Source organism: Pristis pectinata, chromosome 20, assembly GCF_009764475.1.
Source record: "Pristis pectinata isolate sPriPec2 chromosome 20, sPriPec2.1.pri, whole genome shotgun sequence".
Taxonomy (NCBI): domain Eukaryota; kingdom Metazoa; phylum Chordata; class Chondrichthyes; order Rhinopristiformes; family Pristidae; genus Pristis; species Pristis pectinata.
In genome coordinates this window covers 2,274,362-2,337,435 of record NC_067424.1, presented here as the reverse complement: position 1 = coordinate 2,337,435, position 63,074 = coordinate 2,274,362, and the positions used below count along the sequence as shown (strand labels likewise).

Genomic DNA, 63,074 nt, shown 5'->3' with positions numbered 1-63,074 from the left:
GCCTGTGACTAGTGGTGTGCCCCAGGGATCTGTGCTGGGGCCATTGTTGTTTGTTGTCTATATCAATGATCTAGATGATAATGTAGTAAATTGGATCAGCAAGTTTGCTGATGACACTAAGATTGGAGGCGTCGTGGACAGCGAGGAAGGCTTTCAAAGCTTGCAGCGGGATCTGAACCAACTGGAAGAATGGGCCAGAAAATGGCAGATGGAATTTAATGCAGACAAGTGTGAGGTGTTGCATTTTGGAAGGTCAAATCAAGGTAAGACATACACAGTAAATGGTAGGGCACTGAGGAGTGCGGAGGAACAAAGGGATCTGGGAGTTCAGATACATAATTCCCTGAAAGTGGCGTCACAGGTAGACAGGGTTGTGAAGAAGGCTTTTGGCATCCTGGCATTCATAAATCAAAGTATTGAGTACAGGAGTTGGGATGTTATGGTGAGGTTGTATAAGTCACTGGTGAGGCCAAATTTGGAGTATTGTGTGCAGTTCTGGTCGCCGAACTATAGGAAGGAGATCAGTAAGATTGAAAGAGTGCAGAGGAGATTTACTAGAATGTTGCCGGGTCTTCAGGAGTTGAGTTACAGGGAAAGATTGAACAGGTTAGGACTTTATTCCTTGGAGTGCAGAAGAATGAGGGGAGCTTTGATAGAGGTTTACAAAATTATGAGGGGCATAGACAAGAGTTAATGCGAGTAGGCTCTTTCCACCTAGATTAAGAGAGATAAGTACGAGAAGACATGGCTTTAGGGTGAAAGGGGAAAGGTTTAGGGAGAAGATTAGTGGGAACTTCTTCACTCAGAGAGTGGTGGGAGTGTGGAACGGGCTGCCATCTGATGTAGTAAATGCGGGCTCACTCTTAAGTTTTAAGAATAAATTGGATAGATACATGGACGGGAGAGGTCTGGAGGGTTATGGACTGGGTGCAGGTAAGTGGGACTAGCGGAATAACTTTTCGGCACAGACTAGAAGGGTCAAATGGCCTGTTTTCTGTGCTCCAGTGTTCTATAGTTCTATGGTTCTAAGTTGGCTCCCCAGCCCCTTTCGAGAGCAATTAGGGATGGACCACAACCATGGGCCTGACCAGCAACACCAATCCTGATCAATTTTAAAAGGCTGTTGGGAATAATGTGGTCCCACAATGGTGCTGCAGTGTGGAGACTCTTTGCAAGCTGCTCTCAGCAGATCTATTCATTACATCTATTACAGTCACTCTTTTAAATCTCAGTTCTATGACTTGAACAATTACTAACAATTTTCACCTGCACTGCACTTTCTCTGTAACACTATATTCTGCATTCTGTTATCGTTTTTCCTCTTATACTACCTCAATGTATTTGTGTTTGGAACCATCTGTCTGGATGGCACGCAAACAAAAGCTTTTCACTGTATCTCAGTACATGTGATAATAATAAACCAATTACCAACTCCAACTGCTCCCAGCTGAGCTGAGCTGAGCTAGTCTGAAGATTGTGGTAGCATTGGGCTGCTCTTTGTAGAAGGAATCACTAGTTATGTCGTTCACCTCCGCAATACATTTTTCTGTGTTTCATTTACAAATAGACCTGCATATCCTTGTGGGACTGTGGAGCTATTTTGAATGTATACACTTCAACGCAGTTTACCCGAAGGGTATTCACACAGAATAGACAGTCCCCCTTTCATTCGTTAAGCTCCAATCTCATCCATTCGCTTGTGGCCACACCTCGATTTCTACATTCGTGCAGTCCCATAATCTGCCTTCTCCACCCTGACTGCTACCATGTGGGCATGCCCTCCCCTCTTCTGGTTCAAGTTGTAATTGTCACTAACCCCTCCCCTCTTTGCAGAGCCCTTAAAGCTGGCCTGTGGCCAAGCTTTTGGTTATTTCTGTGAGAGCAGTGATACTGGAGGAATTAATAACAAGAACCAGTTTGGTTTGATTTAGTGCAATAGAAAGGGAGATTTGCACATCCCTTTCAGGTTTTCCCAGGAGCTTTGCTGACCATCTGCTATTCAACAAGGTCATGGCTGCCCCATCTTTAACTCAACAACACTTTCCATTGACTCCCTAGTTCATATTTCTGTCAATCTCCTTTCTGTATATACTCAATAACTCTGCCCCCACAGCTCCTTGTAGACCCGCCATACAGTCAAAACAAGAAGTCCATATAGAGGCCACATTAAAACACACAAGGATAGAAAGAGCTGGGTCGCAGCGCTGAGGAAAGGAAGATGTGTGGTGTAACTACATCCACAGAATGCGAGAAAGAAGATGGTACCAACACAGAAAAATACTCAGCAGCTTCAAGCACCATCACACAGAGAAAGTTGACCTCTCATTAGATAACAGCTGAATCCTTTGGGCAAAATGAACTCCATTAAGATGATACTCTGGGGCATCAACTTTCCTTATTTCTACTGGAACTTTAGATTTGACATTTCTAGGAACCCCTTGCATGTCAGAACAGTGCAGGCTGATTGGATCAAAGAGATCTTCCATTCAGCAAAGCAGAAGTGAAACGCAGTGATTATAATTCACATTTTACTCATGGTACAAAAAGCAAAGTAACGATTGAGGCAAACATATGGCATTGTGGCTGATGAAATTAAATAGTTATGACTTAAAAAAATCATCAAAATTCTTGATCAATGTTTGAGATGTTATATTTTTAATCAACAGCAAACATTACTAATGTATTCTCATCAAAAGTGTGTGGGTTTGTAAATGTTGAGAGCTTTGCACACTGATTAAATGTTTAATCAGTCTGACTTACAAAACTGTCGATTGACCTTGAAGTCTAGCAGTAGGTCTTCCCGTGAAGGAAGATGTTTTTGTTCAAATCATTGTTCACAGATTGTGTATTACAGAAGGGGAGAATAAAGTTAAGAGGTTCATGCTATAATACACCAAACTTGCCTAAATATACATTCAATTATATTTTGATTTTTTTATACAAAAGATAACATTTAGTAAAAATATTCCATTTGATCTTGTAATTTACAAATCAAAGTTCTGGTTAGGTACAGGGCACTTTCTGCTAACCCCTCTCCCAACTGCTAAAGATATATCGATTTTGATTTTTTTAAACTCAAATTATAAGGTGAACAATTTTGACATTTAATTACACGAGGATTTTAGAACAGGCCAAACTAACAGCAATCATAACAATTGGCACCATTAGACTTACTCCACTAGGCCTTTAACTTTGGAAATAGATACACCATTCGATCTAACACTTAATTACTGAGAAGTAAATCATAATTAAAAATAAATAATTTAATATCTTACAGGACATTGTAGTTGGTTACATGCTTATATAGTTTAAAACAGACTTACACAACATTTATACAGTGGTTCAAAAAAATGAAGAAGACTTGATTATATGCCAAAAACTGATTTTTTCTTGTGTGGTGTTTACATGGGAATAAGGTTAAATCAATACGTTAAAAGATTAGAGGTCAGAACCATGCTAAAGTACTATACAGATTAAGTGTGTGTTATACAACACAGCAAAAATAAAATATACAAAGATACTTCAATAAACGTACCTGTCAAAAACATAGGCCTTATATAAACCCTCAGTTCAATACAATCAGTGGCTAAAGGTCTCTTCTGAGTGCTTGCATTCCATCTCTCTGTAAAAAGTTCAGCAGGATTTTCAAGCTGTCCTCAGGAACATTAAAGTCATTGCAAAGATCCTCCAGTTAACAAGCTGATACCCAGATAAAGCCAGTGGAAAAATCCTTCTGGGCAAACCAGTTATGTGCTCACTTGGTGGTTGAATGGTTGACCATAGTAATTGGTTGTTTTGTACCAGGTCGGATAGTGAAGGTTTTCCCGTGAAATTGTGAAAGTCTTGTATTGTGGAAGCTGGAAAGGAAGGGGAAGATTTGTAAAACTTGCATTTTCTTTTAGACTTTGCAAATTTTATTTGTAAATATAGTAGAGCAACAGGGTGACCTGGATTAGTACCAGCAGGCTTGAACACAGGACACCTTTAATCTTAGAAATTCTATAAAGATCTCTAATGTCAGTGGGTAAAAACACCGCAGAATAATCTATCTTTGCTGAGAATCATTTCATGAAAAGACCTATATAAATGTATAAATTATAAATAATTATATAAATTTCAAGGCATAGAAGACTAAAGACTCAAAGTGAGATTAGTATAGATGGGTGCAATAGTCTAGTATAGATTATATTTTATGTACTGTATTTACATTATATAATACAAAATATACAAGATTTCTTTATTAGTCACGTGTAGATCGAAACACACAGTGAAATGCATCTTTTGCGTAGTGTTCTGGGGGCAGCCCGCAAGTGTCGCCACGCTTCCGGCGCCAACATTGCACGCCCACAACTTCCTAACCCGTACGTCTTTGGAATGTGGGAGGAAACCGGAGCACCCGGAGGAAACCCACGCAGACACGGGGAGAACATACAAACTCTGTACAGACAGCAGCGGGAATTGAACTCAAGTCGCTAGCGCTGTAATAGCGTTACACTAACCACTACACTACCGTGCCTGTCGACTCTATGAATTACTTTTTTATGGCTTCTGGTTGCATCACTTTCCAACAATCTTATTGGCTGTTGGTGACATCGTTGCTATCCACAATTTTATGGGCTCCCAGTTCAGTGTCACCCATTGAATTATGATCTGGTACTGACTGCTTCTCAACAGAAGGGCGATCAGTCTTAAAGTGAACACTTGATTTACATTCTGTAATACATTAGTTAACTTTGATGATCAAAAATTTAAGCTGATGTTTCTACCACAAACGTAACAGATGCAAAGTAGTTTTCAATGTTAACTTTTATAGTTTATGAATCTTTCTTTTAATCAATGAGCAACACATTGAGAGATATCCCAATTAGTAGTTAACAATAAGAATCAAAATGAAAACAAAAGTAAACTTGCATTTCTATCGTGCCTTTCACAACATCTGCAGAACAATGCTGTTTGAAACAGTAATTGTGATGTAGGAAATGAGGCAAAGCAAGATCCCACAGTGTGATAACGACCAGATCATTTGTTTTACTACTGTTGATTGAGAGGTCAACATTGGCCAGAACCCCAAAAAGAACTTCTGTTCTTCATCACAACAGCACTTTTTTTTAAGTCATCTCCTGAGACAGTAGATAGAAGCTCAGTTTAACATCTCATCAGAAGTACAGAACCTCCGGCACTCCCCCAGCACTGCTCCAGAACCTAACAGCTGTAAAGACTTTCTTAAATGTGGTTCTTAAATACAGGCAGAATTTGCTCAACTCACCTTTTAGACCCCATATCTGACTGGGTGCTTAAAGTTTGCACCTTAGACTGCAATTCACTGATAACATTACTCTTTGCTAACAGACTGTTTGTTGATAGTCCAGTCTCTGTTTCCTTCTGCGTCACCTTTGGTACATTCCTGTCATGTGCTTTAGCCAGTAAATGGTTAGAATTCTGAAGCTTGGCAGAGCCTGCATTCAGGGCTGTGCTGTTGGGCTTTGGTGCTATCAATGGCTTCTGCCCATTGGAGTTCGAGACAGAATTATTTATTGACAGTGTGTTAATGAAGTGGGAGTTTATACTGGTTGGATTGTTACGGTGACTGGATGTCAAATGGCCACCACTTCCAAAGGTGGGTCCCTGCACAGAGAGGCCAGAACTGTCTGACCAATCAGCTGCTCTAGATTCACTGCTCCCTTCTCGTTCTGCCTCCGAAGAATCATTTCCATTGTCATCATGGTTGGAAAACTCAACAGGAGGTGGCAGAAATGGGAGTGGGAGTTCTTCATCGTCTTCGTCACCAAAGAGAGGTGGAGGGGGAAGCAGGAGCAAAGATACATCTTCATCTTTTTGGGAGTTCTCGAGTTCAGCAGCCCTGTGCAGAGAAATCTCAGATGAGTCAAGTTTCCTTTCTGCACCTCTCGGAGGAACGACATCGTCTTCATCCTTGTTTTGTGCTGTAATGTCCTCCTCTCCCAGAGAGGACGGCTCTCTGTAATTAGATCTCGGTACGATTTGGAACGAATTTGGATTTCTTGACTTAATGAACCGAGTGCCTCCCATTGATAAGGTCGGGGTGTCCGAGACAGATTTGGGAGCAGTTCTGTTCTTCAGGTCCCGCTGCTTGGCAGCCATTAGAAGAGCTAACGGTGAGCGCGCTTCGAGATTCTGCTTAGCGGCCAGTTGAGTTTGTTCTGGTAAAGAATCTGGAGCATCTGCGGTTCCGACCCCCCCTGCACTCGGTTTGACGTATGGGAAATCGGACAAACCATTTCCAGGGGAACTCGGGCTCTCAAAGTCACTCATCTGACTGGACTCAGCTTTCTCTTCTGATCCAGATTTCCCATTTGTTATTCCAGAAACGGGCAAATTGGTGAAAGTTTGATTGTTGTTTGAATCCTGAAGTTGGTTTGAGCTGGCCTGTGGACCGTCAGTATTACTGTTCCAGTGGTTTTCTGTCGGATCCGAGACAGGGTAATCTACAGGCAGGTAGGATTGCATGAGGGGCATGTTTGGTCCTGATTTGGGCTGCACCAGTGCTTGGCTCTTGCGAGCCGGTTTCTGTGGTCTGGATGCACTGGAATCCATCTGTATTTTACTGATGCTTGGATATTCACCAATTCCTTCTGTCGCTGCCTTCTGGTGCACAGAATCATTCAGGTTAATTCCAACAGCAGGCTCCATTAGATAGGGCTTTGCATCTTGCATAACGATCATGGATTTGGTTTTAATTTTGCGGTCAGATTCTGGCAAAGTTTTGGACTTTTTAACTGGATCGGAAGATCCATAGAGCTTTGCTGTTGCCTTCGGATTGAAGGTGGATGTGACCTTTGACACTTCAGGTGGTTCTGCCAAGAAGGAACTGTTGTTTGAAGTGGGTAACTGTGAAGAGGTGGCAAGGAAGTTGGGTACAGGTGGTAGACTGCTCTCAGGTTTTGGAGGCTGGGTTATATCCCTCTGCGGGGGAGGAGGAGGCGTTTTTTTAGGGTGTTTAATGTGACTGGGCTTTGAAGGCTCACTGTGCACCTTAGCGTAGTCACTGGGCAGAAGAACAGGAGAAGGTGCTTTGGGGTACTGGCCAGCTGTTGGAAGGGGCTTTTGAGGAGCCATCACTGGAGGGGGCAGAGGAGCGGTCAGTGGAGGTAGTGGCGAAATCACTGCATGGGGTAACAAGTAGCTTGTTTCGGGAGGAGGACCGGCCTCCTGTAGGTTGGGGTGTTGCTGCAGTGTGGCGTTTGGAGGAGGTGGTGGGGCCATGTTGGGCGGCGGTGGCGGAACGGACAGTTCATAAGGCAGGTTGGCAGAGTGTGGGCTTTGTACTGGGGGTGGTGGGGGAGCCATCGGTGGAGGGGGAGGGGGAGCCATCGGTGGAGGGGGAGGGGGAGCCATCGATGGAGGGGGAGGGATCCAGTCATCCCCTGCGCTGGCAATTCCATTTCCATAGCTTCTGACCTTCGGTTGGTCAACGCTGGTCTTCCTGTCACTGTCTACAGAAACAGGAGCAGTGATTAGTTCACATTCATCTGCAATGATTGGAAAATGTTCTATCCTAGATGTTCTGTTGAAGGAGGCATGGGGGGGGGGGGGGAAGGGGCGTCTTTTATCCATACCTGCTCCCAATTCCATTCTACAACTCCCTCTCTTTGTCTCAGACCCTTTCATTAGTTTTGCCTCTGATTTCAGCTTCCCTTCCCCATGGTCCCGCACACCAGCTGTGTTTTCCAGGCTCCCATCTCCACTGCAAATTTCCAGCAGAGGAATGGACCATTCAGCCCAATTCATCCACGCTAGATACTGCCCAACCCACCCCTCCTAAGCCACCTTCATCTAATCCCAGCAAGAAACCAAAACGAGACGAGGACAAGAAGAAGATCAGGATTCACGTGATGATTCCAATTTCCACCTCTGATTTAGTTCAATCAAGGTTTCCCTTGAACATCTTTCCAAATTTTTGGTTTAAAGTTTTAATCTGGTTCTGATTTATTTTTAAGAAAGGTTCATAGGGTCATGCAGCACGGAAACAGGCCCTTCGGACCAACTGGTCCATGCCAACCAAGATTCCCATCCAAGCTAGTCCCATTTGCCCGTGTTTGGCCCGTGTCCCTCTAAACCTTTCCCATCCATGTACCTGTCCCTGTCCTTTTGCCCTTAATGTTTTTTATGATCATTGATTTTTTGGTGAACATTGTTACATACTTTAGTCATAGTTCAGATGCTTCAGTATGTTTAATTGCTGAAACTGTAACAACTGAACGTCTTGTTGAATGGCAGCTGTAATAAGCCAGTGCCTGCTCAATATTCTCCTCCCAAATCACAGAGTCACAGTCAGCAGTTCCAAACATTTCCACCAACAGGTACCTGCAATAATAGTTGTCCTTGGAATCTTCGAAAACAACGCCTGATCTTGCACACTCGGAGTTGGCACTGCAAGTTTTGGCCGGTCAAGAAAAGGCTGTAACAGAAAATTAACTCGTTAGTTTCCTCCGCTGGTGCTTTTGTACAAGTGTGTGTGGCAGCACCAGCTCTTCGATTAGACTCCCCTCCCTTCCATTGGCTTCAACAGAACTGAAGGGCAGGGAGGTAGGTACAACTAGAGTCGTCACTCTGTCTACACTTCCTGCTGCCTTGGTAAAGCAGCTAGCATAATCAAAGACCCCACCCACCCCAGACATTCTCTCTTCTCCCCTCTCCCATCAGGCAGAAGATACAAAAGCCTGAAAGCACGTACCACCAGGCTCAAGGACAGCTTCTGTCCCGCTGTTGTAAGACTATTGAACAGTTCCCTAGTACGATAAAATGGACTCTTGACCTCACAATCTACCTCGTTATGGCCTTGCACCTTATTGTCTGCCTGCACTGCACTTTCTCTGTAACTGTAACACTTTATTCTGCATTCTGTTATTGTTTTCCCTTGTGCTACCTCAATGCACTGTTTAATGAGTTGATCTGTACAAACTAGGCAAGACAATTTTTTTTAAACTGTACCTTGGTACAAGTGACGATAATAAACCAATTTACCAACTAGGAACAAAGACAAACTTTCCTCCCCAAGGCTTCCTCAAGTTCTTAAATATCAATTTAAAAAGGATTAAATTTTTATCTGACGCACTTTTTTTTTCACCTTAGACGACCACATTCTGTGGATCATCCAGTCCCTTCAGTTATTTTTCTTGGATTCCGAGGAAAGGTCTTTGACCCAAAGTGTTAACTGTTTCCCTTCCTGCAGACACTACCCCACTGTGATAAGACTATTGAACGGTTCCCTTATACAATGAGATGGACTCTGACCTCACGATCTACCTTGTTGTGACCTTGCACCTTATTGCACTGCACTTTCTCTGTAGCTGTGACACTTTACTCTGTACTGTTATTGTTTTTACCTGTACTACATCAATGCACTCTGTACTAACTCAATGTAACTGCACTGTGTAATGAATTGACCTGTACGATTGGTATGCAAGACAAGTTTTTCCACTGCATCTCAGTACAAGTGACTATAATAAACCAATACCTGACCTGCTGAGCACTCCCAGAACTCCCGATCCCAGCAGTTCCTTGTCGAGTGGGTTTCATTACAATCAACCCCCATAAAGGCAGCTGCCTGTTGACCAGAAATCCTGAACCCCGTTAACTCTTACACTGCAGGAAGATTTCTCCCTGTCTGCCGAAACCTTCGATAGGGAGCTTGTGACATGCTGGAACAATGTTTCAGGGGATCTGCTGAACTTGCAGAGGGAGGCAGCTCCAGAAATTCCACAACATTCCCCCACAGCGCAGCAGAGAAGGTAACAACAAGCATGTCTGCCAGACACGGAGATCGACCACCTGTGCCTACGCATCGTCAGTGTAAGATAAGTATCCAGTGCCAACGATCAGGGGTTCCTGACTGTTAGCGAACAGACACAGCCAGCCACAAACGATGCCCATTTCACTGAACCTCTAGGGCAACAATAATGACTTCTTTATCTCTGCCACAATCTAAGGACAACACCTGATACATTTGCTCCACTGTGCCCAACCTCTGAAGGTCCGTAACTTAATCCTCTGCCTTTACCTTTCTGCGCCAAAGTTTATTTTAAAATATTTTTAACAAGTTATTTTGGATTTTGCTCAGGACAGTTTCTAACTGGAACTAATTGCTTAAATGTTTCACGAACAGGTTCATCCCTTTGGCAGGTATCTGACATTGTTCTATAAACTACTGATCGTAATCAACACAGAGGTGACGTGTAATTCCACCCAGCCTTCAACACATCGAAAGGTCCCAAAACATTTCACAGGAAGGTTATCAAACAATGAACATAGTCACGAGGTAATGCGGAGGCAGACGACAAAAGCCGTGGTCGATGAGAGGAAGATGGAGGGATATGAGCGTTCTGTAGGTAGGAGGGAATAGCTATGTCAGCACAACATTGTGGGCCGAAGGGCCTGTTCTGTGTTGCACTGTTCCATGTTCTAAAAAGGGTGGGGGGGGGGAGGAGAGAGAGAGGGGGGGGGAGGGAGAGAGAGAGGGGGGGGGAGGGGAGAGAGAGGGGGGGGAGGGGAGAGAGAGGGGGGGGAGGGGAGAGAGAGGGGGGGGAGGGGAGAGAGAGGGGGGGGAGGGGAGAGAGAGGGGGGGAGGGGAGAGAGAGGGGGGGGAGGGGAGAGAGAGGGGGGGAGGGGAGAGAGAGGGGGGGGAGGGGAGAGAGAGGGGGGGAGGGGAGAGAGAGGGGGGGAGGGGAGAGAGAGGGGGGGGAGGGGAGAGAGAGGGGGGGAGGGGAGAGAGAGGGGGGGAGGGGAGAGAGAGGGGGGGAGGGGAGAGAGAGGGGGGGGAGGGGAGAGAGGGGGGGAGGGGAGAGAGGGGGGGAGGGGAGAGAGGGGGGGAGGGGAGAGAGGGGGGAGGGGAGAGAGGGGGGAGGGGAGAGAGGGGGGAGGGAGAGAGCGGGGGGGAGGGGAGAGAGGGGGGGAGGGGAGAGAGGGGGGGAGGGGAGAGAGGGGGGGAGGGGAGAGAGGGGGGAGGGGAGAGAGGGGGGAGGGGAGAGAGGGGGGAGGGGAGAGAGGGGGGGAGGGGAGAGGGGGGAGGGGAGAGGGGGGGAGGGGAGAGGGGGGAGGGGAGAGTGAGGGGGAGGGGAGAGAGGGGGGGAGGGGAGAGAGAGGGGGAGGGGAGAGAGGGGGGGAGGGGAGAGAGGGGGGGGAGGGGAGAGAGAGGGGGGGAGGGGAGAGAGAGGGGGGGAGGGGAGAGAGAGGGGGGGAGGGGAGAGAGAGGGGGGAGGGGAGAGAGAGGGGGGGAGGGGAGAGAGAGGGGGGGGGGAGAGAGAGGGGGGGAGGGGAGAGAGGGGGGGGAGGGGAGAGAGAGGGGGGAGGGGAGAGAGGGAGGGGAGAGAGGGGAGGGAGGGGAGAGAGGGAGGGGAGAGAGGGGGGGAGGAGAGGGGGGGAGGGGAGGGGGGGGAGGGGAGGGGGGGAGGGGAGAGAGGGGGGGAGGGGAGAGAGGGGGGGGAGGGGAGAGAGAGGGGGGGGAGGGGAGAGGGAGGGGGGAGGGGAGAGGGAGGGGGGGAGGGGAGAGGGAGGGGGGGAGGGGAGAGGGAGGGGGGGAGGGGAGAGGGGGGGAGGTGAGGGGGGGAGGTGAGGGGGGGAGGTGAGGGGGGGAGGTGAGAGAGGGGGGGGAGGTGAGGGGAGGGAGGGGAGGGGAGGGAGGGGGGGGAGGGGAGGGGGGAGGGGGGAGGGAGGGGGGAGGGGGGAGGGAGGGGGAGGGAGGGGGGAGGGGGGAGGGAGGGGGGGAGGGAGGGGGAGGGAGGGGGGAGGGAGGGGGGGGAGGTGAGGGGGGGAGGTGAGGGGGGGAGGGGGGGAGAGGGGGAGGGGAGGGGGGGGAGAGGGGGAGGGGAGGGAGGGGGAGAGGGGGAGGGGAGGGAGGGGGAGGGGAGGGAGGGGGGAGGGGGAGGGAGGGGGAGAGAGGGGGGAGAGAGAGGGGGAGAGGGGGGAGAGGGGGGAGAGAGAGGGGGGGAGAGCGAGGGGGAGAGGGGGAGGGGGAGAGAGGGGGTGGTGCAGGGGTAAGTGTGGGGGTAGTGCGGGAGGAGGTAAGGGGTGAGGTGGGATGGTGTGAGGTGAAGGGGAAGAGGGAGAGTGGGGAAAAGCAGGGCAAAGAGGGACAAGGTGGAAAGAGAGACGGGGGAGTGATATGGAGCTGTGAGAGAGAAATCCTGGCATTGAGAGATCAGGCACAAACCTCAGCAGCGGAATACTGACATTCTGGGATGACGAGGAGAGCAGGTGGAGGGGACCCGAGGGGGTTCTGGTGTTGGAGAAGATACAGAGCTGGAGCAGGATGTAACCATGAATGAAAGATTACCTTAAACCACGGTGTTACTAACTGGAGCCAGGGAGGCTGGCAGTGACGGGGATGGGGTGGGTAGAAGCGTGCGAGCTCAGAGACAGCCAGCAGGCTTCGGAGAACTCAAGCTTACAGGGAGTGGAATGAGGGAGGTGATCGTGTAGCCATTGGAATAATCTAGTTTGGGAATTACAAAGGCAGGGAGGAGGGTTTCAGCAGACAGGGCTGGAGTCGGGTGATTTTACATCAGTGGAGAAAGATCATCTAAGTTAGTAGGAAGAGATTTTACCTGTTCACTTGTCTGTAACCTTCGATCAGTGTAGTCAGCAACTTCCAATACTCACTTTCCTACCAGCTGCAGCCCAAAGAAACAATTCCCATTGCAAAATAAACTTCTTTTCCATAATTAATTGCTTTCTGATGATCTCACGTCTGGTAACCTCACTTACCACCATAACAGACAGGCAGATTCTTACACTGGCCCACAGTGGGTTTCTGTCTAACTGAAATTCCAAAAATTAGACAGCCAAAGTATACAACAATGTCTGGGATAAAAACAATGTGTTGGAAATGCTCAGCAGGTCAGGCAGCATCCATGGAGAGAGGATGTTTTAAATCCCTGGCCTTTCAGCTGAACCTCCATGAACACTTGCAGATCTATTACTTAGCCACTGTGAAAACAGTTAATGGCGTGCACATCAGTGAGAATGTTGAAACACAAGAGACTGCAAATACTGGAATCTGAAGTGAGAACGTTGAATTCAGTGGCAAATTAGGTGCAGAAAATAAAGTGAGAGAAAAATTCTGCTTTGAGAGTGAGGGAGAGAGAGGGAAATGAAATGTAAAATTTTTACATTCTTTTACATCTCAAACAATAATGAAGAAAGGGGGGCTCCACATTTGCAGAACTTAATTCCCAGTAGCTGTGAGTTACTGTGTGTCTATTAGGCAAATGCAGCAGTCTGGCAGCCTGCAGTTTGGAGGGAGGGAGGGAGGGAGTGGGATGGGGGGAGGGTTGGTTGAAGTCACCTGCAGTAACTGGGTCTGAGGGTATCTGTCACTGTTTATAAACACCTTCAGTTTTCAGTTCAACAACGGGAGTGAGTGAACAGAGGTGCATACATTGAAAACTCGAATGTGGTTTAACATGAGTGATTAAGATGAATCTCTGGCCCTTTACTTGGAATTGAAATGGGTTTATTATTGTCACGTGTACTGAGATACAGTGAAAAACTTTGCTTTGCATGTCATCCAGACAGATCATTTCATTACACAGTGCATTGACGTAGTACAAGGGAAAACAATAACAGAATGCAGAATAAAGTGTCACAGCTACAGAGACAGTGCAGTGCAGGCAGACAGTAAGGTGCAAGGCCATGACGAGGTAGATAGTGAGGTCATTTCCCCAGTAAGGTCCAATCATTGTGAGCTATTTGCCAAGCAGGGCATCACTGTGAGCCTTTGGTTTACGTGCTGTGAGAGACTGCTGGAAGTTGCTGCCTAATTCACTCAGTCGTACAGTAAATGCTGATAATCTCCACACTAATCTTCCCGGAAAACCTGCCCCACAGGCTGGTCCCTGAGTGGGAGATCTGGTTACCTTGTGGGTGGATTCACATCATGCAGATTGCTCCAAAATGCTCCCAAATAAGCAAAGTATTTATTTGCATTTTATGCTGTTTCATTTATTGGAAACAACTCAATGTGATGGGGACCAAAGGTCATCAGGATGGTGCCGTCTGTGTGGAGTTTGCACGTTCTCCGTGACCCTGTGGGTTTCCCCCGGGTGCTCCGGTTTCCTCCCACATCCCAAAGGTGTGCAGGTTGATGGGTTAATCGGCTGCTGTAAATTGCCCCAGGTATGTGAATAGAATCTGGGGGGATGGGAGTTAATGAGAGACAGAATAGGTAACAGGGAAATGTGGGGGTATGTGACTGATGGGATTACTCCCAAGAGCCGGCAAAGACCTGATGGGCTGAATAGCCTCTTTCTATGTCACAAGAAAAAGTATCAGAATCATAGTACAGAAGAAACAGGCCCTTCAGCCCACCTTGTCCATACTGACCATGATGCCCATCTATGCTAGTCCCATTCCTGTCCATGTACCTGCCCAAATGCCTTTTAAATGTAATCGTACCCACCTCCACCACCTCCTCTGGCAGCTTGTTCCACACACCTGCCACCTTCTGTAGAAAACTCATCCCTAAGATCTCCTTTAAATTTCTCCCCTCTCACCCTAAACCTGTTCCCTTTTGTTCTAGACTCCCCTGCCCTGGGATAAAAATTACAACTACCTATACCTTTATAATTTTATAAAACTCTGCAAGGTCACCCCTCAGCTTCCTATGTCCCAGAGAGAATAAACCCAGTACATCCAATCTCTCCTTATAACCACAGCCCTCCATTCCAGGTGAATCTCTCTGCACTCTCTCCGTTGCTACCACATCCCTCCCGTCGTGTGGTGACCAGACCTGTAACAATATTTGAAGTGCAGCCTGACCAATATTCTGTACAGCTGCAACATGATGTCCCAACTCTTACACCTCGTGCCAAATGCCTTTTTCACTGCCCTGTCCACCTTCAGAGAGCTATGGACTTGCACCCCAAGGTCTCCCTGCACGTCAACGTTCATAAGGTCCCTGTCACTTACTCTAAGCCCTGACAGAACTTGACCCCCCCAAAGTGCATTACCTGACACTTTTCTGCATTAAATGCCAGCTGCCATGCTGCACCCAACCTTCCTGCTGATCTATGGTCTGCTGTATCTTTAAACAACTTTCTTCGCCATCTATGACTCCACCAACTTTTGTGTTGTCTGTACACTTATGGTCCATGCCTGAACTTCTTTCTTTCACTGTTAACTGGTATTATCCTGCAATACATCTTCAGTTTCAAGCTTCAGTTATTAAAAAGGTAATTCTGGAAGGTTACACCACAGAAATCCGATAAAACACCGAGTTTCACTCAAGATAAGCGTTAACTGGTTCAGTTTCACTGAAGCACAGGAATGTGAAATGGCCCATATTTTGTTTTACGGTGAAAGCTGGAAATAGGAACTAAGAGCAAACGTTACAATGCCCAGCTTGACAGTCGGTCTCTGCTTCACTTTTGCGGTTCCAGAGTCCACGGTCGCATTTGGCGCTCCTTCCATGGACGTCAGCACTGTGATCTCATTCCGTTCATCTGCAAACAAGCACAGACCGCAAACCTCAATCAAACCAATCACAAATTCTTCTAGTTCATAACTATCTCCAAACCCATTCAAACATGAGGAACGGGAGCAGGAGGCTAAGCGGTTCCTCAAGTCCATTCTGTCTTTGAATAAATCACGGCTGGTCCAATCTTGGTGCCACCTTCTTGTTCCTCTCTCCCACCCACCCCTCCACTTCCCTGTGGTTTAACTATCTGTCAGTCACCGCCTTGGACGTAATCAATAACTCCACCTCCACAGCTCTGTGGGAGAGAGAAATCCAGATTCTTAACCTTCTGAGTGAAGAAATTCCTCCCTCCCTGCCTGAAACAGGAGACCCCTTATCCTGAAACTATCCCCCCAAGTTCTAGACACCCCCACGACGGGCAAACATCCTCTCAACATCCACCCCATTAGTCCTCCCTGGAACCCGTGGTTTCAATAAGTTTGCCTCTCATTTCTCTAAACTGCTGAGTATTGGCCCAACCTGCTCAACTTTTAAACGTGGTCCCTTTATTCAAGCAGGGCAGCAGAGATAAGCCAGGTATTTACAGGCCGGTGAGCCTAATGTCAGTGGCAAGGAAGTTATTGGAGAAAAGTTCTGAGGGACAGGATTAATCTACACTTGGAGAGGCAGGGATTGATCAGGGATAGTCCGAATGACTCCGAGGTGGGAGATCCTCTCTGATTAATTTGATTTTTTTTTGGAAGTAACAAAATATACTGATGAGGGCGGTGTGGATGATGTAGTCTACATGGACTTCAGTAAACGTCCCATATGGGAGGCTCATCAAGGCAGCTTGGCAAACTGGATCCAAAACCGGTGGTGATAGGATGCAGAGAATCAGAATCAGGTTTATTATCACTGACATATGATGTGAAATGTGTTGTTTTGCAGCAGCAGTACAGTGCAAGACATAAAAATCACTATAAGTTACAAAAATCAATAAATAATGCAAAAGAGGAATAACAAGGTAGTGTTCATGGGTTCATGGACCGTTCAGAAATCTGACAGCGGAGGGGAAGAAGCTGTCCCTGAATGGCTGAGAGGGTGACGGTGGAGGGTTGCTCTTGTGCTCAGAAGCCTGTGTCCCAGGGATCGGTGCTGAGACTCTCGGGGTAGTGAGGAGGATAGTGTAAGGCTACAGAATGATAGTGATCAGCTGGTAAGGTGGGCAGGACAAATGGAAGAAGGAGTTTAATTCTGATAAATGCACTTTAGGACTAAGAAGGGCAGGAGACACACACCATGAATGGCAGGGCTGTAGGGAGTACTGGGACAGAAAGACTTTGGTATACAAATTTTTAAATTTGCTAAAGATGGCAGCACAGGTAAACAAGGCGTTGGAGAAGGCACATGGCATGCTGGCCTTCATTAGCTAGGACATGGAATACAAGAGCAGGGCATATCTGAAGTATAGAGTGCAGTTCTGGTCACCACACTGCAGGAAGGATGTGACTGCACTGGAGAGGGTGCAGAGGAGATTCACCACGGTGTTGCCTGGAGTGGAACGTTTCAGTTATGAGGAGAGACTGGATAGGCTGGGGTTTTCCTCGGAGCAGAGAAGGCCAAGACGGGACCTGATAAAGGTGAACAAAATTACGAGGGACGTAGATAGGGTAGATGGTGAGAAACTTTTCCCTATAACAGAAAAGTCTAAATCCCAAAGGCATAGGTGAGGAGTTAGATAGTTAGAGTGGATCTTAGAGAAAGATTTCTGACCTAGAGAGTGATTGGAATCTGGAACGTGCTGCCTGAGGTTTTGATACTTTGAGAAAGTATCTGGAGGAGCACTGGAACCACCAAGGTATAGTGGGCCACAGAACAAGGGCATTAGCACACATGGGCACTTCATGGTCGGCAAGGACATGGTGGGCCGAAGGGCCTGTTCCTGTGCTGCACAACCACACTGGTTCTTTGTGACTCTCTTCACACACCAACCCTTTCATCCCAGGAATCCACCTGTGAATCTCACCGCCCCCGTTGTTCAATCCCACTGTTATAAAACTATTGAACAATCCCCTAGTACAATAAAATGGACTCTTGACCTCACAATGTACCTCGTTATGACCTTACACCTTGTTGTCTGCCTGCACTGCACTTTCTCTGTAACTGTGACACTTTACTCTGCATTCTGCTATTATTTTCCCTTGTACTACCTCAATGCACTGTGTAATGAATTGATCTGTATGGATGGTATGCAGGACAAGTTTTTCACTGTACCTCAGTACAAGTGACGATAATCAACCAGTTCCAGTGTTACATTAGCCGGGCTGTGATAAGCAGAGGCTGGGCCAAGGAGCAGCTCCAGTCATCAGGTGCACAATGACGGCTCTGTGCAGGATATCATTTTAGTCACAGAACTGTGAACTGCTTCATTGTAAGACAGCAGCAACATTTCCCTGTTGTCCACTAGTCCAATTACACCAATACACTCAGTGAAATCTGAACCTCCTCCACCCCTTGACTTCCACCATCAACAACGCCAAGCTCCAGCCCTCCCTCCCACAACCTCTCCACCGTTGACCAGCCCGTGGTGGGCTCGTGGCTCTTTCCCAAGCCCGTGGTGAGTCAACTGCCCGGTGAGACACCATGGCCATTCCACGGTGCTGCTGTTGACGGGGGCCACTGGCACTGATCACTGTCCTCACTGCACTCTGATGTTTAACCACTGATGGGGACTGATGCGTGTCACACACCTAATTAAGGTTGGTGTGCATCTGGGAGGGAACACAATCATCATCCCAGTGCCGAGCCTGCTCTTCCCGATCAACACACAACCTGCTGGAGGAAGCCAGCGGGTCGGGCAGCGTCTGTGTGGGAGGAAAGGAATTGTCGATGTTTCAGGTTGAAACCCTGCATCAGGATCTGAAACGTTGACAATTCCTCCCCCCCTACAGTTCCTCCAGCAGAGTGTGTGTTGCTCCAGATTCCAGCATCTGCTGTCTGTGTCTCCCCGCTGCTCTACTTGATGGTCAACATAAAAACGCAGAAACAAACAGGGGAAGGCCATTCAGCCCATCCACATGATGATTGCTGATCATCCAGAGTCAGTCCCCTCCCCCACCCCCCATCCCTTCAGTCGTTATAACTGTATCCAACACTATCATGAATATATTTAATGAATTGGCCTTGACTGCCTTCCATGGGAGAGAATCGTACACGTTACCACAGACTGGCTGAAGAAATTTCTCCCCTAAAAAGCCCAGGCCACATCCTTAGTCAGTGACCCCTGGCTCTGGACCACCAGGCATATGCAAGGTCCTTCCTGCCTGAAGTCTGTCCTCTTCTCCTAGGGGTAGTTATTAGTTCCAGTGATATCCCCTCTCCTTCCAAACTCCAGTCAATACAAGCCCAACTGTTCTAGTTTCTCTTCGTACCACAGCCCTGCCAACCGAGGAATCCGTCTGGTGAACTTTCACTGAACTTCCTCCATCCTTCCTGTGACACAGAGACCAGAGCTGTACACAATGCTCAAGACGTGGTCTCTCCACTGCACTGTACAATTACTGTCAGACATCCCTGCTCCTCCACTCATTTCCTCTCGCTACCTACTCACATACCCTTAACCACCTGCATGCTCACTCTCAGCAACTGGTTCACAGGACACCCAGGTCTCACTGCACCTCCCTCATTGTGTTCCTTGTTCTACCCCCTCACACTCATGCCCAGGGACAGAGGGCACAGAGACCTGGAGGTTTCAGCAGAAGGAGACGAATAAATCCTGTCCACATTCCAACCTGCACCTGGAACATGACAAGGATTGTTTATCTACAAGAATTGTGGCACGTTTCAGTGGCTGGAGAAAAGTATTGTAGAGACAGAGGGATTCAGAGAGACAGAGAGAGAGAGAGACAGACAGACAGAGACATACACATGAAAGCACAGAGACAAAAAGAGAAAGAGACACAGAGAGACAGAGTGAGAGAGACACACACACAGACAGAGAGAGAGGCAGAGAGAGAGAGAATACAGTATGTTATTCAAACTTTGCTATCAGTTATTTTAAACAAATACATGTAGTTTTACTAAGATAAAATGTAAAATAGATTTTATATACAGAGTTGTTTAATTCTACCCTGCAGTGTTCAGTGGGAGAGGACTGTGGCTGAGGATCGTGTACAAATGAATCAGAGGTAGGAGGAGGCCATTCAGCCCATCAGCCTTTTGCTATTTAACAAAACCACTACTTATCTGATGGTTCCTTCAAGCGCCCAGTCCTACCTCTCCCCACCTCCCCCAATGCTTATCACAAAATACCTCTCCTTCCACTGCCCTTTGTGGAAGAAAGTTCCAGAGAGAGAAAACATTTCACTTCATGTCTTAAGTAGTTGCCCCTTTATCTCTAAATAGTGGCCCCTGGTTCAGAATCATCCTCTCCACATCTGCCCTCTTAAGACCACTCAGGATCTGTTATGTTTGAAAGTCCCCTCTCACTCTCCTCAACTCCAGTGGGGAGAAGCCTGGCCTTTCCATAACACCCTATTCCAGGTATTGTCCAATAAACTTTCTCTGGGTTGCTTCCAATACATTCACATCCTTTGGTAGATAAGGAGACCACTGCTGTACGTGTCCCAGATGTGGCCTCAGAGCCCGGTGGAACTGAAGCCATAAACCGGTCTATCTTGTACTCAGTTGCCAGGCAAAAAACAGTACTGTTCTGTTAAATTTCCCATTGCTTGCAGTACCTGCATAGTAGCCTTTAGGGAATTGTCCACCAGGTCATGTGATCTTCTACACCCATCAGGCTTGGGTTTAGAGTCACTTCTGAACTCTGGTGCCCGAGTCATTCCCTCAATGGCTGGATTGGGCTGTCAGCCCTGATCACATGAACTCACATTGAACACCAACAGCACATGTAACAGTGACCTGAATGCTGGCCGTATAGCAGCCCACACCCTGACTGATGACTCCCACTGTCCTGTGACTAGAGCTCTGACGTCGTTAATGGATGGATTTAGACTGACTTTGTTTCACCCTGTCTGGGCCTCAGTTAGTAGTGTAGCAGTTAGTGTTACGCTGTTACAGCGCCAGCGACCCAGGTTGAATTCTGGCCGCTATCTGTAAGGAGTTTGTACGTTCTCCCCATGTGTCTGCGTGGGTTTCCTCCGGGTGCTCCAGTTTCCTCCCACGTTCTAAAGACGTACGGGTTAGGAAGTTGTGGGCATGCTATGTTGGCGCCAGAAGCATGGCGACACTTGCGCGCTGCCCCCAGAACACTCTCAGTAACGCAAAAAGACGCATTTCACTGCGTGTTTCGATGTACATGTGACTAATAAAGAAATCTTATCTTGTCTCATCTTAAAGCTCCTCTCTGCATTCTCCACAGCAAAGAAAACCACCCCACCTGTCACTCTCTTCGTCACAGCAACACCCCGCCCACCCCCAACGTGCCCCTCCCAGTCACTGCTTCCCTCCTGCAATGTGCCTGTGGTCCATGACACCAACGTCTCCAGTGGGAACTCCCTGCTCACACTCTACACCACAGCCAATAAGGGCAATTGTCCTACATGGCTTCTGAGCCAGCTTATCTACCGGCCACCTCCAGGGGTCTGTGGAGATCCACTCCATCCGTCCCCCTCCACTCTTCAATACTCTATCACCTCACCTTGTCCTCAACCCTCAAATTCACTCCCTCACTCATCACCATTCTCCACCTTGCAGCCCACCCCACAGCTCACGATGTTGCCAATGAAATGACGTTAGCACACCTTTAGGAATCTACGAGCAGGGATGAGGATGTGCTGAAGATTATAAAACTCACACTGAACCCCACCGCTGCCCAGAGGCCAAGTAAAGGGGAGCGTGGCCAGGGCTTTCACTGCCACCCCACTTTGTTCCCATCAATGACTCAGTATTTGCTCTCCTGCCTCCAAGTTGGAAGGTTCTGGGTTGGAAAGGATGCAGAAGAGGTTCACCAGGATGCTGTCTGGATTAGAGGGCATGAGCTATAAGGAGAGACTGGACAAACTTGGGTTGTTTTCTCTGGAGCATCGGAGGCTGAGGGGAGACCTGATAGAAGCTTATAAAATGATGAGAGGCACAGAGAGGGTAGACAGAGTCTTTTTCCCAGGGTAGAAATATTGAATACTAAAAGGACATACAGTAGCCTGAGGGCACGTACCACCAGGCTCAAGGACAGCTTCTACCCCACTGTGATAGGACTATTGAACGGTTCCCTTATACAATGAGATGGACTCTGACCTCACGATCTAACTTATGACCTTGCACCTTATTGTCTACCTGCACTGCACTCTGTAGCTGTGACACTTTACTCTGTACTGTTACTGTTTTTACCTGTACTACCTCGATGCACTCTGTACTAACTCAATGTAACTGCACTGTGTAATGAATTGACCTGTACGATCGGTATGCAAGACAAGTTTTTCACTGCACTCGGTACAAGTGACAATAATAAACCAATACATGCATTAAATGTGGAAATACTAGAGGATATGCAATTAAGGTGGGGGGGGGTGGGAGTTTAAGGGAGATGTGCAGGGCAAGTCTTTACTACACAGAGAGCAGTGGGTGACTGGAACGTGCTGCCAGGGGCGATGGTGGGGGCAGGTACTATAGTTGTGTTTAAGAGGCTGTTAGACAGACACATGAATATTCAGGGAATGGAAGGAAATGGATCATGTGCAGGCAGAAGAGATTTAGTTTATTTTGGCATCGTGTTCAGCACAGACATAGGGGGCTGAAGGGCCTGTGCTGTACTGTTCAAAGTTTAAGTCCCATTCCAGACCCTCAAGCACAAAATTCTATGCAGTGCTGGTGGGGAGCCGCTCTGTCAGCTGTAACAGATCCTGTGATGTCACTTGAAGATCAGCGGTGGAGAGATCCCAGGTCCCCAGGTTAATGTTTATCCCTTAAACTGACATCACTAAACTATCACATTGCAGCTTGTGGGAGCTTGCTGTGCTCAAATTGGTTACAGCATTTCCTACATTGCCCCAATAGGGGACTTCACTGGCTTTGGATTGACAGGTTGTGACTGGTGCCGTAGAAATGCAGTATTTTTCTCTGCATTGACAGAACCACATTTGATGACCGGTGAAGTGCAGGAGGGTTGGGAATCCCCTGGTGTTTGGGGGAACCCCTGTCTGCACTGGTATAAAATCGATTCTGACGGTCACAGGCAGGATACAAGTGCAACTGAAGTACAACTTTGGAACTTTCTGCAGTTTCCACCAAGAACCTCCCACAAGAATGACCTTTCCACTGCTCGGTTTAATAAATGGGTGTGCCTTTTAGGAAACAACGCTGTAAACTAAGCTCACAGCTGCTGATGACTCTACATGACAAGCATGATACCAAAGCCTCCAGCAAACATTCAGAGTTGGTGAGCAGGCAGCCACTCCCTCCACGTTTCCACTTTGAAGATGAAAGTGGAGTTCCTGTGGCCTCTAAATCGAGCATGAATAAAGAACTTCTTAAATAACAACAAATTAACTTTTTTATTTTGATAGCCCAGAGAACACAATTCCCCAGGTCGCCGCTCCCTCATTCGTTCTGGCTGCCTGCTCACCCGTCAGCCTCACACCCAAAGCACCCTTCGACAGCTGGGGGTGGTCCACCCACTGATCTGGGGCTGCCCTCCCTTCCCTCCCCTCCTCCTGATCTGGAAGCACGCCGTAAGCCAGGGCCAAGGTTACTACCACCCACACCAGGCACTGCATTGAGTTGATAGCTCTCGGTACCCCTGAACTCAGAGACTGAGGATTCTGGAGGCTAACCCAACATAAACTTCACAGAAAATTAAATTCTAATGACGCAAACCCTAACACACTCCAACGTGCACCAGACTCACCCCCACTCTCAAAACCCAACCTGTGAAAACCTTGGAAATAAATTACTCAGAAGAATAAATACACCTTGTTGTGTATCTATAGTGTATTTAATGTCCCAAAGTCTCCCAGTGATTCACAGAAGCATTTTAACACTGAGCCACATTTGCTTTTATGTTAAAACTCTTTATTTTTGTCTGCATGTTAATCTAATAAGTAGAGACAGGGTACTTTAGACACAACGGACTGAACACCTTACACCACTAAGGGTGGCCTTCTCTATCCTGAACAGGCCACACAGCAGGAAACCTCATTAGCTGGAGGAGTTTAAGCTCAGGGTTTTGGATGCTGAGCAACATAGAACATTACAGCACAGTACAGGCCTTTCAGCCCACAATGTTGTGCCGACATTTTATCCCGCTCTGAGATCTATCCAACCCTTCCCTCCTACACAGCCCCCCATTTCTCTATCATTCATGTGTCTAAGGGTCTCTTAAATGTCCCTAATGTATCTGCCCCCACCACCTCTGCCGGCAGTGCGTTCCACGCACCCACAACTCTGTGTAAAAAAAAACTTACCCCTGACACCCCCCCTTATACCTTCCTCCAGTCACCTTAAAATTATGTCCCCTCATGTTAGCCATTTTCGTCCTGGGAAAACATCTTGGACTGTCCACTCAACCTATGCCTCTTATCATCTTGTACACCTCTGTCAAGTCACCTCTCATGCTCTTTCTCTCCAAACAGAAAGCCCTAGCTCACTCAACCTATCCTCATAAGACATGTTCTCCAATCCAGGCAGCATCCTGGTAAATCTCTTCTGCGCCCTCTCTAAAGCTTCCACATCCTTCCTGTAATGAGGCAACCAGAACTGAACACAATACTCCAAGTGTGGCTAACAGAGTTCTATAGAGCTGCAACATCACCTCGTGGCTCTTGAACTGAATACCCTGACTAACGAAGGCCAACACTCCATACGCCTTCTAACAACCCTATCGACCTGCACGGCAACCTGAAGGATCTCTGGACGTGGACCCCAAGATCCCTCTGTTCCTCCACACTGCTGAGAGTCCTGCCATTAACCTTGTATTCTGCCTTCGTTGATCTTCCAAAGTGCATCACTTCACACTTTTCTGGGTTGAACTCCATCTGCAACTTCTCAGCCCAGCTCTGCATCTTATTCAATGTCCTGCTGTAACCTACAGCAACCTTCTACACTATCCACAACACCACTAACTGTCGTGTCATCTGCAGACTTACTAACCCATCCCTCAATTTCCTCATCCAAGTCATTTATAAAAATCACAAAGAGCTGGGGTCCCAGAATAGATCCCTGTGAACAACACTGGTCACCGACCCTCCAGGCAGAATGTGCTCCATCTACACACCACCTCTTGTCTGCTATGAGCGTGCCAATTCTGAGTCCATCAGTGCTCCCAAAGGCTGGCTGTTCCGTGGATAGCTCAATTCCCGCTGCTCAAGAGAGTTCAGGCACAGAGGAAGTGGGGGACTGCTGGCCCAAGAGACAGCTGGACCCTGAGCAGTGTGGACCAGGGCTTCCCTAGGGGAGTGCAGCCAGAACCAAGCCCACAGCACCCTGGGTGGCTCTGCCATACAAGGGAGAAGGAAGGTCAGGGAAGTGCTAGTCAGAGGGTTCTGGAGTTAGGGGAGCAGACAGGGGTTTGTGTGGGTGCAGGGCATGGTTCCAGGGTATTGTGTTGCCTCTCTGGTGCCAGGGTCAAGGATATCAGCGAACAGCTGCAGAAGGGCGAATGGCCACAGCCTGAGGTGTACACTAATCACTAGAGTTTAGCAACACTATGACCATTTTGCACTAAAATGGACTTTGTTTTCTTTTGTCCTAATTGTGTTTTCTTGTAAAAATTGTGTATAATTTATGTTTAATTCATGTTTTCCTTGTGAATGTTGTGTATCTGATGCTCTGTGCCTGTGATGCTGCTGCAAGTAAGTTTTTCATTGCACCTGTACACACATGGACTTGTGCATCTGACAATAAACTCAACTTTGACATCAGTACCAGTGACATCGGTAGGAAAGGGAACGAGGTCCAGCCGGTGGACTTTGAGGAGTGGGGAAGGAGGGAGCAGTGGAGGACGGACAGATCGCACCTCAGCTGTGCAGAGAGAGAGACATCCTCACAGGTAGGTTTGCTGGTCAGTTGGGGAGGGGGCTTGAAACCTGCCGGGGGGCGGAACGAGAAGCTCAGCAATGAGTTAGAAAGGAGGAATGTAGAATGTGAAACAAGGCGGCAGAAAATTAGTGAGTGAGTGAAGAAACGAGGTCAGGGTCTGGCTGTGCTTCACACAGAGGGCTGAGAGCAAGAGCTGAGCTGAGGTCGCTGGTTGACACATGGAAAGATGATGCTTCAGCTGTTCCTGAAACTCCAGTTGAATGGGCAGGACTGGTGGGTGAGTGAGCTGGGACAGGGCTTTCAGGCGAGGCAGAAATGGGGATTAAAATGGGGGGAACGAGACTGCAGACACTGGAATCTGGAGCAACATACAAGCTGCTGGAGGAACTCAGTGGGTTGAGCAGCATCTGTGGTGGGGGGAAGGAATTGTCGACATTTCAGGTCGAAACCCTGCATCAGGACTCTAAGAAGAGGGAATACTGGTTAAAGAAAGTGGCAGATTGGTGAGCAGGTAGGGTGTGTGAGAAGGATCATTTCGTTAGGCTGTGTAAATTGAAATAAAGGTGGGTGGATGAGCAGCCACACTGCTGGGAATGGGTTACAGATGTGTTGCAGAGGGGTTTGACAACTGAGCTGTAGATTGGCCAGGGCAGTATAGATCGATTAGAAGGTCCAGGGTTCAAACGTCAGTCTACAGCCCGTCATCAGACAGCACTAAATGCTGGGGCTCGACCTGCTCTCTCAGCTGAAGTCATAATATCCCAGGACACATGGTAGAGAAGGCCCAGTGTCCTGTGGACCAGTTTCCCACTCAAGCCAGTTCCCCAGTTAACTGGACAGTATTGGGAGTCTTGCTGAAGTGCTTGTTTAGTTGCAAAGCAGTTTAGGCATCCTTTGGAGGTCATGAAAGGCAGTCTATAAATACAGACCTTTTCCTGCCTTAAAATATAATTATCTTACCACTAACTCCACTCTGTATGACGACCATCATGAAGACCAAAGTCTGCAGACAGATTTATTCCCAAGGCCATTGGGGAATGGGGTTTGACATGTTCAGTAGTCCTGGACCTTCAACTGGCATTTGGCAAAATCGTGATTTACTTGAGGAAGCCAAGATCGATAGAAATGCTTTGAAGCAACAGAACCTCTCAATGACTCAAGTTGGTAACCGCACTGTCCGTGATGAAATCAATCACATTCAGTCAGTTCCCAGGCGCCATCACAAGGAAACTCACAAATGTCCACAAAGACTCATTTCTGGCCAATACATGGTCAGTTAACCCTTCCTGGCTTGTTTTACAGCTCCGTGTTAAAGCCAAAGTAAGCTATTTCTGATGCATGATTACTGGCCTGAAATTTTAACTACATAAAAGCATAAGGAACAGAAGCAGAAGGCCATTTGGCCCCTTGTACCTGTTCTATCATTCAGTGAGGTGATGGCTGATCTTTTACCTCACACTACTTCCCTGCACTGACCCCAGTTTCCTCAGTTCTCATAATATCCAAAAACCTATCAGTCTCTGCCTTGGACACACTCAGTGACGAAACCTCCACGGCTTCCTTGGGTAGAGAATTCCAAACATTCACCATCGTGTGAAGAAGTTCCTGTCTCAAACAGTTTCTCTCTCCACAGAAGCTGCCTGATCTGCTGAATGTTTACATTTAGCAGAATGACTAAAGCTGCAGACTTTTTCCACAAATTGTGGTTTACAACCAATGTTTATTTAGCTCAGGAGCACTCACAGAACATTTGTCAATTTTTTTTTAATTAAAATTTCAATTTAAAAAAAAATTTTATTTACAGCGTGGTAACAGGCCCTTCCGGCCCAACGAGTCCAGGCCGCCCATCATACTCCCAAATTAACCTACCCGTACGTCTTTGGAATGTGGGAGGAAACTGGAGCATCCGGAAGAAACCCACGCAGACACAGGGAGAAAATGTAAAAACTCCTTACAGGCAGCGGCGGGAATCGAACCCCGACCGCTGGCGCTGTAATAGTGTCGCACTAACTGCTACACTACCGTGCCTCCAACTTTTATTTCTTTCTAACCAAGTGAAGACTTTCGATCAAATCGGAACCATACCCATCTAGCAGTGACAAAGGGGGGTGATCCATCTTGGCTTTCTCCCGAGATCCTTACTGTCACAGAAACTAGTCTCCAGACAAGTCCATTCACTCCACATGATATCCAGACACAGCTGCGAGCACTGATACAACAAAGGCTGTGGACCAGACACATCCCGGCTGTGGTACTGAAGACCTGTGCCAAACTGTTCCAGTACAGTTACAATGCTGGGAACTACCCAACTGTAGAAAATTGCCCAGGTATGTCCCATTCAAAAAGAGCAGGACAAACCAATCTGGCTAACTACTGTCCAGTCTCCTCTCAAACATCAACAAGTGTCACCACGAGTGCTCTCCAGTGGCACTTCCTCAGCACAACATGGTCACTGATGCCCAGTTCAAATTTCACCAGGGCCACTCAACTCCGGACCTAGTCACAGACTTGGTCCGAACACGAACAAAGAGAGGAAGTGAGAGGAGACACCAAAACTGCATTCGACTGGGTCAAGAAGTCCTAGTAAAACCGGTCAATGGGCTCCGAGGGGGAAACCCCAGCGGCTGGAGTCACATATCACACAACGGAAGATGCTTGGAGGAGGTAGACCTTCCCACCCAGGATATCACACGGGAGTTCCTCAGGGCACTGTCCTCAGCCAAACCATCTTCATCTGTTTATCAGTGACCTTCCTTCCATCACAATGTCAGAAGTGGGGATGGTCACTGATGACTGCACAATGTTCAGTTCCATTTACAGCTCCTCAGTAGATGAAGCAGCCCATGCCTGCGTGGTGCAAGACCTGGGCAAGATACACACACGAGCTGATGAGTGGCAGGTAATGTTTGAGATACAAAAGTGCCAGGCAATGACAATTTCTGAGATAGAGTCTAACAATCTTCCCTTGACGTTCAATCACCCAGACCTTCTCCATCCTGGGAGTCATCATTAAACAGAACTCAACTGGACCAGCCACATAAATATGTGGCGACAGACCAGTTCAAAAGCTGGGTATTCCGTGGTGACTGACTCAACTCCTGACACCCAACGCCTTTCCACCATCTACGAGGCTCAAATCAGGAGTGAGATCGAACACCCTCTACTTGCCTGGTTAAGTGCGGCGCCAACAACTCACAAGAAGCTCAACATCATCCAGGACAAAGCAGCCCGCTCGATTGATACTCCATCCAAGCCCCTGAACACTCCCTTCCTCCCTCCTCCGTCTGCACACACTAGCTGTGGTATGCACCATCTACAAAATGTATTGCAATTATACACCCTGGGTCCAAATCCTGCAACTCCCTCCCCAAAAGCTCCCCTTCCACCAGAAGGACTGGAGCACCAAGATGGCAGCTCACCACCACCACAAGGGCAGTTAGAAACGGGCAATAAATGCTGGCCTTTTACTAGTGACCTTGGTTAGACCACACTTAGAGTATCACGTACAGTTCTGGCCACCACTTTACAGGAAAGATGTGGAAGCAATAGAGAGAGTGCAGAAGAGACTTACCAGCATGTTGCCTGGAATGGGGGGCTGTGGTTATAAGGAGAGATTGGACAGGCTGTGTTTGTCCTCACTGGAATAGAGGAGACTGAGGGGTAACCTTATGGATGTTTATAAAATTATGAGGGGCACAGATAGGGTAGACAGTCAGAACCTTTCTCCCAGGACGAGGGAGTCTGGAACTAAAGCGAAAAGGGAAAAATCTAAAGGGGTTCTGAGGGGCAAGTTTTTGCACCCAGAGGGTGGTGGGTATCTGGAATGAGATGCCAGAGGAGGTGGTGGAGGCAGATCCAATTTAAAAGGTGTTTGGACAGGTACTTGGATAGAAAAGTGTAGAGGGATATGGATCTAATGCGGGCAAACGCGACTAGTGTAGATGGGCATCAGAGTCAGGGTGAATGGGGTGGGCCGTAAGGGGCCACTTCATGGTCCTATGACGTGTAAGTCACAAAAATGAATGGATGAATAAGCAAGCTCCTTCTAACATGGCAATCAATTCAGCTGGAAGACATCTTGACATCTTTCTCAGGGGGTCGCGAGTTTATCAACACATCCCTGACCAGCAGGCTTCATGTTGTCCAGCAACTCAAGTCTAGTTTTCGAGCTAAACCAACATCCAATTTACAAGCGGTCACAATTAACTAGGAACGTGCTTTGGCTCGAGTTAAAGGACAAATGTTGGTCAGGACATCTGGACCTCTATAGGCTGTTTCCCATCCAAATGAGTTGGGTATAAAAAGCCAAAGTTTAAACACCTGGAGATGTGCATTTTTAATAAGGCTGCTCTCTGCACTGAAGCAAGGTTAAACTAAAGATAACGTCAGTTTGGAGACACAAATGACTGCAGATGCTGGAATCTAGATCAACAAACAATCTGCAGGAGGAACTCACAAAGATAATGTCACTGTGGCTCATTATGCAGAAATTGAAACCATCTCAGATTGTTGGCAGCGTCCAAAGTCTGCGAACAGAATGCTGAAAAATGTTGCTAAACTAAAAATGTTAGATCATGAGCAAAGCATGTCAGAGAGAGATTTCAATCTAGTCTGACTGGAAATATTTCTCACAGCCCCAAGAATGGAGTCCAACTGGGTAAATCAGCAAGGAAATATGTACCTAAAGCTCACAACGAATGGAAGAAATATGCCCAAGTACATGATTGACTTCTGCGGAGATAGACTCAATATTTCTGGCTGGTGGCCTTTTGTCAGAACCATGAATAGTTGGATATAAGGCACATAGATATAACGGGTGGGGTGTGAGTGCTTGGGTCGAGGTTGGAAGAGAAAGACCAAACTAGAAGGAGTCTGAAGGGTGGTAATTCTGGACAAGAGGGAAGGGCAACAGCAAGAAAACAGGAACCAAGGTTGGTCTGCGGTTTGCTTTCATAAGCAGAGGCAGGTAACCATGGTCCCCATTGGAGCCAAAACTGCAGATGATGCAAATACGAAACAAAATCAGAAAATGCTACCAATGCTCAGCAGGTCGAGCAGCATCCATGGGGAGAGAGACGGGGTTAACATTTCGGGCCCTCAGACAGAGCTGGTAATGTCAGAAATTACGTGAAATAAATGTGACCTGATGCAGAGAGGAAAAGGGAGGGTGAGCCAAGGGAATGTGTGTGATAGCATGGAGACCAGGACTGGCAAATGAAAAAGGGATTACCCAAAATAGTTAAAATATTAAATCCCAATAGCTGTAACGACGTGTTGTTCTCGAGCTTATGTTGGACGTCGTTGGAGCCACATCAGAGTGGGAGTGAGATGGAGAAGTGGCAGGAACTGCCCAGGGTCACCCAGGACTGAGAGAATCGCAGGTCCCGTCGGGACCCAGCCGGACACATTCCATTAACATCAGCAGTACTGACGTGTAGGAGAGTGTGTGACAGTGAGGAGGAACACTTTAGACCGCAGGAGGATGCGGGTGGCCTGATCAGTTGGGCAGGAAAAGGCAAGTAGAATTTAATTCGGAGTAGTGAAGAGCAATGCAAAGAAGTCTACAATAAATGGAGTACACAAGGGGTGCGGCGAAGCAGAAGGACCTCGGAGTGTATGTCCCCACATCCTTAAAAGGTAGCTGGACAGATCAGTAAGGGGGTTAAAAATATATATATACCTTGTTATATATTATTATTTATTAATTATAAATAATTATTAACTTCATTAGCTGAGGCAGGCAAGGGCAGGAGGTTGTGCTAGAGCTGTACCTACTGAATATTGAAAGGCTTAGATAAAGTGGAGAGGATGTTTGTAGTGGGAGGGTGTAGGACCAGAGGGCACAGCCTCAGAATAGAAGGACGTCCCTTCAGCCAGAGGGTGATGAATCTGTGGAATTCATTGCCACAGACGGCCGTGGAGGCAGAGTCATTGGGTATATTTAAAGCAGAGGTTGATAGGTTCTTGATTAGTAAGGGTGTCAAAGGTTACAGGGAGAAGGCAGGAGAATGGGGTTGAGAGGGAAAAATAAATCATCTATGACCAAATGGTGAAGCAGAGTCGATGGGCTGAATGGCCTAATTCTGCTCCTATATCTTATGGTCTTATTCCACACTAATTAGGCCATTGCTTCAATACTGCGTCAACAAACGATCTGCCGGAGGAACTCAGAGGGTCGAGCATCTGTGGGAGGAAAAGAGTTGTCGATGTTTCGGGTCAAGACCCTGCTCAGGACTGAGAGTGGGGAGGGAAGATGACTGCTACAGAGAGGAGAAGATTCACATTCCTCCCACAGACGCTGCTCGACCTGCTGAGTTCCTCCAGCAGATTGTTTGTTGCTCCAGGTTCCAGCTTCTCCCGTCTCCTGTGACGAGGAGACTGCGTACAGTTCTGGTCAGCACAGTACAGGAGAAACACGATCGCACTGGAGAGGGTGCAGAGGAGGTGATGTTGCTGGGACTGGAAAATTGTAACTACGAGGAAAGATTAGAGAGGCTGGGGTTGTTTCCTTTTGAACCAAGGAGGCTGAGTGAAGACTTAACTGAGGTGCACAACATCAACAGAGACTGGAATAGAAAGACCTATTTCCTAATGTTGAACATCAAGGGGCAGAGAATTAAAACCATTGGGAGTATGGTGGGAGAGCAAATGAGGATACTGTCATCACCCAGAGGGTGAGGGGGCACTGGGACTCACTGCCTGAAAGAAACCCTGCCTACATTTAAACCATGCCGGGCGTGCAGGTGGAGAGCTGTAACTTGTAGGGACAAGGGCCCAGTGCTGGAAGGTGCAGTCCCGTTTCCACAAGGGGAAATCGGACAGAATGCAAACCCGTCCCCCCGACAACTGCCAGAGATCTGCGATTCACAGGGTCCCCCTTCACCCAGAGACTCGGGAGAGCTTGTGAGTTCAGCACTGCAGTACAAACATTCCAGTTTAACTCTGCCGGTGTCAGGATGTCTCGTGGGCAGCGCAGGCTCTGCGAGTAGATTTTTCATGCGTTACCTGCAGAACCTCACTGAACAGGGGTCGGACATTCAGGCCGATGAAGTGACCCTTTGGAATTCTCTACCCAAGGAGGCTATGGCCGCTGAGTGATCGAACATCGGGTTCTTGAACTGACCTGCACAACCCTAACCCTACCTCAGCAATGGAAAACTACTGACCACCTCTTGCACTGCCATGGACTCGTCTCCGGTTGTGTTTAAGTTTGCACTAATGTCTTGTTATGCTCTGCCTTGTACAATTTATGTTTAGCTTATGTACAATTTATGCTCCATGTGTTGTCTGTACCTACGTGCCTGTGATGCTGTGACATTGTACCTGTACCTCACCGTACTTGTGCACACGACAATCGACTTGACTTGATGGATTGATAGGTTTCTGGATCTGATGGTAGTTCAGGGATATGGGGCTAGTGCAGAGAACTGGCACGGGGGTAAAAGATCAGCCATCATCTTGTTGAATGGGGGAGCAGGAGCGAGGGGCAGAATGGCCTACTTCTGTTCCTTTCCCTCATACATCTCACCTTAAATCAGAAGATCATTTTGTCAGATTTTGATGAATGTGCCACATCATTACTGATGGGTCCAACAGCTGTCAGCCAGGTGTAACCGAAGGAGATGCACCAGGAATTACCCTCCACTGTTACCTTTGTGTCATGGACACAACCTCAAGTATTCCCTGCATTTGCACAGTAATTACCTCCTGAACTCAGCACAGAACACGAGGTCTGTAATACGCATCTGCAGTCTCTTGTGCCTTCGTAATAAGTTGCACAAGTACCCTTTCCAATATCCGTAGATTATTAAGGAGTGTCATCCACCTTATTCATGAAGTTAATAATGAAAAGACAGCCTGCTCTGATCTGTGGACACAGCAGAGTGCAGATGCTGGAACCTGGAGTAACACAGTCAACATTTCAGGTCAAGACCCTTCTTCCAGTCCAGATGAAGGGTCTCAACCCAAAACATTGACTGTCCATTTCCCTCCACAGATGCTGCCTGACCCGCTGAGTTCCTCCAGGGGTTTGTTTGTTCCTCTGACTTGTGAATTGTTGAAGAACCTTAAAACATCAATTTCTAAATGTCCAATTTTTTCTTAACGTTCTTCTAATTTATCTCTTTTGTTCTCTATTAATCCAACCCCTTCCATTTCCCTTCGAATGACATGTAACCCGTTTCCTTTTATGACATTGAATTCATCAATTCTAATTCACATTCCTTTGTCTCAATCTTTTAATAACTTTGGTTCAGGAGAGGAAATCCCTCTCCTGCCTCATTATTGTTCACGAGGTCCGAGATGCCCCCCATGTCCTGTGTCTGTCAGCTTCCTCTCTACTTTTAGCACAGTCCTATTTGTAGAAACCTAAATGTGCAATTAACCATTGTGGCACATTTCCAGCAATATCTGGGCTGAGCTCTTATGATGGACAATTCTTTACTTCAATGATGACGTACTGCAGTCAAGCCCAGGAACTCATGAGTAAACGCAGGAGAAGCTGGATCAGAATGTAGTCACTGTCCATGCTACGTAGATGAGAACACACACTAAGTACTTGCTTTTCTCTCCACCCATGAGTCACAGACATGGACAAAGATCTGGCAAATGGAGTGTAACATGGCAAAATGGGAGATTTCCTTTGGCAGGAAGAATGAAAGCAGATTATCTAAACGGCAAAAGAGGGAGCTCTGAGATACAGAGGCTCTGGGTGTTCTACTGCATGACTGACAAAAGGCTGGTGTGCAGATAGAGGAAGTAATTAGGAAAACTACAGTAACTGATCACCAAAGTCGAGAGGTTACGGAACAAAAAGCAAACTGCTGGAGGAACTCCGTGGGTCCAGTGAAAAGGACAGTCGATGTTTCAGGTCGAGACTCTTCATGTGGACTGAAAGAGTACAGGGGAGATAGAGAGGTGAGGGGGAGCGGCGGGGCAAGAGCCGGCAAACAACACGTGGATCCAGGTGAGGAGGGGAGAGTGGGAACAGTGACAGGAGGGAAGGGAGGCTGGGAGGTGATGGGTGGAGGTGACAGAGGGCTACAAATGGTGGAATCTGATAAGAGAGGAAGCTGGATCATGGAAGCAAATAAGGGAGGTGGGGAGGGCAGATGGGAACAGTGGGGGGAGGGACCCAGTGGGAGGGGTTGTGTGGGTGATGGGCAGGTGGCGAGGGTGGGGAGGGGAAAGAAACAGGGTGATGGGGGGTGGGAGGAACTGGGGAGATCAGGAGGAGAGAGAAAAGGGACAGAGGGGGAGCAGGTTCCCTGAAGTTGAGAGGTTCTGCTTCAGTTACGAAGTTGGTAAGCTCACAGCTGGACTACTGTGTAAGTACTTGGGTCCTTATTTAAGGGAGTTAATACATTGAAAGCAATTCAAGGAAGGTTTACCAGACAGATATCTGGAATGGGCAGGTTGCCTTAAGAAAAGTTGGACAGGCTGGGCTGCCTGGATCCGTTTAGAAGAGTGAGAGGTGGTCTGATGGAAACATACAAGAACCCAAGAAGTCTTGACAGGGTGAATGTGGATAAGATGTTTCCTCTTGAGAAAGAATCTAGGTGCAAAGGTCACTGTTTAAAAACACAGGATCACCCACTTGACAGTTCTTTTTCCTCCCAGAGGGTTTGAGTCTTTGGAACTCTGCTCCTCAAAGGGCAGTGAAAGTATAGAGCCTTTGAATATCTGTTTCAAGGCCGTGTTTCAGGGCAGGCACGGTAGTGTAGCGGTTAGCGTAACACTATTACAGCACCAGCGACCCGGATTCAATTCCTGCCGCTGTCTGTAAGGAGTTTGTACGTTCTCCCCGTGTCTGCGTGGGTTTCCTCCGGGTGCTCCAATTTCCTCCCACATTCCAAAGACGTATGGGTTAGGAAGTTGTGGGCGTGCTATGTTGGCGCCGGAAGTGAGGCGACACTTGCGGGCTGCCCCTGGAACCCTCTATGCAAAAGATGTATTTCACTGTGTGTTTCAGTGTACATGCGACTAATAAAGATACTGTATCTGTAGAGAGATATTTGATAAGCAAAGTGTTGAGAGGTGACTGGGGGTAGAGGGGAACGCTGAGCTGAGGTTACAATCACAATGGATCAGTCATGATCATACTGAATGACAGAACAGGCTCAAGGGGCTGAGTGGCCTACTCCTGTTCCTTGCTTGTTATATCCTCATTCCTGCACCAGGAAAATGTACTCAGCTGCTGTGGGAATTTTCCTGGTGTACTCTAAATAATTGACAAACCTTTTTAGACATTTTGTTAAAAATAAATCATATGTTGGGCATTGCTGTGCAAATCCCTGACATGTACAGTGAGGAAGACAAATATAAATAATCCAACATTAGTTGACATTTAATATCTCAAAATCTCACAGGGTTTACAGCACAGTCTGCTCATTGCAATGCAAGTTTCCCAGGCAACCTGACCAACAAAGCAATGTGTAATATACACACTTGACTGGAAGAAGAGGAAAACAAACTATTAGGTTTATTGGCAAAGGGAAAAGTACAAAAAAAGATTGTTATGTCGTTGCATAATGTAGCAGTCACATTACATCTGGGAGACTGGGTGTAGCTCCGTTTATCAAAAGGAAGGAAGGATATTGTTCTCCATGAACTAACATCAGTTTCGTACTCCATTCAGCCCAGCCCGGCTGTCCAACAATTTATACCCTAATGACCTTCTCCCATCGTAAAGCATACATCCTTCGGGCCCTTCCTCACCCTCAGGCACCAGCTCAAGCTTTCCCTTCACTGTATTTATTTTATTGGCCTCTTGATCTCATAATCTACCTCGTTCTGACTTTGCACCTTATTGTCTGCCTGCACTGCACTTTCTCTGTAACTGTAACACTTTATTCTGCATTCTGTTATTGTTTTCCCTTGTTCATCCTCAATGCACTGATGTGATGAAATGATCTGTATGGACAGCATGTAAAACAAAGTTTTTCACTGTACCTCGGTACATGTGACAATAATAAACCAAATTACAATTCCACAGAGAAGTCAACCTCAAACTATTTCCATTCTTTAGATCAAGATACTTTACCCATAATCTCTCAAGATGAGCAAATGAAAGGTGCTGGAAACTTGAGGAGATTAGTAGATTCCGAAGGGATTTAGACAGACCTGCTCCAGGTGAATTGGTTCCTGGGGTAGGAGGTAGGTAGAAGGTCATTGAGTTAAAGTTAGGAGTGCCAGCATTTACTACCCATCCCTAATTGCCCTTGAGAAGGCAGGGGTGAGCCATCCTAATGAACCTCCACAGTCCTTCTGGTGAAGGTGACTAGAAGAGCCGAATGGCCTGTTTTCTGTGCTGTAGCGTTCTATGGTTCTGTGGTTCTCCAAGGTGCTCTGACAGTGCCATTAAGTTGGAAGTTCTCAGATTTAGACCCAGTTGATGGAAAACAGTGATGTGTTTCTAAGTCAAGATGTTGTGGGGCTTGGAGGGGAACCTGTGGGTGGTGGTACTCCCATGTCTCTGCAGCCCTTGTCCTCCCTGATGATGGGATCGCAGGTTTGGGAAGCCTGTGCATTTTGTGGATGGTGTGCACTACAGCCACTGTACACCAGTGGTGGGGAGGGGAGCGAGCGAGCGTTTATCATGTGCTGTTGGTATCAATTAAGTGGGCTGTTTTATCTTGGATGGTATTGAGTTTCTTGGAGCACTGTGGATGCACCTTCACCAGAAGTACTCAGTCAGGCAAGTGGGGAGTACTTCAATAAGCTCCTGGATCAGGAGTAACGGGAACATTGGCATGACCACATGGGCAGTTTTAGAAATTTAAATTTAGATATGGTACTCAGAAATCACCTGGTTCTGAGCAGAGAGTTTGTTGGGCAATATTTGAGCACAATATTGGCACATTATGAAGAAGGTGACTCTGCAATCATTAAACCTGCCTTTGTGTGGCAAAGACTGACTGAAGAGTGCAGTTTATAGATGCTCCTGGTTTGGTGAAAGTTGTCCAGGCCAGTATTTCTGACATTCAGTATTTCTTTGCCCATCCAGTAAATGCTTCACTCTACATTCCTTATTCAACTTTCCCTGAGCTAAAAACAAGCTGCTGGAGGAACTCAGCAGGTCAGGCAGCATCTGTGGTGGGGAACGGACAGTCAACGTTTTGGGTTGAGACCCTTCATTTGGACAGATGAAGGGTCTCGACCTGAAACATCGACGGTGCATTTTCCCCCCACAGAAGCTGCTCGACCCGCTGAGTTCCTCCAGCAGATTGTGTGTTGCTCCAGATTCCAGCGTCTGCAGTCTCTTTTGTCTCAACTTTCCCTGACATCATTTCGAGAACACAGGCTGCCCAGGATATTAAAGGGAATTTCTCATGATTAACAACATCATTAAGTCTCCAAACTCTTTTTTTCCTCAAACGATCTTGATTTTAAATTGCAGACCTCCTGTGTGGAGATTCAGGAAATCTGCAGTCAACAAATTGAAGCTGGTGACATCATCAGAATATCCCTCAAACACAGGAGAAAGAGCAGCCAACAGCAGGGATAAAGGTTTATAACTGTGTTAACCAAACTCCACTTCCCTCCCAGCGGACAACAAGGATTATTTCAGGTTGCAGGCAGTTCCCTGGGCATCTCTAATTAGTCATAGAGTCAAAGACTCATAGAAACAGGCCATTTGCCCCAACTCCCCTATACCTCCCACATATCTCAATCACATCCCCTCTTAACCCCTCCACTCCAGGGAGAACAGACCCAGCCTCACCTCTCAACTAAAATGCTCCATCCCCGGCCATGTCCTGGTGAGCCTCCTCTGCACCCTCTCCAGCACCCTCACATCCTTCCTACAGTGTGGTGACCTAGAACTTCACACAGTGCTCCAGCTGAGGTCTGACCAAGTTGGAGCAGAACCTTCCTGCTCTTGTATTCAGTGCCCTGACCAATGAAGGCCCACACCCTGTGTGCCTTCCTCCCCATGTTATCTACCTGCATTGCCATTTCAAGGATGCATGGACTTGTACTCCAAGGTTCCTCAGTACTCCCCAAGACCCCATCATTCACGGTGTATGTCCCAGCCTCATTAGCGCTCACAAAATGCACCACCTCACATCTGTCAGGATTAAACTCCATCTGCCATTTCTCAGCCCATGTCACCCACATGTCGACATCTCTCTGCAGCCTGAGACAGTCAGAATTGTTTCCCCAGGGCAGAGATGTCAAACACACGAGGACATACTTTTTAAGGTTGGGGGGGGGGTGGGAAAGAGTTTAAAGGCAACATGAGGGGCAAGACTTTTTACACAGGGAGCGGTAGGTGCCTGGAATGGGTTACCAGGGGTAGTCGTGGAAGCAGGCAGTTTGGGGGAGCTTAAGAGGCTTTTAGATAGACACATGAATATGAAGGGAATGGAGGGATGTGGATGATACACAGAGGGAGGACATTTAGTATAAATTGGCATCAAGATCAGCACAACTGTGGGCTGAATGGCCTGGCCAGCACTTTACTGTTCTACGTTCTATAAGAGCACTTCCACACTGTCAACAACTCCACCAACCTTCGTGTCATCCGTGAACTTACTGATCATGCCTCCCGCATCCACATCATTCACATATGTTACAAATGATAGGGTTCCCAGCACTGATCCCTGTGGGACACCGCTCGTCACAGCCTTCCGATCGCAAAAACAACCCTCCACCACCCTCTGCCTCCTATTGCAAAGCCAATTTTGGATCCAGTTTGCCAACTTGCCCTGGACCCCATGGGCCCTAACCGTTTGAACCAGTCTCCCATATGGGATCTTGTCAAAGGCATTACTATGTAAATCACATCTACTACCCTGCCCTCATCGATACATTTTGTTAGCTCTTCAAAGAGTTCAATCAGATTGGTCAGACAAGATCTGCCCTTGACAAGTCCATGTTGAATATCTCCGATCAGTCCCTGCCTTCCCAAATGATCATAAATCCTCTCCCTCAGGATTCTTTCCAGTATCTTCCCTCCCGCTGATGTTAGGCTCAAAGGTCTATAGTTACCAGGCTTCTCCTTGCTGCCCTTCTTGAAAAGGAGGACCATGTTTGCCGTCCTAGTCACCTGGTACCTCACCTGTGTCTAATGAAGATTTAAAATTTTCAGCCAGAGCCCCAGCGATCTCTTCCCTTGTCTCCTGCAGCAGCTAGTGCTGAATCCCATCTGGTCCTGGGGACTTAGCCACCTTTGTGCCCTCTTAGGCATCAGTATCTCCTCTTTCTCTATGATGACCTGCACTAGACTTTCACCTTCCTCTTCACTGAACCCTGCAACTACAAAGTCCAACACTGGGAGCTTGCTGTGCACTTATAGTCTGGAACATACTATGATGCTGGAGGAACTCAGCAGGCCAGGCAGCATCCATGGAGAAAAGCAGGCGGACAACGTTTCGGTTCAGGACTGAAGATAGGAAATGGAGAAACCTAATATATGGGGGGGGGGGGGGGGGGGGGATAGAAGCAGAGCAGTGATAGGTGGACAACAGAGGGGAGGCAGGGTGGGCACAAGGTGGTGCTAGGTAGCTATCTATCTAGATTTCCCTCCCATATATTGGGCTTCCCCTTTTCCTATCTTCAGTCCTGACCCAAAACGTTGACCGCCTGCATTTCTCCACGGATGCTGCCTGGCCTGCTGAGTTCCTCCAGCATCAGAGTGTTTTATATCTAGATTCCAGCATCTACAGTCCTTTATTTCTCTACAGACTGGGACGTTCCCTTCATCACAACAGCGACCAGGTCTGGGGGGAGGGGGGAGGGAGGAGGGGGGAGACCTGGGCTGTACCAGCCTTAGGACATTGAGGCGCTATAAAAATGCATGCGCTTTCTAATTCAGGTGAAGTGTTGCTTGGATGGGGAAAGGATTCAGGGACAACCCGAGGCACAGGGCGGACAGAACAACGTCCGTAAGTTCTCTGGACACCGACATCGGAAGTGCGGACCCGCACCGACCTCCGGAAAATCAGACGCAAGACAAACGTGCGGGAAATCCCACACTGACCCGGTGACGGCACCGGGGCTCCCGCAATCTCCGGGATACGGCAACCCTCACCGGGGATTCCGCAACACGCAAACCTCCCGTGCCGGGGCCCCCCCGTGATAGGCAAACCCCTCACGATACGCAAACCCCTCACGATACGCAACCCCCGCGTTACGCAAGCCCCCTTCCTCCTCCCCCACCATCCCCCCCTCGCGCCGTGACCCCCGCGACACGCAAAGTTCCCCTCCCCCCTCCGGGGACTCCGCGACACGAAAACCCCCGCGATACGCAACTCCCACCCCCACCCCGCGTCGGGGGTCTCCCGCAGTTCGCGGGATCCCGCAACCCGAACCAGGGCTCCGGGCTGCCCCTCCCCAGCCCCAGCCCCGGGCTCCCACTCACCCGGCTCCCGGTCGGACGCCGGGGCCACCGCGTACAGCGAGGGCGAGCTCTTCCTCCGCAGCAGGCGGCTCAGGGTCTCTCCCGGCCCCGACCTCCTCATCGCCCCCAGCCCAGGTGGTCCCGGTGCCGGTCCCTCCGCACCTGCTCCGCACACCCCCTCCCGACGCTGCCCGTCCCTCGGTGCCTTGCTGAACAGCTTCTCTCTAAACTGTCTCTCTCTGTAAACGCAGTCACTCTCTGTCTAAACACTCCCTCTCCGCGTGTGTATCTGCGTCTCCCTCTCTCTCTATAAACTCGGTCTCTGTGCCTGCCGCTCTGAACACAGCTTGTCTCCGTCTCCCGAGTTGCAGGCGATCTGCACTGCCCCCTCTCAGCACATGCCGGCGCGCCTGGAGAAAACCAGCCCGATTAGTCCCGAGGACCTGCTGATCTACATTCCAGAGTTTTCAAGGAGATAACTGCAACGATCGTGCAGGGTCATCATCTTCTGGACTTCTCTGAAAGTGGTCTCCGCTGACTGGAGACCATAAAGTGTGAATGCCCTTGGACCTGACATCCGACTGCCCTCCAAAGTCAAAGCCAAGTTTATTGTCATCTGCACAAGTCCATGTGTGCACAGATGCAATGAAAAACTTACTTGCAGCAGCCTCACAGGCACAGGGCATCAGATACACAACCTTCGCCAGAAAAACATAAATTAAACACAATTTTTACAAGAAAGAACACAATTTAGAACAAAAAACCTCTATGAATGCACCGTCTTTTCCCCAGGGTTGGGGAATCAAGAACTAGACGGCACGGGTTTAAATTAAATGTTAAATTTTTAAAAAAATTTTATTTACAGCATGGTAACAGGCCCTTCTGGCCCAAAGAGTCCGCACCGCCCATTGTAAATCCATATTAACCTACCCGTACATCTTTGGAATGTGGGAGGAAACCGGAGCACCCGGAGGAAGCCCACGCAGACACGGGAGAACGTACAAACTCCTTACGGACACCGGTGGGAATCGAACCCCGATCGCTGGTGCTGTAATAGCGTCGCGCTAACTGCTAGGCTACCGTGCCACAGTGAGAGGGGAGAGATTTAAGAGGAACTTGAGGGGCAACTCTTTTTAACAAAGGGTGGTAGGTCTGTGGAACGAGCTGCCAGAGGAAGTGGTTGAGGCAGGTACGACAGTTGGACAGGTACATGGATAGGAAAAGTTTAGAAGGTTATGGGCCAAACGCTGGTAAATGGGACCAGCTTGGATGGACCATCTTGGTTGGCATGGACCAGTTGGGCAGAAGGGCCTGTTTCCGTGCTGTGTGACTCTAAAATTCATTTTAGTACAAAGTGAGCGAAGGAGCCATTCTTGAACCTGGTGGTGGGATTTGTCAAAGATAGTTCAAAGTTGAGTTCAAGTTTATTTTCATAGGTGTACATACACAGGGTATAAATGCCAGGAAAATAGGCAGCATGGCAATGTTAGGGGGAGAATATTAAAAAAAACAGAAACTGGAAATTTAAAATAAAAACAGAAAATGCTGGAAATACTGAGCAGGTCAGGCAGCATTCGTGGGGAGAGAAAAAGAGTATTTCAGGTCGAAGGCCTCATGCCTGCAAGGATCCCTGTAGGTGAGAGCACAGGCAGATAAGGAGGGTAAGAAGGTATTTGGGATACTTCCCTTCATTAATCAGGGCACAGAACATGTGCAGTGAGGTTATGGTACAATTGGCTGTGGTGTAATTGGAATATTGTCTGCAGTTCCGGCCACCACACTGCAGAAAGGACATGATTGCACTGGAGAGGGTGCAGAGGAGATACTAGGGTGTTTAAAGCCCGATGCAGGGTTTCAACCCAAAACATTGACAATTTTGTTCTCCCCACAGATGCTGCCTGACCCACTGAGTTCCTCCAGCAGATAGTTTGTTGCTCCAGATTCCAGCGTCTGTAGTCTCATGTGTCTTCACCGGGATGTTGTCTGGGATGGAGCACTTAGTTCTGAGGAGAGAGTGGATCAGCTGGGTGTGTTTTCCTTGGAGCAGGAGAGGCTGTGCGAGGACCTGATGGAGGTGTACAACATTGTGAGGGGAAAAGATAGGGTCGATGGTAAGAAACCTTTCCCCGCAGCAGAGATCTACTCAATCAAGAGGGCCTAGGTTTAAGGTAAGGGGTGGAAGGTTTAGAGGGAATCTAGAGAAGAATTCTTTGACCCAGAGGGTGATTGGAATCTGGAACACGCTGCCTGAGGGGGTGGAGGAGGTAGAGACTCTCACAGCATTGAAGAAATATCTGAACGAGCTCTTGAATCATCAGAGCAGAGAAGGGTGCAGACAAAGTGCCAGAAAATGGGATCATTGTCGATCGTTCCTTGAGGTCAGCGTGGACGTGGTGGGCCAAGGGGCCTGGAGTAGTTTATGACATGTAAGCAATAAATAAAATCTTGCATGTATAAACAAAATTGGAAAGAGTTGGAAGCATCCATTAAGTCAGCATGGATCAATAAAGATTGGTAACTGTTTTGGTCACAGGCCATGGTCTGACCACAGGATATCCTGGGGTGAGGGGAATGGGTGAGAAAATCCGGCCGCTGTCTGTAAGGAGTTTGTACATTCTCCCCGTGTCTGCGTGGGTTTCCTCCGGGTGCTCCGGTTTTCTCCCACATTCCAAAGACGTACGGGTTAGGAAGTTGTGGGCGTACTTTGTTGGCACTGGAAGCGTGGCGACACTTGCGGGCTGCCCCCAGAACACTCCACGCAAAAGATGCATTTCACTGTGTGTTTTGATGTACATATGACTAATAAAGATATCTATCTTAAAACACCCAAGAAACAGAAGTGGACTATTGTAAGATGGAGAACAGAATGGACACCATGGGTAGAACGTCCATCTTCTTTGCTGTGATCACAACACTTCTACGATTGTTTGGAATGATTCATTTACAGAAATATACCATGAGGAAACAGCTGAGAGAAGTCCAGGAATAAACTAGGCAGACAGCAGAGGTTTCCAACACCATGCAGACCGCTGTAAATTGTCACCTCTATTCATCCTGCTAGCAATCAGCAGAATTTTCCTAACATGCCAGCACATTAATGTCAAGCTACACATGTAGACCATTCACAGCCGGGATGGAGATGGTCAACAGGGAAACTAGCCATCAGACCTGTAAGAGAGTGCACGTGTCCTCCACTAACTGTACTTTTCTGCACCCTACCTTTTATTGGGGAGAACATATTCTGTTGTGGTTTGTTTCCAACATGGTCTGGTTTTGAGTAAATGGCCTTTATTTCCAGTCAAGGCCCAGCCAGCTTATTGGCTGACATGCTGCTGTCAACATTAAACCACATCCGTTAAATTAGTGAAACTGACCATGTGTCCTTGCTTGCAATGTTGAAACTTGCTCAGAACCCTCATGCCAACATCATGTTAGATGAATGAGTACCTCATTAGCCCTGGCTCCTGGCAGAGCCCTGATGAACCTACACCACACACTTTTGATTATACGTTAGCCGGATGTGGGTTTTGCCAGGAATGTCACCAATGCCCATTCCTGACTGACTTTGAACTGATGACTTGCTGGGCCATTTAGATGTGAAGGCTGTCGAGAGGGTGCAGAAGAGGTTCACCAGATGCTGCCTGGATTAGAGAGTATTATCTAGAAGGAGAGGTTGGGCAAACTTGGGTTGTTTTCTCTGGAGTATGTTCTCCCCAATAAAAGGTAGGGTGCAGAAAAGTACAGTTAGTGGAGGACACGTGCGCTCTCTTACAGGTCTGATGGCTAGTTTCAGAGGCTGTGAAGAGACCTGATAGAAGTTTATATAATTCTGAGAGGCATAGATAGGGTAGACAGACAGAGTCCTTATCCCCAGGGTGGAAATTTCAAATATGAGAGGGCATGGATTTAAGGTGAGAGGGGGAAAGCTTAAAGGAGATTTACAAGACAATTTTTTTTACACAGAGAGTGGTGGATGCATGGAACACACTGCCAGGGGTGTTGGAGGAGGCGGATATGATAGTAACGTTTAAGAGGCATTTAGTCAGAGACGTACACAGGCGGGGAATGGAGAGATATAGACCACGTGCAGGCAGATGGGATTAGTTTGGATTGGCACCATGGCCGGCACAGATATCACGGGCTGAAGGGCCTGTGCCGTACTGTTCTCTGTGCTTCAGTGGGTAGAGAAGAGTCAATAACTTGTTGACAATCAGGAGTCACGTAGCAAGGTCCCCACTGACTCCTGGGACTCTGTGGCCCATGACCACACAAAGTGGAGAAGACTTAAGATAGCATTGAGAACTTTGAGTCCATTCATCATGAGCTCATGGAAGCCCCGTGTAAACGGCAGAAGGAATTCACCAGCTCACAAACTACTCACCTGCCTGTCTGTGGACATGTCTGTGGTTCCCAGATCGGCTTCATTGACCACCCCTGAATGTACAAAACTAGAGTGGGTCATGTCAGTCCTGGGGGTCTGTCTAATAAGAAAGCCCAGACCAGATAATAATGGTAGATTTCCTCCCTGGAGGTGCATCAATGAACGAGATGTGTTTTTAGAACAATTCTAGAAACACTCAGCAGGTCAGGCGGCATCTGTGGAGAGAGAAGCAGTTAAATTGGTAAATTGGTTCATTATTTTCACATGTACCCAGGTACAGTGAAAAACTTGTTTTGGATACCGTTCATACAGATCAATTCATTACACAGTGCATCGAGGTAGTACAAGGTAAAACAATACAGAATGCAGAATAAAGTGTCACAGTTACAGAGAGAGTGCAGTGCTGGTGGACAATAAGGTGCAGGGTTGTAAAGAGGTAGATTGTGAGGCCAAGAGTCCATCTTATTGTAGTAGAGACCTGCTCAATTGTCTTATAACAGCAGGATAGAAGCTGTCCTTGAGCCTGGTGGTACGTGCTTTCAGGCTTTTGTATCTTTTGCCCAATGAGAGAGGGGGGAAGAGAAAATGTCCGGGGTATGTGGGGTCTTTGATCATGCTGGCTGCTTTACCCAGCCAGGGAGAAGTGTAGACAGAGTCCATGGAGGGGAGGCTGGTTTCCATGATGTGCTGGGCTGTGTCCACAACTCTCTGCAGTTTTTTGCAGTCCCAGGCAGAGCAGTTGACATACCAAGCCGTGATGCATCCAGATAGGATGCTTTCTATGGTGCATCAATACAAATTAGTGAGTGTCAAAGGGGACATGCCAAATTTCTTTAACCTCCTGGGGAAGTAGAGGTGCTGGTGAGCTTTCTTGGCCATGGTGTCTACATGGCTACACCAGGACAGGCTGTTGGTGATGTTCACTCCTAGGAACTTGAAGCTCTCAACCCTCTTGACCTCAGCACCATTAATGTAGACAGGAGCATGTACACCGCCCCCCCTTCCTGAAGTCAATGACCGGCTATTTTGTTTTTCTGATATTGAGGGAAAGGTTGTTGTCATGACACCATGTCACTAAGCTCTCTATCTCCTTCCTGTACTCATCGTTATTTGAGACACGGCCCACTACGGTGGTATCATTTGCAAACTTGTAGATGGAGTTAGAGCAGAACCTGGACATGCAGTCGTAAGTGTACAGGGAGTAGAGTAGGGGGCTGAGGACGCAGCCTTGTGGGGCACCAGTGTTGAGAATAACCGTGGCGGAGGTATTGCTGCCTATCCTCACTGATTGCGGTCTGTTGGTCAGGAAGTCAAGGATCCAGTTGCGGAGGGAGGTGTTGAGCCTCAGGTCTCGAAGCTTGGTAATGAGTTTGCTTGGAATTATAGTATTGAAGGCAGAGCTGTAGTCAATAAATGATAGTCTAATGGAGGTGTCTTGACTGTCCAGATGCTCCAGCGATGAATGTAGGGCCAGGGAGATGGCATCCATTCTAGATCTGTTTCAGCGATAGGCGAATTGCAGTGGGTCGAGGTTGTCTGGGAGGCTGGAGTTGATGTGTGCCATGACCAGCCTCTTGAAGCACCATGATGGTGGATGTCAGAGCCACTGGTCAGTAGTCATTGAGGCACATTACCTTGTTTATCGGGATGATAGTGGTGTTCTTAAAGCAGGTGGGAACCTCAGATTGAAGCAGGGAGAGGTTAAATATGTCTGCAAATACACCCACCAGCTGATCAGCACAGTATCTGAGCACACGGCCAGGGACACCATCCGGGCCAGGTGCTTTCCTTGGGTTCACTCTCCGGAAGACTGATCTTATGTCCTCGACTTTGATCACTGGTTCGGTTGTCTTGAAGGCTGTCAGGGTGGGTGGTGACAAACCAATCCCATTCTGTTCAAAACGTGTATAGAATCACACAAGACAAGGGAGCAGAAGTAGGCCATTCAGCCCATCGAGTCTGCTCCATGAGCTAAAGAAAAGGAAAAAAGAAAAAGAAAAAAAGAAAAAAAACTCTTCCTATCCAGCCCCAATTTCCAGCCTTAGCCCCATATCCCTTGATACCCTGACTAATTAGATGTCTATCTATCTCCTCCTTAAACGTCTCCAATGATCGGGCCTCCACAGCTGTATGTGGCAAAGAATTCCATAAATGCACTACCCTCTGGCTAAAGAAATTTCTTCTCATTTCTGTTTTAAACTGGAACCCACTAATTCTAAGACTGTGCCCTCTGGTCCTGGACTCACCCACCAGAGGAAACAGCTTAACCACATCTACTCTGTCCAGTCCTTTCAACATTCTAAGTGTTTCTATGAGGTCCCCTCTCATCCTTCTGTACTCCAGTGAATACAGTCCAAAAGCTGAAAATCGCTCATCATATGTAAGCCTTTTCGTTCCGGGGATCATCCTCGTAAATCTCCTCTGAACCCTCTCCAACATCAGCACATCCTTCCTAAGATATGGGGCCCAAAACTGCGTTACAAGAATGCGTTAAGCTCATCAGGAAGGGATGCGCCATTGTCGGCGATGCAGCCCGACTTCATTTTGTAGCCCGTTATAGCACGTAAGCCCTGCCACAACTGATGGCTGGTCTGGGACTCGATTTTGAACCGGTATTGTCTCTTGGCCTCTCTGATAGCTTTACGGAGGTCATATCTCAATTTCTTGTAAAGGTCAGGGTCACCTGATTGGAATGCAGAAGTCCTTGACTTCAGTAGGGAGTGGATCTCCCGGTTCATCCATGGTTTCCTGTTTGGGAACACCCAGATTGTCCTCTTTGGTACACAGTCCTCAACACACATGCTGATAAAGTCCGTGACAATGGTAACATACTCACCTAGGCTGGCAGCCAAGATTTTGATTTCCATCACCTGTTTTATTAGGGTAATTCAGTAATTTCACTGTCACCATAACTGACACTGGCATTTTTAAATTTTAAATGTATTTAATAAATGAATTTTAATTTACCAGCTGCTGCAATAAGGTTCAGATCATTAGAACAGGTTTCTGAGTTACCAGCCAAATAACAGCTATGTGAAGCCATACCTAATAGTTCTGACAGAACACGGTATGTCAGTATCATGGACAATGATGACACAGAATTCATTCAGAATTCATCACCCTGTTGTGCTTGTCTGGAACTGATGAGCTTTTCAGTTGAATATAAGAACCATTCTTGCTCTGCCCTCCATGTGTATAAAATGCCCAAACTGCTTCCGAAGGAGAAGGTGTTCATTGTCTGGGCAGAAAAGAGATGTGATTGCATGAATATTTCTATTAATTAACAGCAGGTGGATAAGCAAACCTGCTCAGTGAAGTTGTGCAAAAGGAAGACTTTATCCCTGGTATCCAACAGAAACATTTACCAGCATATTAGGAATAAAAATGTCCACTTGCAAAATCGGTGTGTGCTTTGATCATTTACACTGCATTCACTACAGTTTCTTTCCATGGCATTTAGTGTATAGTTTGGGCCTAAGGACTATGTTTCCACTTAATCATTCCCTACCTACTACTAATTAGAAATTTCCTGTGGATTGCAGGGAACCTTTCAAACCTTCCAGGGGTAATTGACATTTAATCACTCTTTACAATTGGAAACAACTGCTTCAATACACAACTGAGCATGCACGTCAAACTATTTCAGAAGTAATGTGGTGAAAGTTCCTTATGACAAACCATAGGATTATGTAGTCTGGGTTTAGAACACGTTGTCTAGTGGGGTGGGGGAGAAAGTTCAACAGAGGGTCTCAAAAGGGAACTGGACAAATACTTGAAGGAGTAAAATAGATGGCTGGGCTCTGGGGAGAGAGCTAGGCAGTGAGTCTATTTGGGAAAATCAAGCGCAGAATTGATGGGCCGAATGGCCTTCTTCTGTATTCTACAAAGTTTCCAAACTGGGATTAATCTCCCAACATGGTTGCAACCAAAATTAAATAATTCAATGATTTTGAATCAGTGAGTTTGTGCTAGTTCAACATCTTTTCACAAATATGTATGTTTTTTTTGAGAATTAAATGATTTATTATTTAGTCTGCTTGTCATGAAGTAGATAAGAGAATGGGTGAATGGACTATGAAGCAGCAGCTGCCTCTCCCGTAGAGCCAAGACCACTGATCTAACACTGAGCCTCTGCTCACCGAGATCTGTGCAAGGAGGGATGCAGCACAGAAACCCATGGCCCCTGGGAGACTGCAGCGTGGGCTGTCTGGAGGCTGTCACTCCTGCTGGTGGTGTTGATTGTGTTCCACGTTGGGTGGACTAGTCTCCTGTCTTTGCTCGTGGTCAGTCACTCACCATGTGTGTAATGGTCGGGCATCACCAGTGACCGTAGCAGCCCTTGTAGTCCATTGCTGAGAGTAGACAGGAAGGGGGGGGTGGGGGGGGAGTCTCCGACAGTATGCAGTTTCAACACAGCTACACACAGGGTTGTAGCGAAGACAGTAGTGGACAGGGTGGCCACAGTGGTCAGCAAGGCCCTCTGAAAGAATGTCAGGTCAGAGCTAGATTGATGGTCCGTGACAAAACAACAGTTTACTGAGTTTGAATCATTCTGTTTCTCTGTCGTATGATCCCAAAAGGCAAGTGTGGACCACCATGTTGTGTCAGTGGGCATGCAGCAGACTAGGGGTGGACGTGATGGGATGACTGCCTTCCTGCCCTGACATAAATGTCTATGATGCAACACTTTAGTGGTGTTTCATTGCTCAGAAGTCAATTGGGGAGAACTTGAATTTGTAAGGGGCAATTTAGAATGGCAAATCTTTCTTTGCATTATTCCTGTTTTTCCCTAACTAATATTATCATAAAAAGAGATTTTGAGGATTTAAGTACAAGAGTAGAGATGACTTCATCCAATTACGTAGGGGCTGTAACTGCATTTGGAACATAGTGTCTGGGCTCTTTACCTCAGGAGTACTGTGTTGTGAGAGAGGAGGGGCAGCAAAGAGTCACCAGATTGATTCAACAGATGGTGGCTTTGTCATAGCAGATTAGACTTATACTGAAGAGTTTAGAAGACTGAGAGGTGATCTCGATGCATTCAGATTCCTAAGGGTGGATGTGGAGTTGATATTTCCCCTTGTTGTGGTATCTAAAACTGGGAGTCTCAGTCTCAAAGTATTTGGTTTGCCATTCAGGACTGAGATGAGGAGAAACTTCTTCACCCAGAGGGGAGTGAATCTTTGGAATCCTCTGTCCAAGAGGGATGTGGATGCTCAGTCACCGAGTATATTTTTGGACATTGGTATCGTGCTGGAAAGTGGCGTTGAGGTAAGTCAAGTCAATTGAGTTTATTATCATGTGCACAAGTACAGAGAGGTACAGATACAATGAAAAACTTTCTTGCAGCAGCATCACGTAGGTAGAGACAACACACAGAAGCTAAATTATACATAAATTATACATTACAAGACAAAGTGCAGATAAAGACATTAGTGCAAAACAAACACAATCAGAGACAAGTCCAAGATAGTACAAGAAGTGGTCTGTGGTATTCTGTTGCTGAGGTAGGGTTAGGGTAGTGCAGGTTAGTTCAAGAACCTGATGGTAGCTCAGCAGTGATCATATTAAATGACGAAGTAGAAGGGTCTGAGTGGCCTTCTCCTGCTCTTTCTTGTGTTCCTGTTTTGATCCGTGTTGAAACAGTGGGTTTTTGTGGTAGCTCTTCACAATGGTTCACCTGTTGTTGGGTCCAACCTGTTGAGGTGCATGCCATTCTCTTTCCTAACCTGGATTACAGTCACTTCCCACACAGGCATTCACCTCATCCTGACACATCGAAAACTTTTCACAACCGGAACTGAGAGAACAAGCTCTCTCAGTTCCATTATGAAATACCTGTCAGATAATGGTTAGAGAGGAACAATGACTTTTTTGCTTGCTTTGGGCTTGGGTTTACCTGAGTACATAACAGGTCGTGGTATCGTACACTGAGTGAAATGGTGTCTCTATGGAAGGATTCTCACAGGAACTGTAGTGTTCACATTCTACCTTCTGATTGTGCACATTATATTTTTAATATTTTTGTTTCATTAATGTCTGCTCCATGAAAGTCTTAGCTTCAAACTCATGCTTGTGACAGAGGGGAATGGAAATGAATAGTGAGGAATACTCACCTCAAGAGGCGGTGCCTCAAGAAGGCGGCATCCATCACTAAGGTCCCTCACCACCCGGGACATGCCCTCTTCTCGTTACTATCATCAGGGAGGAGGTACAGGAGCCTGAAGACCCACACTCAATGTTTCAGGAACAGCTTCTTCCCCTCCACCATCAGATTTCTGAACGGTCCATGAACCCATGAACACTACCTCGTTATTCCTCATTTTGCACTATTTATTTATTTTTGTAACTTATAGTAATTTTATGTCCTGCACTATACTGCTACTGCAAAACAACACATTTCATGTCATATGTCAGCGATAATAAACCTGATTTTGATTCTGATTCCAAAGTTCACATGGTTTGGAGATTCAGACAGAAAGTAACTGTCTGATTATGAGATGCTAGAATATCAACTCTTCCATACCTGGGGCAAGTGAGTGAGTGTGGGGGTAGGAGGACAGGTCAGGTGAACTCAGGAAATGGTGCAGGATGGAGGGCTCAGACTTCTGGCACCGTTCCTGGGGAAGATGACACCTGTACAAGCTGTTTGGGTTCACCTGCACCAGAACAGATCCAACATTCTTTCAGGGGGATTTGCTCGTTCTGTTGGGGAGGGTTTAAACTAATTTGGCAGGAGGAATGTGACACAGAGTAGGAGTACAGTAGAGAGCAAGGAACAGACAAATATAAAAGGAAAACAAGTTCCTGACGTACATGGGGAAGAATGCAACTTTGACCACTTTGCACTACAATGGACTTTGTTGTTTTGTTCTGATTGTGTTCTTTCTTGGATAATTTTGGATAATTAATGTTTAATTTATGTTTTTCTTGTGAATGTTGTCTATCAGGTGCTATGTGTCTGTGATGATGCTGCAAGCAGATTTTAGAGTTATAGAGTCATACAGCAGGGAAACAGGCCCTTTGGCCCAACTGGTCCATGCCAACCAAGATGCCCATCCAAGCTAGTCCCATTTGCCAGAATTTGGCCCATGTCCCTCAAAACCTTTCCTACCCATGTACCTGTCCAACTGCCTTTTAAAAGTTGTTATTGTACCTGCCTCAACCACCTCCTCTGGCAGCTCGTTCCACATACACACCACCCTTTGTGTAAACAAAGTTACCCCTCAGGTTCCTATTAAATCTCTCCCCTCTCACCGTAAACCTATACCCCCTAGTTCTTGATTCCTCAACCTTGGGAAAAAGACAGTGCATTCACCCTATCCACGCCCCTCATGATTTTATACACCTCTATAAGATCACCTCTCAGTCTCCTATGCTCCACAGAATGAAGTCCTAGCCTGACCAAACTCTCGCTATAACTCAGTTCCTCAGGTCCTGGTGAAATCCTTGTAAATCTTTTCTGCACTATTTCCAGTTTAATAACATCTTTCCTATAGCAGGGCGACCAAAACTGAACACAATATTCCAGGTGCGGCCTCACCATTTTCATTGCACCTGTGCATACTTGTGCATATGACAATAAACTCGACTTTGACTTTCTAATTTAAGGCAAGGAGTCTGATCAGTGAGGCTGATGAACTACGGGCAGTGAATCGCATTTGGGAATATGATACTGCTGCCATCCTGGCGATGAGCAGGACTGGTAACACCATGTTCCGGGTTTTAGGATCTTCAAGGGAGGGGGCATTGTGTGGCAAAGAGGAGACAGAACTGCAGTATTAGCCAAGGAGTTCATTGCTGCAGTGAGGAGGGAAGATATCCTGGAAGGCTCTCCAAATAAGGTCATATCAATGGAGATAATGAACAAAAAAGGGGCGATCACTTTGCTGGGGGTGTATTAGAGGCCGCCAAGCTATCAGCAAGAGACACAGGAGCAGATACGTAGGCAAATCACAGAAAGGTGTAAGAATAATTGGATCATAATGGAGGATCTCAGCTTCCCCAATATTAACTGGAATTTCCTTCGTGTGAAATTATTAGAATTTTTACAGTGTATGCAGGAGAGCTGTTTGAGTCAGGACGTAAATAGTTCTACTATAGAAGGGGCAGTACTGGATGTGATTTTTGGAATGTAGTTGGACAAGTGGAAGGTGTATCTGTGGGAGAACATCTTGGAGATAATGACCATCGGTATATTTAAAGGTTGTTTGACCAGAAGCTAAGGTCTGAATTGGGGGAAGGCTGATTTATATATGAAAAGACAGGACCTGGCAAAGGTCGACTGGAAGCAGCTACGTGCCGGTAGGTCTACAGGTGACCAGGGGCAGGCTTCAAAAGTGAAATAGTGACAGTTCAAGATCACCTGTTCCCACAATAGTGAAAGGTCCCTGAGGGAGGGTCTCTGACCCAAAACATTGACTGTTTTTCTTTCCCCAGATGCTGCTTCACCTGCTGAGTTTTTCCAGCATTTTCTATTCTTATTAAATATAAAACATTAGGCCACAGCTGGAGCACTGCAAACAGTTCTGGTCACCACACTACAGGAAAGATGTGGAAGGATGTGACTGTACTGGAGAGGGTGCAGAGGAGATTCATCAGGGTGCTGCCTGGGATGGAACATTTCAATTATGAGGAGAGACTGGATAGGCTGGGTCTGTTCTCTTTGGTAATTAGTTTATTATTGTACAAGTACTAAGATACAGTGAAAAGCTTTTGTCTGCCTGCCATTCAGATTATTCCATACATAAGTACACCAAGGTATTACAAAAGGTCAAAATAAGCAGAGTGCAGTTACAGAGACAGTGCAGGCAGACAAATAAAGTGCAAGGGCCATAATGAGGTAGATTAGGAGATCAAAAGTTCATCTTTATCGTATGTAAGGTCCATTCAGGAGTCTGATAACAGTGGGATAGAAGCTGTCCTTGAGCTGGTGGTACGTGCTCTCAAGCTTTTGTATCTTCTGCCTGATGAGAGGGGGGAGAAGAGAGAATGTCTGGGGTGGGAGGGGCCCTTGATGATGTTGGCTGCTTTCACGAGGCAGGAGGAAGTGTAGACAGAATCAATGGAAGGGAGGCTGGTTGTCATGATGGACTGGGCGGTGTTCACAACTCTCCGCAATTTCTTGTGGTCTTGAGCAGAGCAGTTACCATACCAACCATGATGCATCCAGATAGGATGCTTTCTGTAGTCCACCTATAAAAATTGGTGGGGGTCATCAGGGACATGCCAAATTTCCTTAGCCTTCCGAGGAAGTAGAGCTGCTGGTGTGCTTTCTTGGTCGTGGTGTCTACATGGGTGGACCAGGACAAACTGTTTGAGATGTGTACACCCAGGAACTTGAAGCTCTCAACCATCTCCACCTCAGCACCAGTGGATAGATGTATCCAAAGCAATGAGGGGCATAAATTGGGTTATTGGTGAAGAACCTTTGCCCTAAGCAGAATTGTCTACACCATAGGCTTATGGCAAGGGATAGAGGGGGCTAGAGAAAGTAAATTTTCACCCAGAAGGTGTTTGACAACTGCCTCGGAGGATGGGGAAGGGGGTGAGGGGTGGTGGAGGCAGACACTCACACAAACTTTAAGAGGTATTTAGATGAGTACTTGAATGATCAAGGTATAGGATTCTATGGGCCAAGGGCTGGGAAATGGGGTTGATGTAGATAAATGGTTGCAACAGACACGATGGGCTAAAGGGCCTGAAGGTCTGTCTGCTCATTTTTGTGAGCTCCTTCCTTTCTGCTACCATCTGCAATAGGTTCCAATTTTACACTGCCCTGTTTCATGTTTGACTAATAAGAGGAAGAATTTGCATTTCAGTTTTCCATTTAATCACCCCTGCACAGCTCAGAGCTCTCGGCAGCTGATGTGTGCAGTCTTAACAAAGGAAAGTATGCTGCCAGCGTGTGCACAGCAAGATCACACAAAGAATAATCAGAATAAAAACAGGAAATGCTGGAAACACTCAGCAGGTCAGGCAGCTTCTGCGGAGAGAGAGAGACAGAGTTACTATTTCAGGCTGGCTTCAGGCAGTGTTCCTGGGGCAAGGCTGAATTACAGTGCAAATGCCATTGTAACTGGTTGAGTACTCTGTGGGAATGCAAACTCGTCACAGCTCAAATTCCAGAAATTTTCTCAGTCTGGTGAATAAATGTGGGCAGATTATAGCAACAAACAATCTGCTGGAGGAACTCAACAGGTCGAGCAGCATCTGTTGGGGAGTGGAACTGTCAATGGTTTGGGTCGAAACCCTGCAGGGAGTTCCATTGTGTTTGAACGTCTGACACCGCTCATTACCCTTAACACCAAGCTCTTTAATTTTGCATATTAACTTTTTACGTGGGACTTCACTCTGAAATCCAAATCTGTCACATCCATTGGTTCTCCTCCGCCGGTTACATCCTCAAAAACTTCAGTGGGTTCATCAAACATAATTTGCCTTTCAGAAGTTCATGTTGACATTGTCTAATCTTGTTTATACTTTCATAGTGTCCTCTTAATCCTTTATAATAATCTCTAACAGGTTCCTTACTATCAGTGTCAGGTTAACTGGTCTGTAGTCTCCTGATTTATCTCTCCCTCCCTCTTTTTTAAAAAGACTGAAGTTACATTTTCCTTCAATCCACAGGAAATGTTCCGTAAATGATGGAATCCTGGAAAATGCTAACCAATGTAATCACTGTTTCCACAGCTACATCCTTCAGTAGCGTGGGACACAAATTATCAGTCCTGGGGAGTTGTGGCTCTCATCTCCATTAATTCCTCCAGGACTATTTTCTGATTAATTTCCCTGAGTACTAATTTCCTGTCCACCCTTTGTTGGGTTAAAATCAGGCCCGTTGTTTTCAAAAGGTGGGGCACTTCAATCAGAAATTGTAATGTAAAATGGTGTTCTGAACTTTGTAAGACCTGATGTGGATTGCATCACACAGAAGGTGTGCCAGCATCTCTACTCTCTTGAAAGTTTGAGGAGATTCGGTCTGTCATCGAAGACTCTGAGAAACTTCTACAGATGTACCGTGGAAAGCATTCTGACTGGTTGCATCACAGCCTGGTGTGGGATCTCCAATGCACAGGAACACAAGAGGCTACAGAGAGGGGTGGACTCGTCAGTTCCATCACGGGTACAGCTCTCCCCACTGTCGAAGACATCTACAAGAGGCGATGTCTCAGTAAGGCGACATCCATCGTCAGGGACCCCTACCATCTGGGCCATGCCCTCTTCTTGATGCTGCCATCAGGAAGACCCCACACCTCAAGGTTCAACAACAACTGCTTCCCCACTGCCGTCAGGTTCTTGAACCCACCTGAGAAACCCTAAGACTACCAAGGACTGTATTTCTCTCTCTCTCTCTCTCTCTCTCTCTCTCTTTCTCTCAATCGTGCACCTGTAGTGTAGTGGTTAGTGTAAAGCTATTACAGTGCCAGTGACCCAGGTTCAATTCCAGCTGCTGTCTGTAAGGAGTTTTTACGTTCTCCCCGTGTCTGCGTGGCTTTCCCCTGGGTGCTCCGGTTTCCTCCCACATTCCAAAGACGTACGGGTTAGGAAGTTGTGGGCATGCTATGTTGGCGCCGGAAGCGTGGCGACACTTGCGGGCTGCCCCCAGAACACTCTACGCAAAAGATGCATTTCACTGTGTGTTTCGATGTACATGTGACTAATAAAGAAATAGCTCTATCTAATAAATATCTATCAGTGTCATTACGTTTATTTTGTTCTTTATTTTGCACACGTAAATTATGTATAATTTATGTTAATTTATGCTTGTCACGCTGTAATGTACTGAGCTGCTGTTGCATAAAGGGAATTTTCATGGCATTTCTACCCTGGGTATGTGTGCCCATGACAACAATGAACTTGAACTTGAACTTTTTCACTTTCTGGATCAAAATAACCATTGACTGAGAGAGGCGAAATTCTTCACAATTTGAAACAGTTTCATCACAAACCGCTTTCCCTGAACAGATTAAAAATTTGCATTAAAGCTAGTTTTGAAGCCAATATCAGGAGCCTTGAGGGGGAGAAGTGCAGTGGGTGCCTTGGAACACCACCCCCTGCAGGCTCCCCTCCAAGTTGTTCACCAACTTGGAAACATGTCGCTGGTTCTTCATCAATCCAGGAACTCCTCCCCAACACCACTGTGGGAGCCCCTTCACAATACGGACTACAGACTTAAGAGAATGTTGCCAGGACTCAAGGGCCTGAGCTCTAGGGAGAGGTTGAGCAGGTTAGGATTTTATTCCTTGGAGCGTAGGAGAATGAGGGGTGTCCTTAGAGTGGGTCATAGACGGGGTGAATACAAAACAGTCTTTTTCCCAGGGAAAGGGAACCAAAAATGACAGGGTATATGTTTAAGGTGAGAGGGGAAAGATTTAAAAGGGACCTGAGAGGTAACTTCTTCACTCGGGGTGGTCAGTATGTGGATCAAGCTGCCAGAGGAAGTGGTCGAGGCAGGTACAATAACAACATTTAAAAGGTACTTGGACAGGTACATGGATGAAATACAGAACACTGTAGTTACCCAGTCCATCACACAAACCAGCCTCCCCTCCATGGACTCTGTCCACACTTCTCGCTGCCTCGGAAAGCAGCCGACATAATCAAGGATCCCACCCTGGTTATTTTCTCTTGCCGCCCCTCCCATCAGGCAGAAGATATAAAAGCTTGAAAACACGTACCTCCAGGCTCAAGGGCAGATTCTACCCCGCTGTTATCAGACTCTTGAACAGACCTCTCATATGCTGAAGCTGAACCCTTGATCTCCCAGTCTACCTCGTTTGCATACCTACACTGCACTTTCTCTGTAACTGCACTAAGTTCTGTTTTTCTTTTTACTCCCTTGATATACTTACGTATGGCATAATCTGTCAGGATGGTGCGCAAATCAAAGCTTCTCACTGGATCATGGTACACCTGACAATAATAAACCAATACCAACAATGAACCAATATCAATACCAAATCTGAAATAAGACAGTACACTGGAAACACTCAGCAGGTCAGGCAGCTCTGGTGGAGGGAGAAACTGAGTTAATGTTCTAGTGAGATGACCTTAACATTAGAACCAGAGAGTTCCAACACTAGAAAGACTGATTTCAGAGAACCAAGCTTGGAACTAGTGTATGATTCTCTTGACTGATATTACCGGGTTCCTGTGGATCAGATTAACTTATGTCAATACTTCCTTCTGGCTCAGTACATTGAATCTTTCATTGGTTGGAAGCAGTTTCCATTGGCATTTAGACAGTAGAGGAGGTGCTCTGTTTATTGGCCACCTGTCAATGCAAATGTTATGGGCTTGGTACAGGTAAAGTAGTGGTGAAGTTCAACATGGTGCAAGCAGAGAGATTTCTGTTCCGATCCACTAACCTGGAGGTGGCAGGTTCAACAAAACTTGGATGTTCAAATGGACATTTGTGGAAATCAGGCACTTGAAACCTGTTGTCTGTATAATTAGAGTGAAATAAAAACCTGAACTGAACATTTAAAGAAGAAGCTGGCCTATCAGGAATGGATGTGTTGGTCATGGATCTGCAGTCACACCTTTCCCTGATTCTCAAGGTTATGGGTTCAAGTCTCACCAGAGACTCCAACATCAAAGTCTGGGTTAACCCTCCAGTGCAGGACTGAGGGAGCTCCACACTGCCAGAGACACTGTCTTTAGGGTGAGATATTAAAGCAAAAGGGCTGGTTGGCTTCAAAGACGAATGGAGTGGCACAGTGGTGCAGCGGGTAGGGCCAGTGCCTCACAGCTCTGGTGACCCAGGTTCAATCCTGACCTCAGGCACTGTCTGTGTGGAGTTTGCACGTTCTCCCTGGGACTGTGTGGGTGTCCTCTGGGTGCTCTGGTTCCTTGCCACACCCCAGAGATGAGATCACTTGCTGTAGGTTACCCTCAGTATAGCTTTGGTGGGCATGTGTGAGAGAGAATGTTGCAGGGGTCATGGGGGTGGGACTGATGGGGCTGCTCTAGCAGCAGCTAGCATGGACCTGCTGGGCTGAATGGCCTCCCGTGTTAAGAATGACCTCCTCAGTCACCTGGCATTGGCCGCTGTCCCAGTGCCGTGTGTGGGATCCTGCTGTGGCCCCCGCCAGCACTCGCTGGGTGAACAGTCCGGGACGTCCCGAGGCCGGCGGCCGGTGTTTTTCCGGTGGGGGCCAGTGGGGAGTCGGTGGGGGTCCGGTGGGGGTCCCGTGGGGAGTCGATGGGGGGCCGGTAGGGGTCCTGAGGGGTCCGGAGTCGGACCCCTGCCCAACACGTCCCACGTCACGCTGACTTCACAAAACGGGCCGGTGCAGCCCCCGGTCCCGGCAGCGGACGGGGGGAGACTTCACCGACGCCCAGAGGGCTCCGGCCGCATTGAAGGTAATTCCCCGCCTGGCGGCCGCACCGACCGGCAGCGAGGCTGGAGGTCGCGGCGGGTCCGAGTGTCCGAAGGTTACTGAGGGTCCGAGAGTCTGAGTGTCCGTGGGTCACTGAGAGTCCGAGGGTCCGTCTGAGGGCCCGAGAGTCACTGAGGGTTACTGTCTGAAGGCCTGAAGGTTACTGAAGGTCCAAGAGTCTGTGTCTGTCACAAGGGTCTGAGAGTCACTGAGGGTCAATGAGGTCTGAGGGTCCTAGGGTCCTAGAGTCACTGAGCGTCTGAGAGTCACTGAGAGTCCGACAGTCATTGGGGGCCACTGAGGGTCTGAAGGCCACTGAGGGTCACTTGATGTTTCAAAGGTCTGAGGGTCACTGAGGATCCGAGGACCACAGGGTCTGAGGGTCACTGAGGGTCTGAGGGTCACTGAATCTCTCTCAGGACTATGTGACCTACTTCTGCTACTCATGAATATGTTTGTCTGTTTATTCTGGCTGGTCTGATTTCCTCTCCAGAATTTTACACGAGAGCCATCAAACAGGCACTTGCACAGTTTACCGCTGCGACACACACTCAGCAGCCTCTGTGAATTAGTGCTTCACAGGCACAGACGTCCTTGCGGCACATTCGGCTCACAGTTCTCTGCTATCATTGAGTTGGTGCCCCAGCTCAATGCTCTGGGCAGCCCTGGGCACAGACCACTAGTCACTGAGTAGGTGGTCAGGTTGAGTTCTTAGCTCCACTTGCATTGGTCAGAGGCAGTGGTGCGGGTGGGGCAGTGATGGGGAGGGTTGGTGCCCCCTCAGAACATCGGCATGTAGTATGACCGGGCATTACTTAATGTGAACAGTGTAGAACCTACAGCTACCTGCAGTGCCCACTGAGCTCAAGTGACTGAAACTAATTTACAAGTTGACAGAATTGCTCTTTGACACTGCCCAGACTTTGCATTTGCTGAGGACCAAGTGCTGGATGCTGGAACTCCCTTTGTGTGTGCTGTCCCGATGCATGTGAAGCAGTGAGTCAGTAACAACAACGTAAATCCAATATGGTGCTCTCTGTTCTCTGTTCTCTTCAGCGGAACTTGTAAAACCAGGAAGATAAATTACATGGAAGTTAGGAGGTGATATTACTGTTAACCATGGGAGCTGTGGGAAGGGGAGGGGTGTGGGGATGTAGACCGTTCCCACACCAGCCTCTTCTTGCATCATCTGATTATCACCAACTCCTCCCCCACTTCTGGGGCAGCTCACCAGCTGTCAGTTCCTCCACCACCCTTCCTCCCATTCTCCCACTTTCTCCACATCCATCTATCCCTCTGCTTCCATGGCATTTGTCCTGACGACGGCTCCTTTCTGCACTGTCCCCAGATGGACCACATCCCCGACTCACTCCCTGTGAGGGGAGGGTGGGGGGCAACTCTATCCCATCCAATGGGGCTTCTCCTGCCCCTCCCTTTCAAAATTGAAAGGGGCCCATCTCCCTGCCCTGCGCCCACACCCACTTCCCTTCCCATCGCACCACAGGTGTGGTTCCTCCTCCCTTGCCGCAGTCCAGCTTCTCATTCACATTCCTTCCGATTTACTATTGTGCTTGCAACCAGAAACTGGTCGGACTAGCTTATGTGTTCTTTCTATATTCCTTTAATGTTTACTAAAGAGCATTCTTGAAGTAAAGTTACAAATCAGATCATTGGGGACCAGGCAACAAAAGGCAGGAACAGGGTAATCTATGGTGGACAGCTCAGCCCCTGACTCCACAAAGCCCTTCAAACATGTAAAGTCCCAAGTGGGAGTGTGAGGGAACATTCTCTACCTGCCCGGATGAGTTCAGCTCCAGCAGCACCTTCCAGGGAAAAGTAGTCCCTAGACTGGTCCCTGTCCACCACCCCTTCCAACACTGGCACATCACCGCAGTCGGGTGTCCCATCACTAGGCAGAGGGAGTCATTGGACAGCCCATTCCCCTCTCCGAATCTGATGACATTGATGTAGATGACTATATTCATCCCACTTGACCCATTTGTGGGGCAAGAACAGGTGTGTTTATGTCCGTGTGTGTGTGGTCAGGGTGTGTGTGTGTGCGCGTGTGTGTGTGTGTGTGTGCGCGCGCGTGTGTGTGTGTGCGCGCGTGTGTGTGTGGTCAGGGTGCGCGTGTGCGCGTGCGTGTGTGTGCGCGTGCGTGTGTGCGCGCGTGCGTGTGTGTGCGCGTGTGTGCGTGTGTGTGTGTGTGAACATGTGCATATGCATCTACACGTGTGTGCCCTGTGTCTGTGCAGCATAGCCTGGCCTCCAGTTGTTGCAGACCTTGTCACTGGATCAGGCCTCGTTCTGTCGAGTTAGTATGGTAGCTGGTGTGAAATGGCCATCCTGCATTGAGAAAAAATGTGCACAGGCACCTTTTACTCCTCAGTGGAAATGTCTACAGTTCCTGCTACCTCAGGAAAACAGCCAACATAATCAAGGACCCCTCCCACCCCGATCATTCTCTCTTCTCCCCCCTCCCATCAGGCAGAAGATACAAAAACCTGAGAACATGTACCACCAGGCTCAAGGACCACTTCTATCCCTCTGTTATAAGACTCTAGAGCTGACCTCTTGTGCAATAAAGGTGAACTCTTGATCTTGCAATCTACCTCGTCATGGACCGTGCACCTCATTGTCTGCCTGCACTGCACTTTCTCTGTAACTGTAACACTTTATTCTGCATTCTGTTATTGTTTTCCCGTGTACTACCTCAATGCACTGATGTGATGAAATCATCTGTATGGATGACACACAAAAAATCTTTTCACTGTATCTCGGTACATGTGACAATAATAAACCAATTACCAAGTCCTGAGGGACTGCCTAGAAAGAATCACCAAGTGTAAAAATGCACTGTGGCTACTTGCATATGTTACCCCAACAGCACTTCCCAGATCTATGAAGGACAAGGGGAGCAGGTGTAGGGGAACACCACCACTTACAGGTTCCCCTCCCAGTCCCACACCATCCTAATCAGGAAATATATTGCCAGTGCTTCATCCTCACTGGGTCTAAATCCTGGATCCCTCCACACTGGCACTGTGGGAGCACCTTTGCCAGCGGCTCACTCTCAGCTTCTCAAGGGCAATAACTGCTGGCCTTGCCAGCGACACTCCCATCCTGTACACTGATATAAAGACAAATTGGAAGTTCTATCCTGGTAAATTTTAGCTCAGGCAAATTTGGGAAATAGCACAGGATAAGTATTTTAAATGAAACTTTGTACCTTGATTAAACATGTACTCAGATAGAAACAAATATTTATTAATCTCAGGCATGTTATTATCTTAAATACAAAGTGTTAGCCGATATTCTTGAGCAATGATACTTTAATGTATTGTATGTGCCATGGGAAAGTATCAAGTGTTGTTGTGTTTATGTGTAATCCAGGCTTACCTGACCTTTCTGAGTATCATCTTCCATGTGCTGTAATATAGTGCAGAGCTTCACACAATAGTTAGGATGTAATCTTATGACTTTATAGTAGAAGTGGGAGCATTGTGTGGGCAGCACGGATCATTGCACAGGAGAGGTATCCAG

The 63,074-nt window shown here is 47.5% G+C and overlaps 1 protein-coding gene across 1 annotated transcript; it reads right to left on the bottom strand.

Moving 5' to 3' along the window:
• Nucleotides 1–2,516: 2,516 nt before the first annotated feature.
• LOC127580859 (uncharacterized protein C6orf132 homolog) lies at nucleotides 2,517–41,153 on the bottom strand. The gene is made up of 5 exons (XM_052034814.1): nucleotides 40,788–41,153; nucleotides 15,367–15,476; nucleotides 8,344–8,437; nucleotides 5,267–7,472; nucleotides 2,517–3,857 (listed from the first exon to the last, which is right to left on the bottom strand). Exons 1-5 carry the CDS (start codon nucleotides 40,885–40,887, stop codon nucleotides 3,755–3,757), a joined length of 2,613 nt encoding a protein of 870 aa, XP_051890774.1. The 5' UTR covers nucleotides 40,888–41,153; the 3' UTR covers nucleotides 2,517–3,754.
• Between the last annotated feature and the right edge of the window lie 21,921 nt (nucleotides 41,154–63,074).

Coding starts and splice junctions, on each gene's coding strand:
- LOC127580859 (XM_052034814.1), bottom strand. CDS start 40,887: ATGAGGAGGTCGGGGCCGGGAGAGACCCTGAGCCGCCTGCTGCGGAGG. Junction 8,438..15,366: donor CGACTGTCAAGCTGGGCATT/GTAACGTTTGCT, acceptor TTTCTGTTACAG/CCTTTTCTTGACCGGCCAAA. Junction 3,858..5,266: donor TCAGATATGGGGTCTAAAAG/GTGAGTTGAGCA, acceptor CTTCCTTTCCAG/CTTCCACAATACAAGACTTT.